Raw genomic sequence first — 57,486 nt, 5'->3', positions numbered from 1 at the left:
TTCTAGAGTCTCTTTGACTCCCCTCTCCTCTTCTCTCTCCTCCCTCTCCTATTCTTTAATATTCTTGTCAGTCTTTTGTTGGGAGGAGAGAGCACACCCAAGATGGGCTTTTTATTTATGTCCCACTAAGGGGAATGCCTCAGTGCTCACTACATTAGTACTTTGCTGAAAACAAGCGTGTATTCCAGATGAATTTTATGTTTCATTATTGTTTTTTTCACAGAGCTCTGCTCAGTTCTGGCTTATTGTGGTGCAGGGATTGAACCTGGCACCTCAAGCATGACAGTTTGTTTGCATAACCACTATGCTGTCTCTCTCACTTTCCAGGGGAATTTTCACAGGATATTATGTTAATATTAGTTTTTCTTCTGTGTTATTCTTAATTATCTTTATTTATTTCCTTATTGGATAGAGGCCATCAGAAATCGAGAGGGCAGAGGGAGATAGAGATAGAAAGACACCTGTATCGGGAGTCTGGCAATAGCGCAGCAGGTTAAGTGCAGGTGGAGCAAAGCACAAGGATTGGTGTAAGGATCTGGGTTCGAGCTCCTGGCTCCCTGCCTGCAGGGAGTCACTTCACAGGTGGTGAAACAGGTCTGCATGTGTCTATCTTTCTCTGCCCCTCTCTGTCTTCCCCTCTTCTCTCCATTTCTCCCTGTCCTATCCAACAACAATGACATCAATAACAACAACAGTAATAACTACAAGAATAAAACAACAAGGGCAACAAAATGGAATAAGTAAATAAATAAATATCAAAAAAAAAGAAAGAAAGACACCTGTATCACACTGCTTCACCACTCCCATAACTTACCCCCTGCAGGTGGAGATTAGGGGCTCGAACTTAGATCCTTGCGCATTATAACATGTACACTCACTCAGGTATGTCACCACCTGGCCCTGATAATAGCCTTTAGATTTAGTTGTTAGTTGTTGCATTTTGTATTTGTAATTCTGAGTCCATTCATATAAACAAGCACATAAGTCAAGAATTAATAATAATTAATTCCTCTTCGTTCTGAAATTTTTTTTCTTTTGTGCTCAGAGGTCTTCACTGCCGCAGAGTGATTTTTTTCAGACAGAGCAGGAGAGGGAAAGACACCAAGACACCAGCTACCCTAGTGCAGTGGGAGTGAAGCTCCAAGCTGGGTCACATGACTGGCAGCAGACACCCTGCCTGGTGACCTACCTTGTTGTTGCAGTAATTTTAATAAGGTTTTGAATTTCAAATAATAAAACTCTATTTTTCTTTACTAGAGCACTGCTCAGCTCAGGTTTATGGTGGTGTGGGGATTGAACCTGGGACTGCAAAGCCTCAGGCATGAGAGTCTGTTTGTATAACTATTATGCTATCTCCCCTGCCTATAACATAACTGTTGAACATGATTTGTAAATAATTTGTATTCCCTTTACTTACTGGATAGAGACAGCCAGAAATTGAGAGTGTTGGGGAGACAGAGAGGGAGAGAGACAGAGAGACACCTGCAGCACAGCTTCACTACTTGTGAAGCTTTCCCCCTGCAGGTGGGAACTGGGGGCTTGTACCTGGGCCCTTGCACACTGTAACATGTGCGCTCAACCAGGTGTGACACCACTCAAAGCGTTAACACAAATTCTTTCAGTGTTATACTAAAATAAAAACTTTCCATAATAATAATAATAATAATAGAAACAAGAGGGAAGGAATAAAGCTAGTAATGGAAGAAATGACCACTAGGAGCAGTGTATGCATCATAGAATCCCGAATTGCAGCAATAACCTAGATGGCAGTAAAAATAAAACTGCATTTTTCCCTTAAAAAAAGTTCTGGGCCGGGTGGTGGTGCACATGGTTGAGCACACATGTTACAATGCACAAGAACCCATGTTCCAGTCCCCGGTCCCCAAGCAGGAAGAAAGCTTCACAAGTGGTGAAGCAGTGCTGCAGGTGTCTCTCTATCTCTCTTCCTCTATATCCTCCCTTCCTTCTTGATTTTTGGCTGTCTCTATCCAATAAATTAATAAAGATAATAAAACAAAATTTAAAAAACTTCTGTGCATCAAAAAGTTTGAGACATTCAACCCATTGCTCCTCTCTCATATAAATTGAATAGGGGTTTGTGAGACTATAGAAAACAAGGACAATGACAGGGAAAATAAATAAATTTTAAAAAACACTTGAATAAGATAAGAGACAAGCACACCAGCAGCATTACAGAGTGGCCTCCCCTCTCAGTTCTCAGCACTCACCACTGTTGCTTACTTTGTGGGATGTTCTGATTTGAATTTCTTTCTTTTTAAAAAATATTTATTTATTCCCTTGTTTTATTGTTGTTGGAGAGAACAGAGAGAAGTGGAGAGAGGATGGGAAGACAGAGTGGGGGTGAGAAAGAGAGATAATTTGTGAGAGATGTTACACATGTACAAACTACTGTATTTTCCTGTTGACAGAAAAACATTAACCTGCCCCCTCTATAAAGAAGAAAAACTACTTTACACAAAAATATTATAGCATTTATCAGGGGGCTGATCAGTGGTGCACCAAGCTGAGCACATACCATTGCCATATGCAAGGAACCTGATTGGAGCCCTCATTCCCCCAACTGTAGAGGGGCACTTTAGAAGCAGTGAAGCAGATCTGCAGATAATATTCTCTCCAGATCTATTTCTCCTTTCCTCTCAATTTCACTCTGCCCTCTCCGATAAAATATAAAGGAGAGAGAGAGAGAAGGGATAAATATGGGATGAGTTCACTCATAACAAAAGCTAGACCAAAAAACACATGGTCATATCAATTGATGTGGAGAAAGCCTTTGACAAAATACAACATTCCTTTATGATCAAAACACTACAAAAAATGGGAATAGATGGAAAATTCCTCAAGATAGTGGAGTCTATATATGGCAAACCTAAAGCCAACATCATACTCAATGGTGAAAAACTGGAAGCATTTCCACTCCGATCAGGTACTAGAAAGGGCTGCCCACTATCACCATTACTATTCAACATAGTTTTGGAAGTTCTTGCCATAGCAATCAGCCAGGAGCAAGGAGTTAAAGGGATACAGATTGGAAGAGAAGAAGTCAAACTCTCCCTATTTGCAGATGACATGATAGTATACACAGAAAAACCTAAGGAATCCAGCAAGAAGCTTTTTGGAAATCATTAGCAAATACAGTAAGATGTCAGGCTACAAAACTAACATTCAAAAGTCAGTGGCATTCCTCTATGCAAACACTAATTTAGAAGAAATTGAAATCCAGAAATCAATTCCTTTTACTGTAGCAATAAAAAAAAATAAAATATCTAGGAATAAACCTAACCAAAGAAGTGAAAGACTTGTATACTGAAAATTATGAGTCACTACTCAAGGAAATTGAAAAAGACACAAAGAAGTGGAAAGATATTCCATGTTCATGGGTTGGAAGAGTTAACATCATCAAAATGAATATACTACCCAGAGCCATCTACAAATTTAATGCTATCCCAATCAAGATCCCAAGCACATTTTTAGGAGAATAGAAAAAATGCTACAAATGTGTATCTTGAACCAGAAAAGACCTAAAATTGCCAAAACAATCTTGAGAAGAAAGAACAGAACAGGAGGCATCACACTCCCAGATCTCAAATTGTATTATAGGGCCATTGTCATCAAAACTGCTTGGTACTGGAACATGAATAGACACACTGACCAGTGAAATAGAATTTAGTACCCAGATATGAGCCCCCACACCTATGGACATCTAGTCTTTGACAAAGGGTCTCAGACTATCAAATAGGGAAAGCAGAGTCTCTTCAACAAATGGTGTTGGAAACAATGGGTTGAAACATGCAGAATAATGAAACTGAACCACTGTATTTCACCAAATACAAAAGTAAATTCCAAGTAGATCAAGGACTTGGATGTTAGACCAGAAAGTATCACATACTGAGAGGAAAATATTGGCAGAACTCTTTTTTGCATACATTTATTTTATTTTATTTTTTTATTTAAGAAAGGATTCATTAACAAAACCATAGGGTAGGAGGGGTACAATTCCACACAATTCCCACCACCAAATCTTCATTTCCCACCCACTCCACTGATAGCTTTCCCATTCTCTATCCCTCTGGGAGCATGGACCCAGGGTCATTGTAGGTTGCAGAAGGTAGAAGGTCTGGCTTCTGTAATTGCTTCCCCTATGAACATGGGCATTGACTGGTTGGTCCATACTCCCAGTCTGCCTCTCTTTTTGCCAAGTAGGGTGGGTCTCTGGGGAAGCTGAGCTCCAGGACACATTGGTGGGGTCTTCAGTCTAGGGAAGCCTGGTGGGCATCCTGATGACATCTGGAACCTGGTGACTGAAATCTGCACACATTTTAAAGACATCTTCAATGAAACGAATCCACTTACAAAGAAGACTAAGGCAAGTATAAACCTATGGGACTACATCAAATTAAAAAGCTTCTTCACAGCAAAAGAGACCACTACAAAAACCAAGAGACACCTCCCAGAATGGGAGAAGATCTTTATATGCCATATATCAGACAAGAGTTTAATAACCAACATATATAAAGAGCTTGCCATACCAGAAAGACAACAAGTAACCCCATTCAAAAATGAGGAGAGGACATGGACAAAATATTCACCACAGAAGAGATCCAGAAGGCCGAGAAGCACATGAAAAAATGCTCCAAGTCTCTGATTGTCAGAGAGATGCAAATAAAGACAACGACGAAATACCACTTCACTCCTGTGAGAATGTCATACATCAGAAAAGGTAACAGCAGCAAATGCTGGAGAGGGCGTGGGGTCAAAGGAACCCTCCTACACTGCTGGTGGGAATGTCAATTGGTCCAACCTCTGTGGAGAACAGTCTGGAGAAATATCAGAAGGATAGAAATGGACCTACCCTATGATTTGCAATTCCTTTCCCGGGGATATATCCTAAGGAACCCAACATATCCATCCAAAAAGATCTGTGTACATATATGTTTTTGGCAGCACAATTTGTAATAGCCAAAACCCGGAAACAACCCAGGTGTCCAACAACAGATGAGTGGCTGAGCAAGATGTGGTATATATACACAATGGAATACTACTCAGCTATAAAAAATGGTGACTTCACCGTTTTCAGCCGATCTTCGATGGACCTTGAAAAATTCATGTTAAGTGAAATCAGTCAGAAACAGAAGGGTGAATATGGGATGATCTCACTCTCAGGCAGAAGTTGAAAAACAAGATCAAAAGAAAAAAAAAACACAAGTAGAACCTGAAATGGAATTGGCATATTGCACCAAAGTAAAAGACTCTGGGGTGGGGGTAGGTGGGTGGGGAGAATACAGGTCCAAGACAGATGACAGAGGACCTAGTGGGGGTTCTATTGTTATGGGTAAAAATGGGGAATGTTATGCATGTACAAACTATTGTATTTACTGTTGAATGTAAAACATTAATTCCCCAATAAAGAAAAAAAGAAATTAAAAAGTAAATAAAATAAAAATAAATAAAACAATTGGGCCAAAAAAATAAAAAGAAGCTGAAAAACAAGATCAGAAGAGAAGACACTAAGCAGAACTTGAACTAGAGTTGGTGTGTTGCATTAAAGTAAAAAAAAACTCTGGGGTGGGTAGGGATTCATGTCCTAGCACACGATGACAGAGGAGGACCTAGTGGGGATTGTATTTTTATGTGGATATGTTCTTGTGTACAAACTATTGTATTTTTTTTTTAGTCTGAGGTTTTTACAGTGTTTTGTTTATCATTTATTAGAAAAACACAGAGAAGTCAAGAGGGAAGGCGTAAGTAGAGAGAGACACCTGAAACTCTGCCTCTCCACTCTTCAAGGTTTCCCTTTTCAAGTGGGGGCAGGGGCTAGAACCCACATCCCTGCACTTTATAATATGTACATGCAACCTGGTGGGCCACTGCCCACTCAATAGAAGGTTTTTGATTCTAAGAATTCATCTTTTTTTTTCCTAGATTGCCCAATGTGTTGGAATATAGATGTTCTTTTTATTTTGCGAGTGGTGACTCACTTAACAGTAGTGTCTAGTTGACTATGCGATTATACATGGTTCTTTTTCTTTTTTTCTTAATTTCTTTATTGGGGAATTAATGTTTTATTAAACTACTACTTTTCTTTGTCTACTGTAAACCAGTAATACTGAAATTAAAATTTTCTTTTAAATAATGGTTTATTACACATTTTTGTAGCGAGACAATCATATTTCAGAATATTTGGCTTATATATGTAATAATCAAATTCAGGAGGAAATATATATCTAAATCTATATTGTTAGATATAGAAGTTGAGCTCCACCACCATCCATGCAGGCCAAGTGAGGCTTCCCCAGTATTCACATGCAGTACCAAGATTTAACATAGGGCCTTAAGACATGGGGAGAGATGTACAATTTACAAAATAAATGTCTTTCTAGTTATATCCAGACAAATGTATTTTTAAAGAAACATAATAAATATTCTAAATGAATAAAAAAGGAAATATTAATGGACAATATCACCAACTTGCATGGTCAAATGTGAATATATATAATTTTGTATGATAACTAGAACAAAGGAATTAATTTTAAGTAAAAAGGCAGGATAAAGCAACTGAGACAGTATTTGTGTTTCTAAATATCTCTGTCTAAATGAGGGGAATTTCACACAACAAATCCATGTTAAAAGGAGGGGATCTTACTGGTAATCAAAAGGTAGTATCTCATGAGATAGGACATATGTTCACATGTATCTGTAAATTAGGGCAAAATATATACCTGAAAGCAAAAGTGCACAATAGTCTGCAGAGAGACAATATATGCAGCAAGCAAGGAGAAAGACCTGAAAAGACACCATAAAGTTCCTAATGAAATAGTTTCTACTTAGACTTAGTTACCCTCCTCACCTACTTCCTGTTACACTTCTCTCACTTACTCCAAAGCTAACCTTATCAAAGCAAGGACTTCAAAAGCTGAATAAGGTCAAGAGACTGGCAGACTTCAATGATGACACTTTAGTCACTATCAGGCCACCCTATCACCTGGGGCCCTAGTCGGGGAGTCCTGAGATTCCCACACAGACATGATGCGCCTAGACGCTCTCCATTGTTACCAGTCATTTCTATCAGGAACAACACAATGGACCCCTTTGTGGGCCTCCATAGGACCTTGTCTTCAGCATGGATCAGCAATGGTAGAGAACATTCCATCCTGCAAAGGGAGGATGGACAACATACTTAATGCTACACCTAAGAAATATGAGTCCTGAAACTGGGACAGCTTGAAACGTTCCTACTCATGACCACAGAATGTGAGCTCAGATCTACGGGGATGCAGAGGTCACATAGGTTTCTAAATTGAATATGGACCCTATAGCAGATCAGATCTTATAGATGGGGTTTATAGTCAACAATATTTATACACCTTTCTCATATTTGGGAACTACTTTCTTCCCTGATCCAGCTTTCTGGTCCATTTTCCAGCTATGGGATCATCTCCCCAACAATAAATTGTATCCACCTGCATATCAGATGTTAGGCTCATAAAAAGGAAAAAAAAACTAGTATAGTCATTGGTTCTTTGGAATATAACTAAAATAGTTCTACTGTCCTAATATCTAAAAAACAGAGACCCCCCCCCAAATCTTGATCTGTAATATTCTAGCCTTTAGGTTCATGATTAGTCAACAAGTTATTGGGCTTTATATGTTAACTCTTTTTTCAGCCACCAGGTTCAGATGCTAACATGATGAATCTGTACTATTCTGAGCAGATGACTCTATCAATGTGTGCTGGAGCTCTTCTCCCTCAGAGCCCTGCCCCACTAGGAATAGAGAGAGAGACAGGCTGGGAGTATGGATTGACCTGTCAACACCCATGTTCAGCAGGGAAGCAATTACATAAGCCAAACCTTCCACCTTCTACAGCGCATAATGACTCTGGGTCCATACTTACAGAAGGATAAAGAATAGGAAAACTATCAATGGAGGGGATGGGATACAGAGTTCTGGTGGTGGGAATTGTGTGGAGTTGTACCACAATTATCCTATAGTTTGTGTCAGTGTATCCTTTTTATAAAAAAAATTTAAAAAGTTAGAGTCAGTTGCATTATAATATTGAAATGCAAAATCAGATTCGTTCATTTGTTTAAATCCCTTAAAATATGACAGACATGTGGGATAAAACCTAAGTATGTCCGTTTCTCCTGGGGTCCATTTTACTCTTTAGATGTTTCAAAGAGTTCTTATCAGGTCTGATCAGAGTAATGTAACACTTGGGAGCAAAGATGCACAGTAGGAGACCAGCACTGGAGGCCAAGATGGAGAAGATCTCCAAGGCCACCATGAGCTTGCCCTGGGCACCGTTGTAGACAGGCAGAAAGGTCACCCAGACGCTGCAGAACACCAGCATGCTGAAGGTCAAGAACTTGGCTTCATTGAAGGTGTCAGGCAGGTTGCGGACAAGGTAGGACAAGGAGAAGCTGACCAGGGCCAAGGAGCCCAGGTAGCCCAGCACACAGTAGAACGCAGCAACTGAGCGCTTGTTACACACGATGAGCAGGTGCCTGGGCTCAGAGTGTGTTTCTACATCAATGAAGGGGGAGACAGTCCCAACCAGATGGCACAGATAACCACTTGGACAAGAGTGCAGATGGGAATGACATAGTTAGAAGCCCCTGATGCCAACAGCCACCTCATGGTTCTTCCTGGCTTCATGGATTTGAATGCCAATAGCACAACAATGGTTTTTGCCAACACAGTGGAAAGAGCCACAGTGTACACAAGTCCAAATGTGATTTGCTGGAGGATGCAGGTGACTGGGTGTGGATGCCTGATGAAGAGAAAGAAGCAGAGGAAGCAGAGGAGGAGGGAGATGAGCAGGATGTAGCTAAGAGTCCTGTTATTGGCCTTGACTATGGGGGTGTCTTGGTGCTTCACAAAGATCCACAAAACCACCACTGTGATGACAGAGAAGCACAAAGCTGTGCAGGCCAGAGCCATCCCAAAAGAATCTTCAAAGTCCAAGTAGGTCACCAACTTGGGGAGGTAGAAGGTTCTCTCTTGGTTTGAATAATCTTGCTCAGAACACTGGATATACTGCTCTGTATCTGGGATATCTTATTGATTTTCAAAACATTTCCTTTTTCTGTTTTGTTTTGTTTTTTGTTTTTGCTTTATTTATTTATTTATTTTAAAATATTTAAGAAAGGATAAATTAACAAAACCTTAGGGTAGGAGGGGTACAACTCTACACAATTCCCACCGCCCAATCTCCATCTCCCACCCCCTCCCCTGATAGCTTCCCCACTCTCTATCCCTCTGGAAGCATGGACCCAGGGTTGTTGTGGCATGCAGAAGGTTGAAGGTCTGGCTTCTATAATTGCTTCCCCGCTGAACATGGGCGTTGACTGGTCGGTCCATACTCCCAGTCTGCCTCTCTCTTTCCCTAGTAGGGTGTGTCTCTGGGGAAGCTGAGCTCCAGGACACATTGGTTGGGTCTTCAGTCCAGGGAAGCCTGGCCAGCATCTGGATGACATCTGGAACCTGGTGACTGAAAAGAGAGTTAACATAGAAAGTCAAACAAATTGTTGAGCAATCATGGACCCAAAGGTTGGAATAATGGAGAGGAAGTGTTAAAGGGATACTCACTGCAAACTCTAGTGTACTTCTGCTTTCAGGTATATATTTTACAGTAGTTTATGGATACGTGTGAACATATGCTGTCTCCCACAGAAACTGGTATATATCTAGGTTTTGGGACATTGTTAGAAAGTGAACCACCTGAGATGGAATTAGAGTATACTATGAAAGGAAAGGTCTCAGCTGAGTAATGAAGCTGAAGGGTTGTCATTCCACACGTGAAGTTTCTGGACACAGTCTGAAGTGAAGCATGTTGAGGTGGCAATCGTTGTGTTGATTAGGTTGTGATCATCAGAGGAAATATTATTTGATATGGATTGGGAGATGCATACGGGAAAGTGTGCCCTATCCAAGGGTTCGAGGACTGGGGGGAGAAGAGGCTCTATAGTGGAGATGTGAGGTTCCTGCTGTCTTAGGGTTCAAAAAGAAAATGAATAGTTAATGTTATCATCACATTATTTGGTAATTGGGTTAACTTTGAAACGTCCTTTTGTTAGGGTTTGCTGTACAGTACCCAGTATCTTGTATATAGCTGTGCTATTGGTTGTTTCTGATATACTTGGTCTAGGCTTTTGAGAGAGTCCGCATACAAGTACACAGCCTATATATTAGAAATAGTCTGTGTTATAAAAAAATTTAGACATACAACTAATTTTCCTCCTCTCATATTAACTAGTCATTTATATGACTACATTTTACTAGGAGTGTACATAAACACCATTCCCACCACCAAAAGACTGTGACCCATCCCTCCCACCCACTCCCACCCCCCACTGGCCCAGGAAGCTGCATGTCTACCCCTCACCACGAGGTTTTTACATTGGTGCCCTACTTACAGTTTGGTCTGGACCTGCTTTTAGTTTCCCTTTCAGATCTTCTTACTCAACATCTGTTGATGAGTGGGATCATCCCATACTCATCTTTATCTTTCTGACTTAGCTCACTTAACATAATTCCATCTAGCTCTGTCCAAGGTGGGTCAGAGAGGGTGGGTTCATTGTTCTTGATAGCTGCATAGTATTCCATTGTGTATATATACCACAGCTTTCTCAGCCACTCATCTGTTCTTGGGCACCTGGGTTGCTTCTAGGTTTTAGCTATTAGGAATACACACCTCTTTTTACTTGGGTGTTATGGAGTCCTTAGGGTATAATCCCAGCAGAGGAATTACTGGATCATATGGAAGGTCCATATCTAGCCCTCTGAGAGTTTTCCAGACAGCTCTCCACAGAGGCTGGACCAATTTACATTCCCACCAGCAATGCAAAAGGGTTCCTCAGTCCCCACAACCTCTCCAGCATTTGTTGCTGCTGTCCTTTTTGATGTATGCCATTCTTACAGGAGTGAGGTGGTATCTTAGTGTTTTTTTAATTTGCATTTCTCTGACAATCAGTGACCTAGAGCAGTTTTTCATATGTTTGTCAGCCGTTTGGACCTCCTCTGAGGTCAATGTTTTGTTCATATCCTCTGCCCATTTTTGGATGGGGTCATTTGCTTTTTTGGTGCTAAGTTTGCTGAGCTCTTTATATATTTTGTGATTAGTTTCTTGTCTGATGTATGACATGAAATCTTCTCCCATTCTGTGAGGGGTCTCTTTGTTAGTTTAATAGTTTCTTTGGATGTGCAAAAGCTTTTCAATTTGATGTAGTCCCATTGGTTTGTTTCTACTTTAGTCTTCCTTGCAATTGGGTTTGATTCATCAAAGATGTCCTTGTGGTGTAGGTGGGAAAGTGTTTTACCAATGTTTTCCTCTAAGTATTTAATTGTTTCTGGTCTGACATCCAGGTCTTTGATCCACTTGGAGTTGATTTTTTTTTTCTGCGGCAATAACATGGTTCAATTTCATTCTTCTGCATGTTACAACCCAGTTTTCCCAGCACCATTTATTGAAGAGAGCCTCCTTCTTCTATTTAATCCTTTGGGCCCCCTTATCACAGATTAGATGTCCATAGGTGTGGGGATTTATTTCTGGGCTTTCAATTCTTTTCCACTGGTCTGTGTGCCTATTTTTGTTCAATTACCAGGCTGTTTTGATGATGATGGCATTATAATATAGTTTAAGGTCTAGGAGTGTGATGCCTCCATTTCTGTTTCTTTTCCTCAAGATGGTTTTGGGAATTCTAGGTGTTTTCATGTTCCAGATAAATGTTTGTATTGTTTGTTCTATTCTCTTAAAGAATCCTGGTGTAACTTTGATGGGTATCGCATTAAATTTGTATATGGCTCTGGGGAGAATATTCATTTTGATGATATTTATTCTTCCAATCCATGAGCATGGGATATCTTTCCATTTCTTGGTATCAGTTTCTATTTCCTTGAGCAGCGATTCATAGTTTTCAGTATAAGTCTTTCACTTCTTTGGTCAACTTTATTCCTAGGTATTTTATTGATTTTACTTAAACAGTAAATGGAGTGATTTCTGGATGTCTTCTTCTTCAGATTTACTGTTTGCATAAAGAAATGCCATTGATTTTTGTACATTGATTTTGTAGCCTGATACCTTGCTATATTGCCTAATAATTTCCAGTAGTTTTCTGCTGGATTCTTTAGGTTTTTCTATGTATACTATCATATCATCTGCAAATAGTGAGAGCTTAACTTCTTTCCTTCCAATCTGTATTTCTTTGATTTCTTTCTCTTGCCTGATTGCTATGGCAAGAACTTCCAATACTACGTTGAAGAGTAATGGTGACAGTGGACAGCCCTGTATAATCTCTGATCTTTGGGGGAATGCTTTCAGCTTCTGTCCATTGAGTATGATGTTGGCTGTAGGTTTGCCATATATAGACTCCACTATCTTGAGTCTTCTCTCTTTTTTGTTTGGTGAGTCTGGCTAGGGGTTTGTCACTTTTGTTTAATCTTTCAAAGAACCAACATTTGGCTTCATTGATCTTTTGTATGGTTCTTATTTTCAATGTTGTTTATTTCTGCTGTAATTTTAGTGATTTCTGTCCTTCTGGTTGCTTTAGGGTTTCTTTGTTCCTCTTCCTCTAAGTCCTTGAGGTGTGCAGTAAGGTCGTTCATTTGAGGTTTTTCTTGGTGTTTAATATGTGGTTGTATGTCTATAAGATTCCCTCTCAGTACTGCTTTAGCTGTGTCCCAAATACTTTGATAGGTTGTGTCTTCATTTTCATTTGTTTCCAGGAATATTTGAATTTCCTGCTTGAGTGAATCTCTGACCCAGTGGTTCTTAAGGAGTATGTTATTTAGTTTCCAAATTCTGTACTCTTAATAATTTTCCATTTGTTGTTAAATGTTAGTTTTACTCCACTGTGGTCTGAGAAGATACTTGGGATGATTTCGATGCTCTTGAATTTATTGATGCTGTCTTTCTGGCCTACTATGTGGTCTATTATTGAGTATGCGTTGTGTGGATTTGAAAAAAAAGATGTATTCCAGTTTTTGGGGGTGAATGACTCTGAAAATGTCCAGGAGGTCTAGTCTGTCAATCTCTTCATTCAATTCTCTTTTATCTTTGTTGGTTCTCTGCATTGTTGATCTATGTGTGAGAGTGAGGTATTGAAGTCTCCCACTTTCTTCTTCTAGCGTTTGCCCTTCTTCTGTAGCCAGTCAACAGCGTCAGGTTGAGCCTGATGTAAAGTTTTGAGATCTCCTTTGAATCTGGAGAGGTGGCAGTCGTTGACTCTGTGGGTCATAGTCTGTCTGTAGCTGCAGGGGCAATTCGGGTCATCTCTGGCTCCCCAGCCATGGAACATAGCGGCGCACCGGCCATGGCCTGTTTGATAGCGATTGAGGAGGGCCCAATCATAACGTGCTAGGTCAAAGCCGGGTTGACGCTTGCAGGGGTCTGTGATGAGGTGTTTGTTCTTTACCTCAGCTGACTTCCAACTCTGTTTCCAAGAGACTGGAACAGAGAAGTTCAGTGTAGGCATAGGGGACCAGATTGGGTGATGAGACGTCAAGCGTTGGACAGGGTAGGCGAAGATATCCGCGTATATTGGCAGGTCTGGTAGAGCGTAGACATGGGAAATGAACTTAGATGATGCCGCATCCCGACGAATATCTGGCGGGGCGATGTTGCTAAGAACTGGCAGCCATGGAACCAGGGTGGAACGGATGGTTCCAGAAATTATCCTCATGGAGGAATATAATTTGGAATCGACCAAGTGGACATGGGGGCTACGGAACCATACTAGGGCACAGTATTCTGCAGTGGAATAGCATAATGCCAGAGAGGATGATGGTAGTGTGGAAGCGCTCGCGCCCCATGAGGAGCTGGCCAGTCTTGCAATGATGTGATTCCTCGCGCCCACCTTTGCTGCAGTTTTTATGAGATGTTCATGAAATGACAGAGTGCGATCGAGAGTAACGCCAAGATAGACTGGCTGGGCTTCATGCCGGATTCTCGTATCGCCAAGCTGCACATTAAGCTCACGCGAGGCCGAGGCATGGTGTAGATGGAAAACAGATGATACCATTTTGGCAGTGCTAGGGATTAGTCACCATTTTTTACAGTAATCAGATATTAGAGACATGTCTTTCGTGAGTGTTTCCTCGAGGATGTCGAACTTGGATGCCTGAGTTGCACAACAGATGCCGTCGGCATAGATGAACTTCCATGAAGAAGTTTCTGGGAGGTCATTGATGTAAATATTAAATAGCGTAGGAGCCAGAACAGAGCCCTGGGGGAGGCCACTTGAGACAGGTCTCCATCTGCTAGACTTGTCACCCAGATGCACCCGGAATCTTCTGTTTTGGAGAAGGAACGATATAGTGTTGGCCACCCATGGAGGCAGGCATCTTGACTAGGAGACCACGGTGCCAGACCGTGTCATAGGCTGCTGTGAGATCAACAAAGACAGCACCCATATTTAAATTCTTCTGGAATCCATTTTCAATGTAAGTTGAGAGGGCCAGGGCTTGTTCGCAGGTAAATCTTCCTGGGCGGAAACCAGCTTGGGTGGGTGATAGGAATTTCTCTGTAAGATGAGAAATACGTGACAGAAGCAGCCAGTGAGGCCTGTGAGGCTGTGCAGCCAAAACCTAGACTCTCCACTGGGCCCCCTGAGCTCCTATGAACCCACAGAGAAGATTACAATTAAGATTCACGACAGAAACCAGACTTCCTAGAAATATACCTCCACAGGGTCCCAGCCATCCGCCCCTCAGTGTCACCCCTTAGTCCCGGCCCAACTGCTAACACATGTGGTACAGCAAGGGTACTGGATGAGGTCACCCTAGAACCCTGAAAAAAATGTCCCCAATGTCATTCCAAGGAAGCAGGACTGGCCTTTTCATTTCAAAGTTAAATCTCCACACACAAGGGCTGCACTGTATCCCCAGTAGTCCTCTCTCTCTCTCCACTCTTTCTCCCCCTCACTCCCTTTTCTCTCTCTCCAACTATCACTCCCTTTTCTCTCTCTCACTCCCTTTTCTCTCTCTCCCTCTCTCTCACTCCCTTCTCTCTCCTTTCTCTCTCCCTCTTATCCTCCTCCACCTCCTCCTTCACTTCCTCCTCCTCTTCTTCTTCTTTTTTGTTCTCCTTCTCCTCCTCCTCCCCCTCCCCCTCCTCCTCCTCCTCCTCCTCCTCCTCCTCCTTCTTCTTCTTCTTCAGAGGTTAGGTGCAAGGACTACAAATCCACTGCTTCTGATGCCCATTTTTCCCACTTTATTGGACAGGACAGAGAGAATTTGAGAGAGGACAGCAAGACAGAGAGGGAGAGAGAAAGATAGACACCTACAGACCTGCTTCACCGCCTATGAAGGTACTCCCCTGCAGGTAGGGAGCTGGGGGCTTGATATGAGATCCTTGAGTAGGTCCTTGTGCTTCACACCATGTGCACTTAACCTGTTGCGCCACCACCAGACTCCTGCTTTCCAATCCCTCCTCCCACACCTATACTAAGATCTATCACCCCACCTCAGCTGCACCCACACCCTGGTGTGTAGTCGCATTAACAGCACAGGAGGCCCACAACCCCTCCAAGAGCCTTCCGGGTAGAGCCACCTCACACACCTACATCTGGTGTCTGAAGGAGTCTTCAGGTCAGAAACTACTTCAGAGGAATCAGGTTGCTCCTCTCACCAGCATGAAGATACCCCCTCATGTTGATGAAGCTGAAACCCTGTGGATCTGCATGGACTCTCAGTCTCCTGTGGACATAATAGAAGATGTCACTTGGGCTGAAGCAGGTCAGAAAATCTCCACACTGAAGAGGAACCAGTGATTCCTCAGGGGGGGTTATGAGATGCCCTCCCTGAGCAGCTCCTACACCCACAGAGATCACCTCTATGGGTCCACTCTTTACTAACCAGATAACAAAGCCGAAGAGACAAGAGTGTTTGTGTAGAGACGTGAAAGGCAAGGGTGTGAGATGGTCAAGTTGACTTTGGTTACTTACTCTTACTCAGAGATACTGGGGCCCCTGACTCAATTTGTTGTGTCTAAATGGAAACCTGTGGTGGAGAGAAAGAGAGCTAGTAGATTTATTTATTTATTTTTTGCCACTATGATTGTGACAGGCAATTTTCCAGGTCCAATAGCCTTTGTAAAAATTAGCACTACACTGACATAAGGGCTATCTGGGTGTCTGTGTGGTGGGGGAAGTAGGAGATTCTATTACAACAGGTATCTGAGAAGTCTCTTTATCACCAGGGACTGTCTAAAAAAAGTGAAAATTTATGGTTCCCATTGTGGCTGGATCACCCTCAGTAGAGTCTACGTCAGTTAAGTCTCCAGGAGATGCCTGTGCATATCAAAGACTGACAGGTTGCTTGTACATTGGCAAATGTGAATAATGCAGTTATGAACATGGGGGTATAGATGTTCCTTCAAAGTGGTGTTTTCATATCTTTTGGAGAAACGCTTAGGAGTGCTATTGCTGGACCAAAAGGCAGCTTCATTTGTATTTGTTTAAGAAATTCTCCAAACTGTTTTCCACAATGACTTCAGTAGTTGGCATTCTCACCAGGAGTGTAACCGAGTTCCTCTTTCTCCACATCCTTACCAATATCCATGACTGGATAAAGAAGATATGGTGCCAACCAGACTTCCTAGGACACAACCTCACCAATGTGTCCTGGAGCCCTGCTTCCCCAGAGCCTTCCCCACTAGGGAAAGAGAGAGGCAGGCTCAGAGTATGGATTGACCTGCCAATGCCCATGTTCAGTGAGGAATTAAGTACAGAAGCCAAACCTTCCGCCTTCTGTACCCCATAATGACCCTGGGTTGGGCTTTTGTAATTGGTTCTCCACTGAACATGGACAATGGCAGGTTGATCCATAATCACAGCCTCTCTCTCTCTTTCTCTATTGGACCTGGGCTCTGGGGAAGTGGGGCTCCAGGACCCATTGGTGGGGTCATCTGCCCAGGGAAGTCCAGTTGGCATCATGTTCGCATCTGGAACCTGGTGACTGAAAAAAGAATTAACATATAAAGTCAAACAAACTTTTGACTAATCATGAACCTAAAGCTTGAGATTGTGCAGATGAAGAGTCGGGGGATCTCCATTTTATAGATAGGTAGTTGTCGGGATAGCCTGAGGGTGCTTCTTTCTGAGCAAGTACTCTCTGGGTTGGAGAGAACTCAACTGGAGCCGATCTAGGCTGCTGCATGGGAAAGGGATCAGGAACTCGCGCTGCACTAGCTTCACAGGAGATACACTCTGGAACTCTCGGAGCCGGAAAGCAATTTCCAAGTGTCTTTAATCAGAAGAGCAGCTGTATTTATACTCTCCAAGTAGGGTGGAAACAGGATGTGACATAGAGAGGGTGGAGCGAAAAGGGATTGGTGAAAATCAGTGTGTGACAAGGAGAGGGGGCAGAGCAGGCGAGAATTCTACCACTGAACCACCAATGCCCTGGAGGGAGGGTGGTGCTTTATGTAAATGTAAAAGTGATTTATGTAAATAGACCGCATCTTTGAGTGGGATCAAACCAATCCCACACAGGCATACCGGTGCTAGGATTAGAGACAGAAGCCGGGGGGAGCTGGCACACTACCCAACAGGTAGTAGTCCTTTTTTATTTATATTCCAAAGAGCCTATAACTATATCAGTTTTTTTTTTTTTTTTCTGAGAACTGACATCTGATATGCAGGTGGATCCAAGCTATTGTCTGAGGAGATGATATCTGACTGGAAAAAGATCCAGAAAGCTGAATCAGGGTAGAAAGTAGTTCCCAGATATAGGAAGGTGTATAAATATTTTTGACAGTAAACCCCACTGATTTGAACTGATCTGGGGCCCACCCCAATCTATTTTAAAGTAACATTAATACAGAAAAACTCTAAAGGAAGAAGAAAAAATTTTTCAAAAATGTATAGCATATATTTTGTAAAATATAAACATCTACAATAATTTTCTGTCAATAAATAAAACACAGAAACTTATTTTAAAATAACAATTTCTGGGGGCCATGACTTTTATTTAGTACTTGTGTTTATAAAACATTATAATTTCCTGGGAGCAATTTCACACTGTGACTCAGTTTTGAAAATAGGTGAACACTGGGACTGGGTAGTGGTGTTTTTTATTTTTTATTTATAAAATGGAAATATTGACAAGACCATGGAACAAGACAGGTACAATTTCACACAATCCCCACCATCTGAACTCCTGATTCCACTTCCTCCCTTGAAAGCTTCCCTATTCTTTATCGCTCTAGGAGTATGGACCCAGGATCATAATGGCATGTAGAAGGAGGAAAATATGGTTTCTGCAATTGATTCCTCAATTTACATGGATGTTGGAAGGTCTATCCATACTCCCAGCCTATTTCTAACTTTCCCTAGTGGGGCAGGGCTCTGGAAAGGTGAATCTGCAGGACACATTGGTGTGGTCACCTGGCCAGGGAAGTCAGGTTGGTATCATGGTAGCATCTGGAACCTGGTGGCTGAAAAAAACATTCAGATATAAAGCAGAACAGCTTGTTCAATAATCAAGAACCTGAAGGCAAGGATATTACATATGAGATGAGATTTGCTTGTGGTGTTTTAAGCACACATCCTCACGTGTGTGGGGGCCCAGATTTGAGCCTTCTCTCTCCACCTGTAGCAGAGATGCTTCCCAAGTACCAAAGCAGATCTGTAGGTGTTTATCTTCCTCTCTTCCTCTGTATGTTTAGTTCCTCTCTCAATTTCTTTTTGTTCTATCTTATAAAAGTAGAAAATAAATGTTACTAGGAATAGTGGTGGATTCATAGTGCTGGCATTGAGCTCAAGCAATAACCCTGGTGTCAAAAGAAGAAAAAAAAAGTGAATGCTGTTGGTTAAAAGGGAAATAATAAGGGAAGCAGAAGGCAGTGGGAAGGCTAGTAGACCTAGTCAAGGATGACCAGCAGTCAGCACTATAAATGACCACAGGTGTGGTGCAGTTGGGGTCATGAGTGAAAGCTGTTTATGGCATCGTCTGCAGACTGAGTATCACCATGTATGGGCCTGGGGACCAACAGTGGAGGCCATAGTAAGTAGAAAGGAGGGTAGTAGTGGGATAAAATGGGGCTAAGAATGGAAGGAAGTAGATCTTGCTAGATAAACAGGAAGCAAGGAGATGTGCAGAGGCTGGGAAGCCAACGGGTTGTGGACACTGTCATGTATTCATCATGTGGGCCACCAAGTTAGCATGCATTTCTGTTTTTCTTTCTTTCTTCCTTTCTTTCTTTCTTCACCCTTTTGTGGGGGATTAATGGTTGAGGAATGAGATTTTTTCAATGAATCACACATTTGGATTATTCTAAGGGTTGCTCATCAACACATAGTTCTCACTAAGGTTGTCTCAGTGACATGATACTACTGAAATGGAAAATCAGATTGATTGATTTGTTAAGAATTCTGTAATTGTGACAGACACGTGGGATGAAAACCTAAGAATATGCATTTCTCCTAGGGTTCATTTTATGTTTTAGATGTTTCAAAGAATTCTTGTCAGGTCTGATCAGAATAATGTAACACTTGGGAGCAAAGATGCACACTAGGAGACCAGCACTGGAGGCCAAGATGGAGAAGATCTCCAAGGCCACCATGAGCTTGCCCTGGGCACCGTGGTAGACAGGCAGAAAGGTGACCCAGACGCTGCAGAACACCAGCATGCTGAAGGTCAAGAACTTGGCTTCATTGAAGGTGTCAGGCAGGTTGCGGACAAAGTAGGACAAGGAGAAGCTGACCAGGGCCAAGGATCCCAGGTAGCTCAGCACACAGTAGAACGCAGTGACTGAGCCCTTGTCACACACGAGGAGCAGGTGCCTGGGTTCAGAGAGTGTGTCTACATCAATGAAGGGGGGAGACAGTCCCAACCATATGCCACAGATAACCACTTGGACAAGAGTGCAGATGGGAATGACATAGTTAGAAGCCCCTGATGCCAACAGCCACCTCATGGTTCTTCCTGGCTTCATGGATTTGAATGCCAATAGCACAACGATGGTTTTTGCCAACACAGTGGAGAGAGCCACAGTGAACACAAGTCCAAATGTGATTTGCTGGAGGATGCAGGTGACTGGGTGTGGACGCCCGATGAAGAGAAAGGAGCAGAGAAAGCAGAGGAGGAGGGAGATGAGCAGGATGTAGCTAAGAGTCCTGTTATTGGCCTTGACTATGGGGGTGTCTTGGTGCTTCACAAAGACCCACAAAACCACCACTGTGATGACAGAGAAGCACAAAGCTGTGCAGGCCAGAGCCATCCCAAAAGGATCTTCAAAGTCCAAGTAGGTCACCAACTTGGGGAGGCAGAAGGTTCTCTCTTGGTTTGAATATTCTTGCTCAGAGCACTGGATACACTGCTCTGCATCTGGTGAATACAGGAATGTCTCATTGGTTTTACAAAACATTTCCTTTTAAGAAGCTTACTACAGGTCACCTGTCCAAAACTGCATACACTGTGGTAACATTTTCTGTTCCTAATCCAGGTAGAATGATTGTAAATGACAGGTAACCTATTCAAACACAATTTAAATTTGGCTGCTTATTGTAGACAGTACAAACTAATAAACTTAAAGTTAGAACTTTATGCTCTATGAAAAAAAAATCCTGGATTAATGACATTTTTGGTTCCAACTGCAGTTGCCTTGGTAGGGCCAGACTACATGGTCCTAGATGTTCTCTATCCTTGGGAACCAGAGAGGGAGATTGGTTTGTATGCAGGTAGTGAGTTTTGGAGTACAGGATTCTGCAACCTTAAGAGTTATTTACTGGGAGTTGGGCGGTAGTGCACTGGGTTAAGCACAGGTGGTTCTAAGGGCAAGGGTGTGCGTAAGGATCCCGGTTTGAGTCCCCAGCTCCCCACCTGCAAGGGGGTCACTTCACAAATGGTGAAGCAGGTCTCCAGGTGTCTGTCTTTCTCTCTTCCCTCTCTGCCTTCCCCTCCTCTACCATTTCTCTCTGTCCTATCCAACAACAACAACATCAATAACAACAACAATAAGAACTACAACAATAAAATCAAGGGCAACAAAAGGGAAGAAATACATAAATATTTTTTTTAAAAAGTTAGTTACTAATTGATCAAAATGGGATATGCTAGCATATATTTTTTAAAACTTTAAAAAATTATCTTTATTCATTTATTGGACAGAGACAGCCAGAAATCAAGAAATCAAGAGGGGAGGGTATAATAGAGAGGGAAACAGACAAAGAGACACCTGCAACACTGATTCATCATTCATACAGCTTTTCCCTTCTTGTAGATTGGGGCTGGCAGGTAGAACTTGAGTCCATGAGCTTATAACATGTGCGCTTAATCAGGTGTGCCACCACCCAGGCCCTACACTATCATATTAATGGGGGAAGAAAGCATAGTAATCACCAGACAGCCTTTGCACTTAAAAATAAAAACAGAATATATGGGACATTTGTGGTGATACAGACTCATATCAAATAATAATAATAAGCAACTCAAATAAATAATCCAACCTTACATCTGAAGGATCTAGAAAAGCAAAAACAAAATCAGAAGGAGGAAGGAAATTAAATTTAGGGAAGAAATAAATAACATTGAAAACAATAAAAATCAATAAAACTAAGTTCTTTGAAGACTAAATACAGTTGCTAAGCCTTTAGCCAAACTCACAGGAAAAGCTAGAGGACCCTAAAAATGGCAAAGTCACCTTATTTACCCCATCTTGGATAGAGCTTGAAGAAATCATATTAAATGAGATAAGTCAGAAAGAGAAGAGTGAATGTGGGATGATCTCACTTATAGACAGAAGTTGAAAAACAAGATCAGAAGGGAAAACACTAAGCAGATCTTGGACTAGGTCTGGTGTATTGCACCAAAGTAAAGGACTCTGGGGTGTGGGGGGAGGGTTTAGGTTCTGGATCATGATGGCAGAAGAGGACCTAGAAGGGGTTGAATTGTTATGTGGAAAACTGGGGAAAGTTGTGCACGTATAAACTATTGAATTTTATTGTCCACTGAAAACCATTAGTCCCCCCAATAAATTTTTAATAAAAGATAGAGGACCTAGTGAATAGGATTGTAAAGGGAAGGGAAGAAGTTAGGACAAATTATAATGAAATTCAAAGAAAAATATGAAGTTAAGATTTACAACTATGTTCCACTAAACCAGACAATCTAGAACATATGACTATTATTTTTATAGACACTTCTATTCATAGTAGCACAATTCACAATAGCCCAACCTTGAGAGCAACCTGGCTGTCCAATGACAGATGAGAGGATAAGAAAGTTCTGGTACGGGAGTCCGGTGGTAGCTCAGCGGGTTCCATGAAGGTGGCACAAAGTGCAAGGACCCCAGTTCGAGCCCCCAATTCCCCACCTGCAGGGGAGTCGCTTCACAGGTGGTGAATCAGGTTTGCAGGTGTCTCTCTTTCTCTCCACCTCTCTGCTTTCCCCTCCTCTCTCCATTTCTCTCTGTCTATTTAACAATGATGACATCATTAACAACAATAAGAATAACTACAACAATAAAACAACAAGTGCAGCAAAAGGGAATAAATAAATAAATAAATAAATAAATAAATAAATAAATAGAAAGCTGTTGTACAATAGCCATCATGAGGGCAGACTAAATGCTGATAGATGACTGGCTGTTGGTATGCTTCTAAAACCCCTTCTGTTTCATTGGTTTGGTCCCTCCTGCCTCTGGGACATTGGTTTAATCCCCACTGGTTCCTGCCCTTTTGCTTCTCCCCACCCCCATCTTACATACTTCCTGTCCCTGAAACTTCCGCCTCAGGAGGGATGCAGGACAGAATTGTGTTGTGATTAGAAGAGATTAAATTATTGAACCAAATCCCTGCTTCGTTTGTCAATAAAGAGATACTGCTTCCCAGCTCAGCCATGAGTCCCTGGTCATCTCTCTCTTCAGCCCGCGAAGCTAGTCCTGCAACTGGCTAAAAAAGTTTTGGTTAGGGGCCCAGGTGGTGGTGCACCTGGTTAAGCACACACACTACAGTGAATAAGGACCAGGGTTCAAGTCCTTGGTCCCCATCTGCAGGGGGAAAGCTTCAGGAGTGGTTAAGCAGGGTTGCAGTTATCTCTCTGTCCTCCTTCCATCTCAATTTCTCTCTGTTTATACCCAATAATATGTAATTTTTTAAATTGTGGGCTAGCTGGTGGCACACTTAGTAGGAAAGACAAGTTGTGATGCATGATGACCAAAATTTAACTCCCCTGTATGAGAGATAGAGAGAGAAAAAGAGAAAAAAGCAGAATATTATTCTTGAAATCAACGTATCATGTTCCAAGCCCAAAGCTCTAGCCACTAAGCCACCTCCTGGATTGCTCACCTTTCTAAAAATTATTTAATGCAACACCTCAGGAAACAACCCAGGCATTAATTGTGCATTGTTTCAGAATATATAGCAGAAATTTCATGAACAGCCTTTAGGGGAATAATATGACAGTTAGAACTTAATAATCAAAATCATTTGCCTGTCATGCAGATAATTCCTCCTTTTACATCAAAGGTCTGGAAGAATGAAATCAGATTTCTCCCCCATCCAAAATTATTACAGCCCTACATTTTCTGAACTTAGAGGTTATTTTCATTTTTGTGAACACTGGTACTACTACCTCTTATGGGATAAATCTAGAATCAACATGTGATACCAAGTAATCAGAAACACTAACTGTACACTTTGCGGTTACTCTGTAAGTCTGCAGTATCCCTCACCTGCTGCTGACTTGAGTTCTCAATGGCAACTGGTATGGACTTGAAGGTACCACAGAAAACTCTTGCCACATATCAGCACCCTTATGCTCAAGACTTGACCATATTTTTGTAATTTTTTTGCTGTCTTTCCAAGTTGCTGGGCAGTTGATTCTGATGGTTTATTGACAGCTTGTAGCTCTATTTAAATTGGCCACTAGAGACAATGGGAAGCACGTTTTGTATCACTATGAGTGACGGGTGCACTGTGTTTGCAGAAAATCACATTTATTGGCTTTGATAATCAATCTAATGGGCAAAGAAGCCTGATACATGGCTGGGATGTACTTCACTCAGATAGGCAGAAAGAGCTTTTTTGACTCAAAGGAAACCACATATGTGAGTGAAGATTTATCAAGTTCCATGGAAACTCCCCAAAACTCAGATGTGTTCAAACACCAATTGGCATCTTAAACTTTATAACACACATGCTAGAGGATGGTGCTACCTAGAGCCAGTAAAAAAAAAAAAATCATCTTTTCAGATAGAGCTCAGTTAACCCCCTTTCACCAATGAAATGGTAAAACCAAGGGAAAGGTGAACAGGATGAATACACGAGTTAACGAATCAGTGGCAAACTGGGGTGAACTAGAACTCAGTTGCTGAGATCTGAGTTTCCCTTTTCACTGAAGTGATAAAGCTCATTGAGTACAAGAGACGAGTCAGAGACACTCCTACCTGTTTTATTTGAAATCTCCCCCTTGGGACAAACAGCACATTTAAAGCAGCAGGTGTGAGTTTCATTTGTAACTTTCATGAATCCTGGACCACACCTCTTTGTACACACTGATTGTGGGGGCTGGAGTTAAAAAGAGACATTTTGTTACCATTTTACATCTTTTAGAAGGTATGAGGGCTTCTCTGTGCTTCTACCATACTATTAATTTCCTTTAGATTTGTGTGAAAATAAATAACATAAAATTACCATCTTTTGAGTGACATATGTTCTATATTGTGAATTACATGCACATTTCTGTGAAATTGATAGTCAGAAACATTTTGTCTTGTAAAACTGAAATTCTTTTCCACCTAGCTCTCCCTCTCATTCTCTCTTTCTCTAGACTTATTAATGTAGCTCAGTGCACTAATCCACTGTTCTTTGGTCACCATTTTTTTCTGATAATTTTATTGGATAGAACAAAGAGAAATTGAGAGAGGAGGAGAAGATAGAGAGGGACAGAAAAAATAGACACCTGAAGACCTGCTTCACTGCTTGAGAAGCTTCCTCCCAGCAGGAGGGTGCCTGGGTCTTGAAACTGTATCTCTGTTCCAATCTTTGAAATTATTACAAATTTTGCTTAACTAGTAACAAAAACTTCCAGGCCTGAGAGCTACAATTCAAATATTTATACTAAAGCATCTTAATAAACATTACTGCAGTTTTCATCTTTTTCATGCTGTTGATTAATGATGCAGATGATCTTTTGTTTTGGACCATTTGTTCATATATTTTGGAAAATGTCCATGGGGACCAAGAGGTAGCACAAAGTACCAAGCAGAAGGATCCCAGCTGTCACCCTAGGCACCCTAACCATAACGCTAACTTTAACCCTAACCCTTACCGTAACCCTAACCCTAAACCTATCCTTAAACCTAACCCTAACCCTAACCGAGGCATCCCACCTGCAGGGGGTCACATTATAAGTAGGTGAATCCCTGTGGCAGGTGTCTCTCATTCCCTCTCCCTCTCTGTCTCCTTCCTTTTGAATTTGTCTCTGTAGCTATAAATAATAAATGAATAATGAGTAAATAAATAATGCATATATTTTCCTTTTAGACGTATTTTGTTAATGGTTTATAGTAAATATAGTTGAAAGCCTCTCAACCCCCCCCCCACACACACACACACACTCCAGGGTCCTTTACATTAGTGCAATACACCAATTTTTGCTTTTCATGCACTGAGGTTTATCAGTATTTTTATTTGGCTGTAGCACTGCCGAGCTTTGGCTTAGGTTGAGAATTTTACCTGTGTTTTCAGAGCCTGAGGCACACATGGTTTTTGCATAACCATTATGATATCTCCCCTATCCCTTTTCCTCTGTTCTGAATATCCATTTATCAGATGTATGATTTGCAGATGCTACCTCACATTTCGTAGGATGTTTATTCTTTCTGTTGCTGGCCCTGACACACAAATATTTGAAAACTCATTGTCATTGTGTTTTTGTTCTTTACGCTCTTGTCTTTGTCTTTAGTGTTATAACCAAAATTCATTACACACTCTAATATCATGAAATGGTTTCCCTAAATTTTATTGTAGGACTTTTATGTTTTTTCTTTTATCATTGAATTTTAATAGATTGATAATACTTAAATGTTTAGTTCATTTCATCTACAATGTAGCACCTTGCAGGACTGTTTTGATCTCAACATAGTGAAACTCTTTCTTCTATACTTATTCAAAAAATTTTATTATCTTTATTTATTTATTAGATAGAGACAGTCAGAAATCAAGAGGAAAGAGAGTGATAGAGAGGATGAGAGACAGAGAGACACCTGCAACCTTGATTCACCACTTAGAAGCTTTCCCCCTGCAGGTGGGGACCATGGGTCCTTGCATATTGTAGCATGTGCGTTCAACCAGGTGTGCCACCACCCGGCCCTTTCTTTCTTCTATTCTTACACTTATAGTTTGTTAGTGAGGTATGTCTTATTTTATTTCCATGTTATTCAGATTTACAATTATTTGCTACAATTTGACTTTTCATCTATTTTTCACTATCTTCTTTTAAAATTTTTTTCTATTATTATATTTATTTATGCATTTCCCCTTCTGTGGTTCTTGTTTTCCATTGCTGCTGTAGTGTCATCTATTTTTCATGTTAACTATTCTGACACACTAAATTAGAATCAAGCCATACAGTCACTTTTTTTTGAGGGTCCCATTCAAGTGCTTCTGGATTCTTAATTCTATGCCTATAGTTTTCCAGTCAGTTACATTGCTATCATTCTCACAGCTACTTATTCCTAGGCTATTTTGTGCCCCTTGGATGAGTTTTAAAATTCTATTCTATATGGAAGGGATGCAGTAGATAAAGCATCAGACTCTCAAACATGAGTTCCTGCGTTTAATCTATGACAGTATATGCACCAGAGTGATTGATGCTTGGTCTTTTATTCCTCCCTCCCTTTCTCTGCCCCCTTCTTCCTTCTTTCTCTCCCTCTCTTTATTTTTTCATTCTCTCTTTTTTTCTTTTTTTCTTTCTTCTTTCCTTGCCTCCAGTGTTATTACTGGGGCTCGGTGCCTGCACTACAAATCCAGTGCTCCTGGCTGCCATTTTTTCCATGTTATTGCACAGGACAGAGAGAAATTGAGAGAGGAAGGGAAGATAGAGAGGGTGAGAGAAAGACAGGCTTCACTGACTTCACTACATGTGAAGTGATTCCTTGCAAGTGGGAGCCATGGGTTTGAAATGGGATCCTTTCACCAGTCCTTGTGCTTAGTACAATGTGAGTTTAACCATGTGAGCCACCACGTGGGCCCTGTATCTGGTTCTTTCTGTCTCTCTCCTTCTTTTCCTTCTCATTAATAAATACATAAATTACTTAAAAATTTGCATTTTATGTGAGTACCTAACATCATAAGATAATGTGCACCTCTATAAGTAAAATTACATACATTTATTAAAAGGGAAAGGAAAACAAGTTGTGAATGCGTAAAAAGTAATGCTGTGTGCCACACACCACAGACGGCTCTCTCTGCAATGTGTTCTGTTGGGTTTCAAATGCCGTACTTTGCAGAGAACATATGCAATTGTTTAAAGAGTGGAGTGTCATTGTCTCACAAATGGCATGTAAGTTCTTCAAGGATGCACACTCAGAGACCATATTATGACTTTACTTGATACCCTTTTATATATTGCTAGGTGTTCATTATATTTTCAATAAGTATATAACATAGTCAATCCATATCTACAATGTTGGGTCAACTACACTGGTTAATACTAACTCACTAATAAAATTTACAATAAATAGGGGTCTGATCGGTAGCACAGCGTGTTAAGCACACATGGCGCAAAGCGCAAAGTCTGGTGTAAGGATCCTAGTTTGAATCCCCAGCTCTCCACCTGCAGGGGGGTCGCTTCACAAGCAGTGAAGCAGGTCTGCAGGTGTCTATCTTTCTCTCCCCCTCTCTGTCTTCCCCTCCTCTCTCCATTTCTCTGTCCTATCCAACAACAACAACATCATCAACAACAACAGTAATAGCTACAACAATAAAAATAAGGGAAACAAAGGGAAAATAAGTAAATAAATATTTTTTAAAAACTGTCACAGCTGTTTGGTCTGAGAGGTCATGAAATGGATAAAGCATTGGATTCTAAACTATGAGGTCAAGAGTTTGATCCCCGGCAGTACATGTACCAGAGTGATGTCTAATTATTTTATTCCTCCTATCTTTTTCATGAATAAATAAATAAAATCTTTTAAAATATTTATTTACTTTTGTTGCCCTTGTTTTATGGTTGTTGTAGTTATTATTGTTGATGTCATCATTGTTGGATAGGACAGAGAGAAATGGAGAGAGGAGGGGAAGACAAAGAGGGGGAGAGAAAGCTAGACACCTGCAGACCCGCTTCACCACCTGTGAAGAGACTCCCCTACAGGTGGGGAGCCGGGGGGGTCGAACTGGGATCCTTTGCTGGTCCTTGAGTTTTGTGCCAACTGCACTTAATCTGCTGTGCTACCGCCCAACTCCCAAAAATATGAATTCTTAAAAAAAAATCTGTCACATCTAAAAAAAGAAAAAAGAGAGAGATAGTCAGAAATTTAAGGAAGGGGAGATAGAGAGGGAGAGAGACAGACACCTGAAGCACTGATTCTCTACTCATAAAACTTTCCCTCTTCAGGTAGGAACTAGGGGCTTGATGAACACAGGGTCCTTGTGCACTGTAATGTGTGCGCTTAACCAGGTGTAACATATCCCAGCCCCCTTATCCCACAATTGTCAATCATTATTAATTCAAACTCAAGTCATACCAAATAGTATTGCATCTGCCAATTCCAACCTAATCAATGCAACGAGTACCATCTCAGCATGCTTCATCTCAGACTTTGTACAGAGACATTAGGCATGGAATGCCAACCCCTCACCCTCATTACTCAGGTGAGACCTATCCTTTCATAGGATTCTCTAATTCCATTCCAGGCAGTTCACTTTCTAACAAAGTCCCAAAACCTAGGTATAGGCCAGGTCCTGTTAGAGAATATGTTTACATGTATCCATAAATTAGGGCAAAATATATACTTGAAAGCAAAAATACACAATAGTCTTTAGTGCATCTGTATCAAGTTCATAATGAAATAGCATCCACTTAGATATCCTCCTCACCTGCCTCCTATTCAGTTATCTCACTCACTCCAAAGCTATCAAAAGCATCCTTTGATATCCTTATCAAAGCAAGAACTGCAAAAGATGAATAAGGGCAAGAGACTGACCTACTTTAACCATGACTTTTTAGTCACTATCAGGCCATTCCACCAGCCGAGGCCCTAATCAGGGAATCCTGAAAGTCCCAAACAGACTTGATGGGTCTAGAACTCAAATAAATACCTCTCTCCATTGGTACCAGTCATTTCTATGAAGAACAACACAATAGACCACTTTGTGGTCCCCCATAGGACCTTGCCCTCAACTTGGATCAACAATGGTAGAGAGCGCTCCATCCGCCAAAGGGAGGCTTGACAACATACTCTATGACACACCTGAGGAAGATAGGTGGGTACTAGGACAGCTTGGAATGTTCCTACTCACGACCATAGAAGGTAAGCTCAGATCTAGAGGGATGCAGAGGTCACACAGGCTCCTAAGCTAATTATGGGCCCCAGATCACATCAAATCGATGGGGTTTACACTCAACAATATTTATACCCCTTTCCCATATTAAGGAGCTACTCTCTTCCCTGATCCAGCTTTCTGGTCCTTTTCCCAGCATGACATCATCTCCCCAGACAGTAATTTGGATCCACCTGCATATCATATTTCAGGCTCAGGCAAAACAACAACAACAAAACAAACAAACAAACAAAACACTAGTATAGCTATAGGCCCTTTGAAATATAACTAAAATATGCCTACTAGCTAGCTACAAAATGGAGGACCCCCACAACAATTCATCTTCACTTTCCCAGCCTTTGGGTCCATGATAGATCAACAATTTCTTTGGCTTTGTATGTTAACTCTCTTTTCAGCCACCAGGTTCCAGATGCTAGCAAGATTCAGCCGGACTTCCCCAGACAGACAACCCCACCAATGTGCCTTAGAGCTCCACTTTCCCAGAGCCCTTCCCCACTAGAGAAAGAGAGAGACAGGCTGGGAGTATGGATTGGCCTGTCAATGCCCATGTTCAGTGGAGAAGCAATTACAGAAGCCAGACCTTCCACCTTCTGGGAGTATGAACCCAATAACCTTGGGTCCATACTCCCAGAGGATTAAAGAATAGGGAAGCTATCAGGGGAGGGGATAGGATACAGAGGTCTGGTGGTGGGAATTGTCTGAAGTTGTATCCCTCTTATCCTATGGTTTTGCCAATGTTTCATTTTTATAAGTAAAAATTTTTTTAAAAATCACTAGTAATAAAAAATGACCTATGTTTTGGGGGTTATGGTGTTTTGCAGATATCTTTCATGGATGGGGTGAAAATCTATGCTCATGTGTCAGCAACTATAACAGAAACTATTCACCTCATCCCTAGTAAACTGATAAAAAATAAATCTGCGAAAGAATGAAACTGGAGGAGGTTGCACGGTAGCACAGTGGGTTAAGCGCACAGTGCTCAAAGTGCAAGGACCAGGCCAAGGATCCTGGTTAGTACTGGGGCCTCCCCACCTGCAGTGGGGCCTCTTCACAGGCAATGAAGCAGGTCTGCAGGTGTCTTTCTCTCACCCTCTCTGTCTTTGCTCCTCTGTCCTATCCAACAATAATGGCAGCAATGACAACAGTCACAATAATAACATCAACAAAGGCAACAAAAGTGGGAAAAAATGGCCTCTAGGAGCAGTGGATTTGTAGTGCAGGCAGTGAGCCCCAGCAGTAACCCTGCATATAAATAAATAAATAAATAAATATTATATATTCAAAAAAGAATTAAACTGGATTTCACATTCCACATTGCACAAAAGGTCAACTCCAGAGGTAGAGCCAAGATGGCAACTGGAATGTAGCAGCACCTGTGGGCTCTGACATCAACTGCTAGAAAACCTTGAAATCCTGGCCTTCAGCAGGACAAGCAAGGAGGCATCCTAAAGGTATACCAGGGAGGTGGTTATAATTAAATTTGGGTTAAAAATTAGAGCAAAAAGAAAGGAAATTTCTTGATTATTTCTTTCAGCCCTCCTCTCCCCATAACCAGACCCAGGGGGTAGGGAGCTGCTGCTAGCAGGCTCCAAGTGGAGTGGAGCTCCTTTCTTTACCAAGATTCCTGGCCCACCGGGGTGCCATTAAACCCTGCTTCTAAATTTCTAGGCTATTTCTGTTGTTCCTCTGAGTAAGGGACTTAGACCCATTCAAGTGACAATTTTCTAATCAAGCAAGCCTCACCCACCCTGGGAAATACTGCTTGAAAGGTTGTTTTTTTTTTCTTTTTTTCATGTTTGGTTTGTATTGTGTTTTCTTTCTCAGTCAGTTGTCTAGACTAAATGTACATAGGCTAACAGGGAGCTGTCCAAGCTGTAGACCCACTGCTTGGGCTTTTTACTTTGTTCTATTTTACAAATACTATTATATATACATGCATATCCCTTCCCCCCTCAGGTGACCAAAATTAACTCTTAGTATACTTTCCGTTGCTAGACGACAAGAATTATCACCCACTGTGAGAGAAACTTGTCTCACTTTTTGTACCTCCTCTATACACTATCACACTTCTCCCACCTCCAAGCCAATTAAAAAAATATATATATATATATATATACATATATATACAACTCTCCTTTCACTGCTTTTTTTTCTGTTCCCTTCTTTTTTCCTTTCTCTATTTTTTCCCGTCTTCCTTTCTCCCTCCCTCCTGCCTCTGCCTTCTGAATTCACTGATACTTATTTGTGAACTATTTCAGGGAAGAAGTCTGACTCAGAGCAGACTCTCTTTGTATGTGTCTCTGCTCCACTTCCCCTTCCACTCTTGCTAGCCCTAGAATCTACAGTGGACAGTATATTTGCATAATTGTCTATTCCTGCTATCCCTTTTTTCCATTCTCTTTCTTTTTCATTCAGATTTGGTTGCTATTTTTTCTTGAACTGGAGACATTGTGGGACTAACTGGTATTGGTTAAACTGCTTCAGTCATTGCTTTAGTTACTATTGTAATTTCTCAGGGTGGTGATTGCATTTGTCATAAAGGTATTTAGTAGTGTGGCTTGTACATAAAACAAAGCAACTGAGGAACAAAACATAAAATAAAAACACATTAAAAATGGGTAGATCAAGAGCAAATAAAACTGCTCATACAATGAATGAAGACAAGAGCCTAGAAGAAACTACAAATCAAACAGAAGTAACCATAGATAAGAAAAGAATGCAAGCAATAATAAATTTATTAATCACATAAATGAAAACAACATTGGAGGAAAGGTATAGCAGTATTAGGGAAACAACAGATGAGACCCTCAAGGAAAATACTAACTACCTTGAGACAATTAGAGAACTGAAAGCTGAAATAGCTGTAATGAATAAAGCAACTGAGGGAAGGGAAAGCAGACCAGCAGAAGCAGAAAACAGAATTAGCCAGACAGAGGATGAGCTAGAGAAAACTAAGAAAGAGGTGAAAGAGCTCAAAAAGAGGTTGAGAGACACTGAAAACAACAACAGAGACACATGGGATGATCTCAAAAGAAGTAACATTAGTATAATTGGCCTGCCAAAGGAAGAAAGAGGAAATTATAGAAGAAATTTCTAGAGGAAATTATAGAAGAAAACTTCCCAGACATGAAAACAGAAAGGATATTAAGATCCAAGAGGCTCAGAGAGTGCAAAACAGAATCAACCCAGACCTGAAGACACCAAGACACATCATAGTCACAATGAGGAGGAGTAAGGATTAAGAAAGGATCCTAAAGGCTGCAAGAGAAAAACAAAAAATCACATACAGGGGAAAACCTATAAGACTATCAGCAGACTTCTCTACCCAAACTCTAAAGGCCAGAAGAGATTGGCAAGATATTTATTGAGCCCTGAATGAAAAAGGGTTTCAACCAAGCATAATATATCCCACTAGACTTTCATTCAAACTAGATGGAGTCATCAAAACCTTCTCAGACAAACAACAGTTAAAGGAAGCAACTATCACCAAACGGGCCCTGAAAAAGCTTCTAAAAGACCTCTTGTAAACAAGAACATCACTATAATACTTGCAACATATCAAATAAAAAGTTGTTGAACAATGGCACTACAAAACATTAAATCCATAATATCAGTAAATGTCAATGGCTTAAACTCACCCATCAAAAGGCACAGAGTGGGAGGAGGAATCAGAAAACATAACCCAACCATATGCTGCTTGCAAGAATCCTACTTGACCCAACAAGATAAACACAGACAAAGTGAAAGGGGGGAAAACTATCCTACAGGCTAATGGACAACAAAAATAGGCAGGAACAGCCATTCTCAACTCCGACACAATAGATTTTAAATTAAATAAAGTAATAAAAGATAGGCAAGGTCATTACATAATGATTAAAGGATCAATCAGCCAAGAAGATATAACAATTATTAACATCTATGCACCCAATGAGGGACCATCTAAATACATCAAACACCTTCTCAAAGAACTTCAAAAATACATCAATAGTAATACAATAATAGTGGGAGACTTTAACACCCCACTCTCACACTTAGACAGATCAACAAAGAAACAAGAGAATTAAATGAAGAGATAGACAGACTAGACCTCTTGGACATTTTCTGAGCTCTTCATCCCCCAAAATTGGAATACACATTCTTTTCAAATCCACACAACACATACTCAAGAATAGACCACATGTTAGGCCACAAAGACAGCATCAATAAATTCAAGAGCATTGAAATCATCCCAAGTATCTTCTCAGACCACAGTGGAGTAAAACTAACATTTAACAACAAACAGAAAATTATTAAAAGTCACAGAATTTGGAAAATAAACAACATACTGTTTAAGAACTACTGGGTCAGAGAGACACTCAAGGAGGAAATACAAATATTCCTGGAAACAAATGAAAATGAAGACACAACCTATCAAAATATTTGGGACACAGCTAAAGCAGTACTGAGAGGGAAACTCATAGCCATACAGTCACATATTAAACAACAAGAAAAAAACCCAAACAAACAACCTTACTGCACACCTTAAGGACTTAGAGGAAGAGGAACAAAAGAACCCTAAAGCAACCAGGACAGAAATCACTAAAATTACAGCAGAAATAAACAACATTGAAAATAAGAACCATACAAAAGATCAATGAAGCCAAATGTTGGTTCTTTGAAAAATTAAATAACATTGACAAACCCCTAGCCAGACTCACTAAACAAAAAAGGGAGAAGATTCAAATTCATAGAATTGTAAACGATAAAGGAGATATCACAACTGACACCACAGAAATCCAGAAAAACCTGCGAGACTTTTATGAAGAACTATACGCCACCAAGCTAGAAAATCTGGAAGAAATGGAAGAATTCCTAGAAACATATGCCCTTCCAAAACTGAACCAAGAAGGACTACAAAACCTAAATACACCAATAACAGACAAAGAAATCAAAACTGTTATTAAGAATCTCCCCAACAACAAAAGTCCTGGACCAGATGGCTTCACAAACGAATTCTACAAAACCTTCAGGAAACACTTAATGCCCATAGTCCTAAAGCTTTTCCATAAGATCGAAGAAACAGGGACACTCCCTTCCACTTTCTATGAAGCCACCATCACACTGATACCCAAAGCAGATAGAGACACAACAAAAAAGGAAAACTACAGACCAATATCTCTGATGAACACAGTTGCCAAAATATTAAACAAGATCTTGGCCAACCAGATACAACAGCACATCAAAAAGATTGTTCATCACAACCAAGTGGGATTCAACCCAGGAATGCAAGGCTGGTTCAACATCCATAAGTCAATCAATGTCATTCACCACATCAATAAAAGCAAAGCCAAAAACCACATGATTATCTCAATAGATGCAGAGAAAACCTTTGACAAAATGCAACACCCATTCATGCTCAAAACCCTACAAAAAATGGGAATAGATGGGAAATCCCTAAAGATAGTGGAATCCAATAACAAACTAACAGCCAACATCATACTCAATGGACAGAAGTTGAAAGCATTTCCCCTCAGATCAGGGACTAGACAGGGCTGCCCACTATCACCATTACTCTTCAACATAGTATTGGAAGTTCTTGCCATAGCAATCAGACAAGAGAAAGAAATCAAATGAATACAGATTGGAAGGGAAGAAGTCAAGCTCTCACTATTTGCAGATGACATGATAGTATACATATAAAAACCTAAATAATCCAGTAGAAAACTACTAGAAGTTATTAGGCAATATAGCAAGGTATCAGGCTACAAAATCAATGTAGAAAAATCAGTGGTATTTCTCTATGCAAACACTAAAACTGAAGTAGAAGACATCCAGAAATCACTCCCATTCAGTGCTGCAACAAAATAAATAAAATACCTAGGAGTAAAGCAGACCAAAGAAGTGAAAGACTTGTATACTGAAAACTATGAGTCACTCTTCAAGGAAATAGAAACTGATACCAAGAAAAAGAAAGACATCCAATGCTCATGGATAGGAAGAATAAATATCATCAAAATAAATATTCTCCCCAGAGCCATATACAAATTTAATGTGATACCCATCAAAGTTCCACCAAGTTTCTTTAAGGAAATAGAACAAAAACTACATTCATTTATCTGGAACCAGAAAACACCTCGAATTGCCAAAAACATATTGAGGAAAAGAAACAGAAATGGAGGCATCACACTCCCAGATCTCAAACTATATTATAATGCCATCATCATCAAAACAGCCTGGTACTGGAACAAAAATAGGCACACAGACCAGTGGAACAGAATTGAAAGCCCATACCTAAACCCCCACACCTATGAACATCTAATCTTTGATAAGGGGGCCCAAAGTATTAAATGAAAGAAGAAGGCTCTCTTCAATAAATGGTGCTGGGAAAACTGGGTTATAACATGCAGAAGAATGAAATTGAACCTCCTTATCTCACCAGAAACAAAAATCAACTCCAAATGGATCAGACACCTGGATGTGAGACCGGAAACTATCAAACAGAGGAAAACATCAGTGAAACACTTTCCCACCTACACCTGAAGGACATATTTGATGAAACAAACCCAATTACAAGGAAGACTAAAGCAGAAACAAACCAATGGGACTACATCAAATTGAAAAGCTTCTGCACAGCCAAAGAAACTATCACACAAACAAAGAGACCCCTCACAGAATGGGAGAAGATCTTCACATGCCAAACATCAGAAGAGAGACTAATCACCAAAATATACAGAGAACTCAGCAAACTTAGCACCAAAAAAGCAAATGACCCCATCCAAAAATCATCAGAGGATATGAACAAGACATTCACCTCAAAGGAGATCCAAAAGGATAACAAACATATGAAAAACTGTTCCAGGTCGCTGATTGTCAGAGAGATGCAAATAAAGACAACATTGCAATGCCACCTCACTCCTGTGAGAATGGCATACATCAAAAAGAACAGCAGCAATGAATGTTGGAGAGGCTGTGGGGACAGAGGAACCCTTCTGCACTGCTGGTGGGAATGTAAATTGGTCCAGCCTCTCTGGACAGCAGTCTGGAGAACTCTCACAAGGATAGACATAGACCTTCCATATGACCCAGTAATTCCTCTCCTGGGGATATACCCCAAGCATTCCATAATACCCAACCAAAAAGATGTGTGTACATCTATGTTCATAGCAGCACAATTCATAATAGCTAAAACCTGGAAGGAACCCAGGTGCCCAAAAGCAGATAAATGGCTGAGAAAGCTGTGGTACATATACACAATGGAATACTATGCAGCTATTAAGAACAATGATCCCACCTTATCAGACTCATCTTGGACAGAGCTAGAAGGAATTATGTTAAGTCAGCTAAAAAAGAAAGATAAAGATGAGTATGGGATGTCCCCACTCATCAACAGAAGTTGAGAAAGAAGATCTGAAAGGGAAACTAAAAGCAGGATCTGATTAAACTGAGAGCAGGGCACCAATGTAAAAACACTGTGGTGAAGGGGAGGGTGGCCATTGGGCTTCCCGGCAAATCGGAGGGTGGGGGGGCCGGGGTTGGTGGTGGCGATGGGACACAATCTTTTCGTGGTGGGAGTGGTGTTTATGTACAATCCTTTTAAAGTGTAAACATTATATAAACCACTATTTAATTAATATGATAGGCAAAAAACTGATATGTCGAGAACTTCTTAAAACACAGACAGGGTCTTTTTAGTACATTTGCTGTCTTTGATATGTTCTCTCCCAAAAGCCTAGACCAGGGAGAACAGAAGCAACCGACAGCACAGCTATATACAAGATGCTGGGTATTATACCCCAAACCCTATCAAAGGGACTTTCCAAAGTTAACCCAATCACCAAATAATGTGATGATAACAATAACTATCCATTGTCTTCTTGAACCCTAAGACAACGGGAACCTCACATTTCCACTATAGAGCCTATACTTCCCCCAGTCCTGGAACCTTAGGGTGGGGCCCACTTTTCTGCATGCTGCTCTCAATTCAAATCAAATAATATTGCATCCGCGGATCGCAACCTAATCAACACAATGAGTGCCACCCCAGCATGCTTTACTTCAGACTATGACCAGAGACATCAGGTGTGGAATGACAACCCTTGAGCTTCATCACTCGGGTGAGACCTTTTCTTTCATAGTATTCTCTGATTCCATTCCAGGTGTTCCACTCCCCAATAGAGTTCCCAAACCTAGTTATAGTCCAGGTCCCCTGAGATAGAACATAGGTTCATCCGTGCCCATAAACTAGGAGAAAAATATATACCTGAAAGCAGAAGTACACAAGAGCATGCAGGGAATACCCCCAATACTTCATCTGTACTATTACAGTCTTTAGATCCATGATTGTTCAACAATTTGTTTGGTTTTGTATATTAACTCTCTTTTCAGCCACCAGGTTCCGGATGCCAGCAAGATGCTGACCAGACTTCCCTGGACAGATGACCCCATCAATGTGTACTGGAGCTACACTTCCTCAGAGCCCCACCCTACTAGGGAAAGAGAGAGACAGACTGGGAGTATGGATCAACTAGTCAACACCCATGTTCAGCGGGGAAGCAATTACAGAAGCCAGACCTTCCGCCCTCTGCAACCCACAATGACCCTGGATCCATACTCCCAGAGAGATAGAGAATGGGAAGGCTATCAGGGGAGGGGGTGGGATGTGGAGATCGGGTTATGGGAATTGTGCGGAATTGTATCCCTCTTATTCTGGGGGTTTTTTTTCTTTTTTTTGTTTTTTTTTAAATATTTATTTTATTTATTTATTCCCTTTTGTTGCCCTTGTTGTTTTATTGTTGTAGTTATTATTGTTGTTGTCGTTGTTGGATAGGACAGAGAGAAATGGAGAGAGGAGGGGAAGACAGAGAGGAGGAGAGAAAGATAGACACCTGCAGACCTGCTTCACCGCCTGTGAAGCGACTCCCCTGCAGGTGGGGAGCCTGGGTTCGAACCGGGATCCTTATGCCGGTCCTTGTGCTTTGCGCCACCTGCGCTTAACCCGCTGCGCTACAGCCCGACTCCCTATTCTATGGTTTTATTAATGTCTCCTTTCTTAAATAAAAAAGGAAATATTTTTAATTATGAAAAAAAGGTCAACTCCAGATAGACCAAAGACATTAAAATTATACCAAGAATAATAATCATATAGAAGAAAAGATTGGAAGAATTCCCCATGATCTTTGCTTAGAAATGTCTTTGACAGGGAGTTGGGCTTTAGGTAGCCCAGCAGGTTAAGCTCAGGTGGCGAGTAGCAAGGACAGGATTAAGAATACCGGTTTGAGCCCCCGGCTCCCCACCTGTAAGGGAGTCCCTTCACAGGCGGTGAAGCAGGTCTGCAGGTGTCTATCTTTCTCTCCCCCTCTCTGTCTTCCCCTTCTCTCTCCATTTCTATCTGTCTCCTAAATAAAATGAGTTGTTAAACTTTTAATCATATTGGGGCCGGTGGTGGTGCATCATGTTACAGAGTGCAAGGACCCAGGTTCAAGCCCCCTGGTCCCCACCAGCAGGGGGAAAGCTTCACAAGTGTTGGAGCAGGGCTGTCAGTGTCTCTCTCTCTCTCTCTATCTCCCCTTTCCTTCTTCATTTCTGTCTGTTTCTATCCAAAAAATAAAGATAATAAAATTTTTAAAAAATTAAATCATATCAAGAATTATAGTAAGAATAGACTATGCTTTATTTTCTCCTCCTATTGTCTCATGAGAAAATACAAATTTAAGTGTGGTCCAGGAGGTGGTTCAGTGAATCAAGCCCTAGACTCTTAATCATGAGGTCCTAAGTTTGATCCCTGGGAGCACATGTACCAGAGTGATGTCTGGTTCTTTCTCTCTCTCCTTCTATCTTTCTCATTCGTAAATGGATAAAAACTTTATAATAAAAAGAACAAATACAAATTTAAAGTAGGTATATCTTATCTCTCATTTTTATTGAAACCACCTATATGTGGAAATATAAATATTATATAGAGAACAGTTCATGCTTTGGGGTGTGTGTGTGTTTGTGTGTGTGTGTGTGTTAATCTTATTTATTTACTACATAAAGACAGACAGAGGGAAATTGAAGTTTCTCCCCTGCTCCATATGTGGAGAGAAAAGGCTGCATTACCTTTGTCAAATCACTCGGCCATTCTAGGATCTCTTCATTGATGATCAAGTGCTGTTTATTTGGGCCATTGGCCACGAATTCTCCTACTTTACTCGTGAATCCATGGGCACCAGGGAGGGCCACTGTGTTCAGGACATCGTACTGTTGGCTAGTGGTTCTTTGGCCATCGAGGAATATGTGGTCCCCAATGCTATTAATGAATTGGATATTTCTCAGAAATGGATGGAGCTAAAGGAGAGAGAAATTGGCAGATGATGAGTGTGTTCAAGTTAGAGATGGATGACTTATACCATCAGAATCTCCTTGCCTCTATCATTTATCATAAAATTGATGCTTTGATGTGGTAACTATCACTCAGAAGCCTAATGATGGTAATTTTTTAAAAAAAATTTTCTTTATAAAATGGAAACCCTGAGAAGATCATAGGATAATAAGGGTACAATTCTACACAATTCCCACCACCAGAACTCCCTATCCCATCCCATCCCTTGATAGCTTTCCTATTCTTTAACCCTCTGGGAGTTTGGACCCAAAACTCCCATGTCATTATGGGATGCAGAAGGTTGAAGGTCTGGCTTCTGCAATTGCTTCCCTGCTGAACATGGTGATCCATACTCCCAGCCTGTCTCTCTCTTTCCATAGTGGGGCAGGGCTCTGGGGAGGCAGAGCTCCAGGACATATGGTGGGGTTGTCTGCCTGGGAAGTCCAGTTGGCATCATGGTAGCATCTGGAACATGGTGGCTGAAAGAAGAGTTAACATATAAAGCCAAACAAATTGTTGTTTAGTCATATATCTAAAGACTGGAATATTGCAGAGGAAGAATTGGGTTCTCCATTTTGGAAAAAGCTAGTAGGTCTGCTTTAGGTATATTTCAAAGGGCCCATGACTTTACTAATTTTTGCCTGAGTCTGACATCTGATATGCAGGTGCATCCAAATTATTGTCTGGGCAGATGCTGTCATCGCTGGAAAAAGATCTAGAAATCTGGATCAGGGAAGAGAGTAGCTCCCAAATATGGGAAAAGTGTATAGATATTGTTGACAGTAAACCCTGATTTTATCTGAGGCCCATATTCAGCAAGGAGCCTGTGTAACCTCTGCATCCCTGTAGGTCCAAGTTCGCATACTGTGGTCATGAGTAGGAATGCTCCAGGTTGCACCAATTTCAGGACCCATCTTCTTCAGTTGATAGTTAGGGTATATTATCAACCTCCCTTCTGAGGATGGAACATTCTCTACTATTTTTGATCAACAAAGATGCTAATTTCTATCCTCTCATAAGATTAATTCATAGGATGAGTTAAGCTGTGATATTTCACAAAGCATTTCTCAGACATAAAGTTTTGTTTTGTTTTTTTAAATAACACTGACCAAGAAAGTCTGGTCAGGAGCTAGGCAGTCGCCCACCTGCTTGAACATACACATTACAGTGCTCAAAAACCTGGGTTCAAGCCTCTGGTCCCCACCTATGAGGGAGAAGCTTCAAGAGCAGTGAAATAGTTCTGCAAGTATCACATTCACCTTTCTACCTCTCTGTCTCTCTCTTCTCTCTCAATTTCTCTCCATCTCTATCCTAAGTATATATAATTTTTAAAAATCTGGTCAGGCTACTTGCTATCTAATTTTTATATATTAAATGGTACAACATAGAGATGTAATGCAAACAATTACATTTCAACATACGGCATTTCACATGCTACAATTATCATTTATCACGGCACTACTTTTCTTATGTTCTGATTGGCGCCATGGTCCATGCTGCTATGATGGTCTGTGCTTAACATTAAAATACACAGTCATGGAGGTGTTTGACCAGGATAAAACATTGGACTCTCAAGCGTAAAGTCCTGAGTTTGACTCCTGGCATCATCTGTACTAGAGTGATATCTGATTCTCTTTCTTTTCTATCTCTCTGATGATATAGAATGAAACGTTAGAACAAAGAATAAAAGCATTAAAATATGTAAAGCGCTTGTCAAAATGCCACATATTATATTTAAAAAACCTGTTTAAATTTACCATAAAGTAGAAATTAAAATACAGATTTCATCTATTCTTTGATTTCCATATATGTTTTTATTCACACGTTTAGACACTTTCCTCCTACTTTTAAAATAGATACGGGGGAGGGCAGTGTCATGGTGGTGGTGGTGCATCGAGTTAAGTGCACAAAGTACAGAGTGCAATGACATGTGCGGTGATCCTGGTTGAGTTCCCCAATCCCCATGTTTGGAGTGGAGACGGGAGCATTTGCTTCACAAGTGGTGAAGCAGGTCTACTTGTGTCTATCTTTCTCTCTCCCTCCTCTCTCAGTTTCTCTCTGTCCTATCCAATGGAAAAAATGGCCACCAGGAGCAGTGAATTCCTAGGGCTAACACTGAGCCCCAGCAATAACCCTGGACAAAAATACATAAATAAGGGGAAAAATACAGGTCTGAGTGGCAAGGAACTAAGCTGCTTAGTGTGTCTTCATGGTCATGCACCTGGCCCAGGTTCAACTGTTGTACTCACCACACTGGAGAAAGCTTCAGTGCTGTGGTGGGTCTCTCTCTCTCTCTCTCTCTCATCTATCTATCATCTCCTCTCTCTTTTTCTCTCTCTTTCTCTCTCTCTCTCTTTTGTGCTTTTGTATGTGTTTCTTTCTATACAAAATCTCAACTTTCTAAGTGAAGAAATAGGGAAAAAAGTTAAAGAGGTAAATAAATATATTCATTCCTCTTCCTTGATTTTGCTTTCTAGTACTTTTTGCAGCCATGACATCATCTCCCCAGACAATAGCCTGGGTCCACCTGTGTATTAGGTGTCAGGTGAGGCAAAAACTAGTAATGTCATGGGCTCTCTGGAATATACCTAAAATTGACTTAATAGATTTTTCCAAAATTGAGACTCCAAATCTTCATCTGCAGTATTTCAACCTTTAGTTTCATGATTAGTCAACAATTTTTTTTCTGCTTTATATCTTGACTCTTTTTCAGCCACCACATTGCAGATGTTACTATGATGCTAACTGAACTTCCCTGGGCAGACCACCTCTCCATGTGTCCTGGAGCCCTGCTTTCCCAGAGCCCTACCCCACTAGGGAAAGAGAGAGACAGGCTCAGAGTATGGATTGACCTGTCAACACCCATGTTCTGGATGGAAGCAGTTACATAAGCCAGACCTTTCACCTTCTATACCCCATAATGACCCTGGGCCCATGTTCCCAGAGGGATAAAGAATTGGAAAGCTTTCAAGGAAGGGGGTGATATATAGAGTTCTGGTGTTGGGTATTGTGTTGAAATACACCCCTCTTACCCTATGGTCTTGTCAGTATTTCCATTTGATAAATAAATTAAAAATATCAAAAAAGAAGATCTTAAAGTCTTAACTTTAAAACAAAAAAATAGTCATCACTTAATATCATTGACAGGTTCATGGAGTCTATGTATTTTATAAGCAATTTGCATTAAAAAAAACAGTCCCTGTAATGGTGTCATGTTGATCAGTGTTGCCTAGGATTAATATCTGCACATCACCATTAAGAGAAAATTACATTTAATGAAACAGTGTCATGTAAGGACATGAGTATTTTGAAATTTTGTTCAATAGAGGGTTTTATTTTTTTCAAGTTATTATTATCTTTAATCATTGGATGGAGACAGCCAGAAATCAAGAGGAAAGGGAATCTAGAGAGACAGAGAGACAGAAAGGCACCTGCAGCACCTCGTAACCATTCTCAGTGTCCCCCCCTCCCCACAGGTGAGAACCAGGGGCTTGAGCCCAGGTCCCTTTTCATTGAAACATGTGCACTCAACCAGGTGCACCACCACCCAGTTCTGAAAATAGGATGTTTTTTAATTTAATACTCCTAGAATACATATAAACTCCATGCAGTGCTGAGTCATTCTTCATTTATTTTGAATAATGATGCTGGCAATAAAATGCAGCAAGTGGTTGCTTATTATTATTAGTGAATATGCTATATTTCAATAAAAAACGGTCATATTCTGGGGCCAGGCAGTGGCACATCTGCTTAAATGCACATATAACAGTGTGTAAGGACCCAGGTTCAAGCCCGTTTCCCACCTGCAGGGGGAAAGCTTCATGAGTGGTGAAGCAGGGCTGCAAGTGTTTCTCTGTCTCTCTCTCCTCTATCTCCCCTTCCCCTCTCCATTTCTCTATGTCTCTAATAATAAAATAAAATTTTAAAAAATGGTCACATTCTGTACTTGTCCAATTAGTTCTTAGATCAGGGGATTTACCTTCCAGGGTAAAAGCGCTGGCTGGTTTGCATTGCTTGTTGATTCTGTTTCTGTTTTTCCCAGGAGCAAGTCATGGAGGGCTCTGGCCACAGCATACACAGCATTATAGATAATATAGCTGGGTTCAGACATGGTCATCAGGTCAGTATCCCCTGGCATAAACTCTAATGTTGAATTTAGGGGGCAGTCTTCCAGTTTGCCACACACTGAGCCAACAAATGAACAATTAAATGTGTCAAGCCAAAATTTAATGGTATAAATGTCTTCCGGGTTCTTGGAAGGGTTAAACATCTTCACAAAATGCTCAAACCCAGGTATTTCTCTCTTCTGGGGTGAAAATGAGAGACTTCCATGGAAATGGCTCCCTATGTTCATCTTGTTCAAGTCAACATACGACTCCATCGCCCAAATCCACACCCTGCTTGAAAGCACACAGACTGTCATAAAAACGTGCACCCAGTTAAAAATATCAGCATCACCATACACTATGGAGACATTTACATTTGAATTATCTTGACATCCAGTTGGCGTCTTTACAAGCTTTGCCTTTCTTATCCAGTCACTAGATAGCAGTATTTCATCGGCTACACAGAGGTCTTTCTTCTCCAGTTGTGCTTTCAGCTCTTCGAGGAATTGCTCCGCTTTAACGTCTGTTGAGGCAAAGAATCCCACCCAGGTCCAGTCAAAACGCTGTAATAAGTGGGTCACTCCATGGACCAGGAACTTGTCCTCAGTAGCCATTTGATATAGTGATGGGAACTGCTCTTTGTCACTCAGTGAAGGATCAAATGGTCCATAGGTGACCTAAACAGAAACCACAAACAAGCTGATTTTCACTACAACTGATAGCATTCATATTGTCTTTTAGGAGAGGGGGACCTGATTTAAAATAAAACCTACATAAGAGGAGATAGAAGGGTCAAGAAAAGCCCCCATAGGACCTTGCTCTCAGTGTGGATCAACAATGGTAGAAACTGTTCCATCCTCCAAAGGGAGGCTGGATAACATACTCTACCTATTACCTGAGCAAGATGGGTTCTAAAATTGGTGCAACCTGGAACGTTCCTACTTGGGGCCATAGAAAGCAAGCCCAGACCTATAGGAATACAGAGGTTACACAGGCTCCTGTGCTGAATATGGGCCCCAGATCAAATCAGTGGGGTTTACAGTCAACAATATTTATACAATATTTATCCCATATTTGGAGCTACTCTCTCCCCAGACCCAACTTTCTAGTCCTTTTTCCAGAGATGACACCATCTCCCCCAGACAGTAACTTGGGTCCTCCTGCATGTCAGATGTCAGGCTCAGGCAAAAACTAATAAAGTAATGGGCCTTGGGGAATATACCTAAAATAAACCTAATAACTATTTCCACAACAGAGACCCCAAATCTTCATCTGCACTATTACAGCCTTTAGGTTTATGATTAGTCAACAATTTGTTCTGCTTTAAATGTTAACTCTTTTGTTTTCAGGCACCAGGTTCCAGTTGCTAACATGATTCCAATCAAACTTCCCTGGGCAGATGACCCTACGAATGTGTCCTGGTGCTCCATTTCCCCAGAGCTCTGCCCCACTAGGGAAAGAGAGAGACAGACTGGGAGTATAGATTGACCTGCCAATGCCCATGTTCAGTGGGGAAGTGATTGCAGAAGCCAGACCTTCCACCTTCTGCACCCCATAATGATCCTGGGTCCATACTCCCAGTGGGTTAAGAAATAGGAAAGCAATCAAGAGAGGGGATGGGATACAAAGTTCTGAAGGTGGGAATTGTGTAGGATTTTGCCCCTTTTATCCTATGATCTTGTCAGTGTTTTCATTTTATAAATAAAAATTGAAAAAAGAAAGATCAAGAAAATAGCTCACTTGAATAGTGTGCTGCTTGATTATGTCCACAACCCAAGTTCAAGGTCAGGTCCCACCACTTTTAAATTTTTTACTGTGATTTCCTTTCTTTTTAACTTTTTATTGGTGATTTAATAATGATCAACAAGATTTAAAGATAACAGGGGCACAATTCCATACAGTTCACGTGTCCAGAATTCCATGTCCTGTTCCTTTCATTGGAAGCTTCCTCTGTCTGCCTCTCTGTGTCACTTTTGGTTTTTAATATTTCTCTTATTTATTTATGCATTTAGTATCAGAAAGAAGTAGAGAGATTGAGAGGAAGAGGAGAGGAAAATAGGGAAAGTATAAGAGAAATGTGCAGTACTGCTTCTCTGTTCATGAAGCTTCTCCCCTGTAGGTGAGGGCCAAAGTCTTTAACTCAGGTCCTTGCTCTCAATTGGTAACATGTATACTCATGCATATATACCATCACCCTCTGTCACACTATTTCTATCCAAAGAAGTAGGCTTGTAGCAGTGAAGTCCCAGAGACAACACCAACACCAACAATAATAACAGCAACACACATACAAAATGAATACATATAAATAAAATCACTGTTGAAGAGTAAAAAGGATGACTACTGATATTATACAATTTTAAGGGGGAATAAAATTAGGGGGCTGTGAAAGTGAAATATGGAGTGGACACATTGGAGATGGAGACTTAATTACCAACATGGTGGACACCAAGGGAGATAAAGCTGAAGTCAGAGAGTCTTTTGAGTAGGTAGAAAGATTTAGAGAAAAGGAGAAAATCATTCATCAGTCACCCCGAAAGTGTTCACAGTGTGTGTAAGAGAGAGATTGAGCTAACAATATTTTTAATATTTAAACATAGTCTTATTAAAGTGATGTTAATTTAAAACATTATATTATATGTATTTGATCTGCCCAGAAATTTGATGGTGAGTCCAACATGAGACTGAACTCCTATTGTCTTGAAAACCATTATTATGTCATTAATGGAAAATATAAGCCTTACCTATAAAATAAATTTCATCTGTATAGCATTATAACTCAACATGTACATAATGCATATGATCAAATATACTGTCTTTTAAAAGACTATTTATTTATGTACTATGTGGTATATAATTTATTAGCACAGCACCACCTATATTAACAATACAGTACCATACCCCTGAATTTCCAAAAAATATTTAAAGATATTACTTTAATCTAATATACGTATTTTTGGTTTTTTCTGTGACCATCTCCTGATCACTGAATTTCTTAATGCTGAATTAACTCAGTGTTGACCCTCAGATGAAAATTTGTGTTGTGTATTCTGGTGGAACTATTTGAAGACTTAGATATTGACACTAATGTCTACTGAAAGGTGATATGAACAATGATTTAGTGGTATTTAAATCTCATCCAGTTTGGTGGGGATATATTTTATTTTAAAAAGCTGAAACAAAGAGACTAAATCATTGAATCCCAGTCATGGCCAATGACTAATCTCTGAGTCATAAACATAAGTTTATATCTTATGATGACTGTTCTTTTCTGTAGATATTTTCTATTAGACTACAGTTACGAACTTTCAGAAATTTATATGATAATAGGCAGAGACACAGTTTTTTTTCTTGTTAGGATTCTGGGTTGACATTCCAAATCCAAATACAGCCCTTTTATTGTTAATATTCTTTTTATCAGTTGATAGTCCCATACACCAATGGTGAAGATTAACTCAGTTGTGGAGTAACAGGACTTGCACTTAAGATGCCTTATATTTGATCTCTAGTATTGCTCAAGCTAGAACTGAGTAGTCTTATGTTTCTTTCTCCAATACAAGTGAAGGGAACTGGGTGAGGTGGAGTCATCAAGTTGACCTTATGAAGACAACACTAGGCTAAATCTTCTAAAAAAAAAAATTGCTTCAGATCCTGGCAATTCTAAATGGAAGCAGGACTTCCAGGCCAGTAGGAGAGAAGCCACAGAGGAGACATGAGAAACCATGGTGGAAACTTATAACCCATTTGGGAATTGACAAAAGAGTGCTGAAAAGGACTAAGGAGAGCTGAGTGCCACCAAGTTACAGATGCTACTATGATGCCAATCTGACTTCCCTGGGCAGATGACCTTGCCAGTGTACCCTAGAACCCCACCTGTTCAAAGCCCTACCCCACTAGGGACAGATAGAAACAGCCTGGGGGTATGGATCCACCTGCCAATAACCATGTCAGGTGGAAAAGAAATTAAATAAGCCAGACTTTCCACTTTTTACTCCACATAAGGGGTTTTAAAGAAGCCAGACTTTCCAATTTCTTCCCTACATAAAGGGTTTTGGTCCATACTCCCAGAGGATAAAGTATAGGAAAGCTTCCAGTGAAGGAGATGGGACACAAAGCTCTGGTGTTGGGAATTATGTGGAATTGTACCCCTGTTATCTTACAATCTTGTTAATCATTATTAAATAACATGAAAAATTAAAACATAAATAAATAGATATAAAATTATTTTCATGGTAGAACTAATCCCCGGGGAAAATTTAATAATTCTTGAGGACATACTTTTTTTTTTAAATTTATTTTCCCTTTTGTTGCCTTTGTTGTCATTTTATTGTTGTTGTAGTTATTACTGTTGTGGTTATTGATGTTGTTGTTGTTGGTTAGGACGGAGAGAAATGGAGAGAGGAGGGGAAGATAGAGATGTGGAGAGAAAGATAGACACCTGCAGACCTGCTTCACTGCCTGTGAAGAGACTCCCCTACAGGTGGGGAGCCAGGGGCTTGAACCAGGATCTTTCCACTGGTCCTTGCGCTTTGCGCCACGTGCGCTTAACACGTTGCACTACCACCCAACTCCCTGAGGAGATACTTTTATTCACATTCATATTCTGGTACATTCATTTAGACTAGAAAACCATTGGAAAATAATTAATTTCTCTCTCTTTCTCTCTAGAACATGCAAGTTGCTTACCTGTGGGATTCTGTAGAGTTCTAGAAGTGATCCAATATTTGCTAAAAATTCTCGTCTGGTTCCTGCAATAATGCCAACCGATTTTTTCTGTTTCTGACAGTCATAGTTAGGAACAGCCTGATTCCCTCCTGAGATCCAGAGCAAGATGTTCTCTATGGTTTTTTGATCAATGTTGAGGGCATTGTAGATATTAAAACCTAGTGTCAGGTTAGGGAGAAGTTGGGGGTCCTTGTTGATTTCCTCAATGGCAAAGAGAAAGGCCAGAACATATGGGTAATTACTCCAATCCCAACTAAGTGGAGGACACAGCATTTGAGAAAACGATCAAGATATTGAAAGCAGGAACATGTTGTGACATTTAAGATTTACTGTAAATCTACTTGCACTACATTTTGAAAGCAACAAATAAGAACAGCATACAAAATGTCCAGCCTATGAGTGAGTAAGTTGTTGGCAAAGCAATATTACATATAAACAGTGTTCTCTAGTGCATAAAATATTTTTATTTAATAATTATGATTATGGGAACAAATTAAATATAAAGAAGTTATATCACCTAATAGAAAACACTCAACAGGCATTATAAAGAGAGTTATCCATGATTTCTTTTTTAAAAATATTTATTTTAAAAATATTTACTTGCTTTTGTTGCCCTTATTTTATTGTCATTATTGATGTCATCCTTGTTGGATAGGACAGAGAGAAATAGAGAGAGGAGGGGAAGACAGAGAGGGGGAGAGAAAGATAGACACCTTCAGGCCTGCTTCACTGCTTGTGTAGCAACTCCCCTGTAGGTGGAGAGCCGGGGGCTTGAACTGGGATCCTTATGCCAGTCCTTGAGCTGTGTGCCACCTGCTCCTAACCCACTATGCTACCACATGACTCCCTATTATCCATGATTTCTAAGAATTGTGCTATTGCTAGTTTGTTTTACAAAATGACAACTCCAGGTCATAGAATCCCATCCAGATTGTTATAATGGTGGGTCTTAACAGTGAATTACCCTTTGAAAAAATAAGATTAAGCTGAGGAAGCAAAATCAGGAAAGTTAGTTGCTTAAGTTAGAAAAGATGTAAAGTTTATCCCTCTGCAGGGCAGTCTGGAGAACTCTCAGAAGGCTAGAAATGGACCTACCCTATGACCCTGCAATTCCTTTCCTGGGGATATATCCTAAAGAACCCAACACACCCATCCAACAAGAACTGTGTACACATATGTACATAGCAGCACCATTTGAAATAGCCAAAACCTAGAAGCAACCCAGATATCCAACAACAGATGAGTGGCTGATTAAGTTATGTTATATACACACAATGGAATACTACTCAGCTATTAAAGATGGTGATTTCACCATTTTTCACCCCATCTTGGATGGAGCTCAGAGGAATTATGTGAAGTGAGATAAGTCAGAAACAGAAGGATGAATATGGGATGATCTCACTCATAGACAGAAGTAGAAAAACAAGATCAGAAGATAATACATTCAGCAGAACTTGGACTGGAGATGGTGTATTGTACCAAAATAATTGCACTCTATTATCCTATGGTCTCATCAATACTTCCATTTTATAAATAAAAATTAAAGTATCTTTGCAAAGTTACACAATCATAATACAATGTTTTTCTTTGAAAAGGTAGACAAGTTGTGGCATGTGAACACAACAAGAAGTCTTCAAATGGGTCCATACAGTTGCCATTTGATCAAGGTAGAAAGTCAAAGAAATCTAGAAAGAAAAATAATTTAAAGCAATGCTCTCAATGCACTGTGCATCTTAAATAACAAATTTTGACTTTGACTTAAAATATAAACAGTCACACATCCCTTAAAATAAACCAAAGAAAACATTGTAAAGTCACGCTAGGTTATCGAATGATTCCTTGGATTCAATGCCGTCATGCAATTCATAAAAGACAACAAGAAAAGTGGAAAGTTGAACTTCATAGCTATTAAGAACTTCTGTTCCCTAAAAATACTAAGAATGTAAAAGAGATCATAAACTCAGCATGGATATTTGTAAATTATATTTCATACATTCTCATAGATAACAAATTAGTTACCTTTCAGGTGACCTGAGGGTTGGCTTGTGTAGAAAAGAGAATAGCTCTGTTTCTGGCTGTAAATTCAAGTCATAGAGGGGGATGAAGCCATCTAGCAACAGGTCTCCATCACTGAAGACACTAGGCTTCATGAGGAGAGGGCAGTGAGAAATGTCCATGTTGCTCAGAGCAAGGACAGATTGAAAGGAAAGAAACAGATAAGTCAAAGAGGAAGACATGGCAGGGTCAGTGGGGAGTACGAATGTCTGCATCTATGGTGGGCCAAAGAAGTAATGGAGACTGAGGGTGCTGCAGCTTAATACTCAAGAGGAAATGGTCCCCACTGATGTGGTGCAGAATAAGCCCAGATCCTGCCTGCAACCTGTGGCATCAGTGGGGCAGGAGACTGACGCCCAGGACATGGATGTTGGCCTCTTTCTGTGTAGAAATGGAGATACTTGTATGGGAGTCACAATGCACAGACTTCAGCCTCTGTGATGAAGTGACAAAGCTGCCTTCAATGTTCCCTCTTTTTATGGCTTAAGTGCAGTTCCATTAAGGAGCTCTGGGGATCCCTCTGCCCTTGGGCTGTGCACCTGCCCCACTCTGTGCCAAGCCTGGTGTCAAACACTTTGGAAAAACATGTTTTCATCATACTTCTCCCTTGGCACATATGAGTTCACAAGTTTCAGGTGGCAACAAGGCTCAGATGACCATTCCACCCTGGAGCAAGTGATTCTGCAGTTCTATGCATGTCCCTGTAGGGGTTAGGGGACTGTTTTTGAAGAAAACATTTCTGATTATTCTACAGGGATAGAATGGTTCATTGCTTGAATCCAACTTTCTTCATTGTATTAAGTTGTCTGATGTTATGTAGAAGTCAGGCCTGATGGGCCACCATGGCAGGCAGTTGTCACTATGCCCCCAGTATCAGGGGTTCAGAACCACCACCACCCTGGATCACGTGGGTGTTCTGTTTTTTAAATATATATATATTTATTTATTTACTCTTTTTTTGCCCTTGTTTTTTATTGTTGTTGTAGTTATCATTGTTTTTATCAATGTCATTGTTGTTAGATAGGACAGAGAGAAATGGAGAGAGAAGGGGAATACAGAGAGGAGGAGAGAAAGATAGACACTTGCAGACCTGCTTCACCACCTGTGAAGCGACTTCCCTGCAGGTGAGGGATTCTTACGCCAGTCCTTGCGCTTCTTGCCACATACACTTAACCCTCTGTGCTACTGCCACACGCTACTGTGTTCTGTTATAAAAGCAGTTGGCAGTGATGTATTTCCTCCTTTTCCTCTACTTCTCTGTTTCTACCTGGGAAAGGTGGCCTTGGATGGGAATAAACAACTCCAACTTTTTCTAGGTTGCTAGACATCTAAAAAAGTCAAACAGATGCTGTGCTTACTGAGTTACCTCCTTAAATGTCATGCCCTGTGACCAAGAGACATAAATAGAGTGAGCATGCAATCCACCACACCAGCCTTCATGCAGGGCTCTTGTTAGAGCTCTCAACTGGTGCTGGGGTTCAAACCCAGGGCCTCACACATGCACAGCTAGTGTTCTGCTGCTGAGCCTCCTCTCCAGAACCTTCTCTGCTTTTAACTCCTGGACAGAGCTAGCCTCTCCAGGATGTCAGTCTTTAAACACTCAAGGACTTGAATCTCCACCCCAGGTATCACTTAGAAACTATTTTCTGGTGAGATTGAAAATGATAAATTTAATATTTTCCCTTACTTTTATTGTGTTCATTATGTATCTATTTATCATCTTTCAGTCTATATCATCTATCTTTTATATATCTGTCATCTATCTATATCTATACATCTATTTATTTATTTAAGAAACAGAGAAATTGGGATAGGCTGGGGGTTTGGACTGACTTGTTAACACCCATGTTCAGTGGAAAAACAGTTACAGCAGCAAGTTGGAATCACCTTCTGCAGCCCATAAAGATCTTCAGTCCATACTCCCAGAAGGATAAAGAGTAGGAAAGCTTCCAATGGAGGGGACGGGATTGGAACTCTGGTGGTGGGAACTGTACTCCCCTTAAGCCACAATTTTGTCAATCATTATTAAATCACTTATAAAGAAATTTTAAAAAGAACCTTGCCAGGGGGAACAATGCAGGATTATACCCCTGTTATCTCCTAGTTTTGTGTATCTATACTAAGTCACTAATATTTTTTTTTAAAAGATGAATTCACACAGCTGTGACACAGAGAAACACCCTCCATCCTAAGAGTGAATAATTCATATCCTGAATGAACAGCTAGGTAAGATATGACCCACATACTGAGTGACAAGAGTGGAACCTATTCTCAAGAATGGATTGGGTTGTTTCCCATTACGTGCACTGAGATCTAGATGCTGGGGTTAAGATTCCACAATCTAGTTCCATCCCTGGAGAGAAAAAGAAGGACTGGAAATGTTCCCACCAAGAAAATATTCCTTTCCTGTGTCAATCCTGAAGCTAAAACATAACCCCCTGTCACTCCTGGTCCCTACTCTACACCCTAGGTCATCTGTGTCTATTTCCTGATGTCCCCTCAGTCCTTATAATCCCTGTTCCACCATATCTGGGCTAGAGCTATGGGCAGAGTTAACAGAAGGACTCAGGCCCCATGGACACAGACTTAGGACAGGACTCCAGGTTCCCAAGAGACCCCTGCCTGGGGCCTGAAGACCCAGAAGGTTAAGAGTCCAGATGCACCTTCTGGGACCACAAACTCCCAGGGTCCATTCTTTTCTGAGTGGGCCCTAGGACAAGATGAAGCCCTCCCTATGTCAGTGTCTCCCACACCCCACAGGTCCTCCTTTCATTCCCTGCCATCTCCCTATCCTCTGCCCTCTCCCTTTGGAATGACACTAACACCTTCCCACACCCAGTGAGTCCCCGTCTGTTCCTCTCCCACTCCTGCCTGCATCTCCTGCTCCCCCAGCACACAGAGGAGGGCAGGTACCCCTTAGTGCCTCCTCCATTTCCCTGACACATCAAGTGCCTCATTACAGATGTCCTGCTGTGCAAGAAGAGACTTTAAGTTCCCTCCCAACAACCTGTTGTATCCATGGGGCCACAGACTAAAGCTCTCATGGGGTGACCATTTTCTTAAGAGAAAATTTCTCTTTTTTTAATTGTTTATTGGGGGATTAATGTTTTACATTCAACAGTAAATACAACGGTTTGTACAATGCATAACATTTCTCAGTTTTCCACATAAAAACAGAACCCCCACTCGGTCCTCTGTCATCATTTTCCAGGACCTGTACTCTCCTGCCCAACCACCCCAGAGTCTTTTACAATACATAAACTACAGTCCAGGTTCTGCTTAGTGTTTACTCTTCTGATCTTGTTTGTCAACTTCTGCCTGTGAGTGAGACCATCCCATATTCATTCTTCTGTTTCTGACTTATTTCACTTAACATGATTTCTTCAAGCTCTGTCCAAGATGGGCTGAAAATGGTAAAATCACCATTTTTAATAGCTGAGTAGTATTCCACAACTTGCTCAGCCAGTCATCTGTTGTTGGACACCTGGGTTGCTTCCAGGTTTTGGCTATTACACATCGTGCTGAACATATGTGTACACAGATCTTTTTGGATGTGTGTGTTGGGTTCCTTAGGATATATCCCCAGGAGAGTAATTGCAAGGTCATAGGGTAGGTTCATTTCTAGCCTTTTGAGAGTTCTCCAGACTGCTTTCCACAGGGGTTGGACCAATTTACATTGCCACAAGTAGTTCAGGAGGGTTCCTTTGTCCACACAACCTCTCCAGCATTCTGGGAGGCAGGGCATGGTGCACCTGGCTTGTGCTTACACATTGTACAAGGATCCTTAAGCACAAGAACAGGGGTCAGAGCCCCTGGCTCCCTACCTGTAGGGAGGATGCTTCACAAGTGGTGAAGCATGTCCACAGGTGTCTGTCTTTCTCTCTCCCTCTGTATCACACCATCTCCTCTCTCAATTTATCTCTAACCTTTGCAATAATATGGAAAAAATGGCTGCCGGGGCTTCTGTATTTATAGTGCTAGAACTGAGCGCTAGCGATAACCCTGGAGACAATATATATATATATATATATATATATATATATATATATATATATATATATATATATATATATACAGTTCCCTTTCTCTCAAACACAGAGGAGAAACTCCATTCCCAACTCTGTCCTCCCACCACTTAGTTTCCAAACAGTCCCACTGACTCAGGTCCCCAAGGGCTGGAGCTGTCAGCACCCTTTCCCCATGGCCCACTGGTTCCTTTTGTCTACACATCCTTCCCTCAAACCTTCTCTGTGCTTCCAAGGAGGAAGTGGGAGTTGAGGGATGGAAGCCTTCATCAGGGTTTGCTGAGAGATGGACCACTCTTTCTCAGGCATGGGAAGGCGAGCCCTAAGTGGAGCTGGAGTATGAACTGGGACCTCAGGCCAGTCTCTGTGTGAATTTACTCTGGGTGGGATTCTGGATGGAAATATCTTCTCTGAAGGCCGAGTTGGGATAAAAATAGAGGGCTGCATGGAGGAATATGCTGTAGGCATTATCTTTCTTCTCCAAAGTAGAGACCATGCCTGCATGGATAGGACTCCATCACACACATCTAGAATCACCCCACAACACAATACACTGCACGGGGCCCTAGAGAAGATGGTTGGATGGAGACAGATTGAGGGCCTAGAGACACAGTATAGCAGGCTCTAACTTGAGGACTCTTGTAGAAGGTCTAACATTTCCATGCCCTGCATTTAAAAAATATCTTAACTCTTTTTCAGCCACCAGGTTCCAGATGCTACCATGATGTCAACCAGACTTCCCAGTGCAGAGGACCCTACCTGTCCTGGAGCTCCACTTCCCCTAGAGGCACAAAAAAAGTGTCCAACACTTGCACCTCACTCTTGTCTGATGTAAAGATCTTCTCCAATTCTGTGAGGGGTATCTTGGTTTGGGTATTGGTTTCTTTTGCTGTGCAGAAGCTTTTTAATTAGTTGTAGTTCCATAGGGTTGTATTTGCCTTAGTCTACTTTATAATTGGATTCATTTCATTGAAGGTGTCTTTAAAACTTATGCAGGGAAGAGTTCTGCCAATATTTTCCTCTAAGTATCTGATAGTTTCTGGTCTAACATCGAAGTCCTTTATCCACCTGGAATTAATTTTTCTGTTTGGTGAAATATAGTGGTTCAGTTTCATTCTTCTGCATGTTTCAACCCATTTTTCCAACACCATTTGTTGAAGAGACTCTGATTTCCTCCATTTAATAGACTGGGCAACTTTGTCAAAGATTAGATGTCCAGAGGTGTGGTCAGTGTGTCTATTAGTGTGCCAATACCAAGAAGTTTTTATTAAAATGGCCCTATAATACAACTTGAGAGCTAAGCACATGAAAATATATTTTAACAGCACATAATTTCAAGGTTTTGAAATCCCAGTGTTTGAAAGCCAGTGTTGAGTGTAGAGATCTATTATATAGACTCTCTATGATTGGTCAATCAGATAATCACAGCATTCACTGATCAAGAACCATGCTAGACTGAACTCATGTTTGAATGTGCTCAGTCTTACTTGGCATTTGAAAATGTTCCCCTTGGGTCAGGAATAGAAAATCTTATCTTGGTGTAGCTAATGTTTACATCAGATGGAGTCATTGTATACAATGAATCCAAAGGTCATAAAATACAATGAATCAAAAATCATAAAATTATATTTTGGCTTTGTCTTGATGTGAGGATGAGGTGAGTTTTCATTGTCAAGCCTTTGCTTTTCTTTCCAGATGCACGGGAGTGTATCCAGTGCTTTGAGCAAGAATATTCAAATGAAGAGAGAACCCACTGTCTCCCCAAGTTGGTGACCTACTTGGACTTTGAAGATTCCTTGGGGATGGCTCTGGCCTGCACAGCTTTGTGCTTCTCTGTGCTCACAGCTTGGGTTCTGTGGGTCTTTGTGAAGCACCAAGACACCCCCATAGTCAAGGCCAATAACAGGATTCTCAACTATATCCTGCTCATCTCCCTCCTCCTCTGCTTCCTCTGCTCCTTTCTCTTCATTGGGCATCCACAGCCAGTCACCTGCATCCTCCAGCAAATCACATTTGGACTTGTGTTCATTGTGCTGTTGGCATTCAAATCCATGAAGCCGGGAAGAACCATGAGGTGGCTGTTGGCATCAGGGGCTTCTAACTATGTCATTCCCATCTGCACTTTTGTCCAAGAGGTTATCTGTGCCATCTGGTTGGGACTGTCTCCCCCCTTCATTGATGTAGACACACTTTGAGCCCAGGCATCGGCTCATCGTGTGTGACAAGGGTTCAGTAGCTGCGTTCTACTGTGTGCTGGGATACCTGGGTTCCTTGGCCCTGGTCAGCTTCTCCTTGTCCTACCTTGTCCGCACATGCCTGACACCTTCAATGAAGCCAAGTTCTTGACCTTCAGCATGCTGGTGTTCTGCAGCGTCTGGGTAACCTTTCTGCCTGTCTACCACGGTGCCCAGGGCAAGCTCATGGTGTATTTGGTGAAATACAGTGATTCAGTTTCATTCTTCTGCATGTTTCAACCCATTGTTTCCAACACCATTTGTTGAAGAGACTCTCCTTTCCCCATTTGATAGTCTGAGCCCCTTTGTCAAAGATTAGATGTCCATAGGTGTGGGGGCTCACTTCTGGGCTCTCAATTCTATTCCACTGGTCAGTATGTCTATTCATGTTCCAGTACCAAGCAGTTCTGATGACAATGGCCCTATAATACAATTTGAGATCTGGGAGTGTGATGCCTCCTGTTCTGTTCTTTCTTCTCA

At 40.9% G+C, this 57,486-nt stretch overlaps 2 protein-coding genes and 1 pseudogene across 2 annotated transcripts in view; 1 reads left to right on the top strand and 2 right to left on the bottom strand.

The window, feature by feature from the left end:
• Positions 1–8,143: 8,143 nt before the first annotated feature.
• LOC107523042 (vomeronasal type-2 receptor 116-like) lies at positions 8,144–16,575 on the bottom strand (annotated as a pseudogene).
• Positions 16,576–19,420: 2,845 nt separating this feature from the next.
• On the bottom strand, positions 19,421–50,869 carry LOC103122226 (extracellular calcium-sensing receptor-like). Its single transcript, XM_060182206.1, has 9 exons — positions 50,712–50,869; positions 48,654–48,945; positions 43,841–44,644; positions 39,600–39,827; positions 26,596–26,738; positions 25,818–25,917; positions 24,404–24,524; positions 23,690–23,692; positions 19,421–20,343 (listed from the first exon to the last, which is right to left on the bottom strand). Exons 1-9 carry the CDS (start codon positions 50,867–50,869, stop codon positions 19,421–19,423), a joined length of 2,772 nt encoding a protein of 923 aa, XP_060038189.1.
• A 6,215-nt stretch (positions 50,870–57,084) lies between these two features.
• The window catches only part of LOC103122228 (vomeronasal type-2 receptor 116-like), a 63,054-nt gene continuing 62,652 nt past the window's right edge, over positions 57,085–57,486 (top strand). Inside the window, exon 1 of the mRNA XM_060182205.1 lies at positions 57,085–57,204. Coding sequence (XP_060038188.1) covers positions 57,085–57,204 — 120 coding nt within the window. The remainder of the gene's footprint in view (positions 57,205–57,486) is intronic.

The sequence above is a fragment of the Erinaceus europaeus genome, chromosome 23, assembly GCF_950295315.1.
Source record: "Erinaceus europaeus chromosome 23, mEriEur2.1, whole genome shotgun sequence".
NCBI lineage: Eukaryota > Metazoa > Chordata > Mammalia > Eulipotyphla > Erinaceidae > Erinaceus > Erinaceus europaeus.
Note: the sequence above shows the minus strand (reverse complement) of the source record. Positions and strands in the feature narration are given on the sequence as shown.

Excerpts from the sequence above, each read along its gene's own strand:
- LOC103122226 (XM_060182206.1), bottom strand. The coding sequence starts at position 50,869 with ATGGACATTTCTCACTGCCCTCTCCTCATGAAGCCTAGTGTCTTCAGT. Across the intron at positions 44,645-48,653 it reads AACTCTACAGAATCCCACAG|GTCACCTATGGACCATTTGA; the intron begins GTAAGCAACTTG and ends GTTTCTGTTTAG. Across the intron at positions 24,525-25,817 it reads GAATAAACATCCTACGAAAT|CCCCCACAATCAGTGTGTAC; the intron begins GTGAGGTAGCAT and ends TTTTAACTCCAG.